We start from the raw sequence: 72,089 nt of genomic DNA, 5'->3' as shown, positions 1-72,089 counted from the left end.
TGATACATAATGACATAGAAAGGAAGAAAAACATAACAAAACAAGAAAGCAAGAAGGAGAGTGACAGAGGAAAGAAGGAAGTAAATAAGGAAGAGAGAAAATTTAAAAGGAAGAAAGGAAGGAAGGAAGGACGAAAGAAAGGAAGGAAGGAAAAATGGAAGGAAAAATGGAAGGAAGGAAGAAAAAAGTAAGAAAGGAAGGGAAGGAAGGGAGGGAGAGAGGAAGAAAGGAAGGGAAGGCAAAATGATTTTTATTTTTATTATGGCAAAATGATTTTTTAAAAGTTAATATGTTTAAAAAGTCAATACGTTAACATACAAATGACGAATAGACTCATACAACTGTTAAGTCACATTAATAGACTCTACTTTGTATACTATAACAAGCAGTTACAGACAAAATTCCTTGTCAGCGTTTAATGTAAATGCAGTTAATTATCAAGTAACACTTTTAAATGAGAATTTGAAACTTCTGGTACAATATTCTTTTTTTGCCTCCCTTTTCTAGAAACCATCCCAAAACTAAAAGAAAAATAACAACAACAATGATCCAAAATTCAATATTCAATGAATCTAGAAGTACTAAACATGAACCACATTAAAAATAAATTTGAGAAAATATTAAAGATAGCAATGAGGAGAAGGGATAAAGCTAAATTTCATAATTGGGGAGAAACTTAAATGAAGTGATTTTCCACAGAACCTCAGGAAGACTTGAGCATTAGAGTCCCAAATACTTCAGAATGTGTGAGTGATTTTGTGAGGGCAAAAAATAAAAACACTATTTGAATGTCTGAAGAAAAGGATAATTTAGGTTTCCCCCATATCCAAATGTTCTCTCTTATCTCTCACTGCCAATAATGAAACTTCTCTATCCTCAACCCCATGACAGATAAAATTTATTTTCTGGTATGCATGAGATACCACATAGAAAACAGGGAATGAAGTAAAATTCTGCATACAGAAAGATGGAACTCTCAGTTCCTGCCACATCCAGCTGCAAAATGCCTCAAGCCAGGTTAATAAGCCCAGCCATATACTGGAAGATTGTTCTCTGAAGCTACAGACCCACTGCCAAGAAAATATACAGGCAGTGCCACTTATAGGTCCCAAAGTGCAAAAAAGTCACCTGACCAGATGATGGTCATAGCAAACCCCATGATTCAATAAAACATAAAAGCTTAATATAATTCACTTTTAGACACTAATTAACAATAAAAAATCACCAGACATTTCCAGAAAGAATCCAACATGAAAAAAAGAAACAAAAACAAAAGGAAGAGAAAAAAAGCCCAGAGGAAATATAGACGCTTTAAGGAGGAGAAAAAAAATATATTGAAACAATACATTTAGTGGCATTGATATCTTTAGTGGCATTACAAATACTGCACCCATAAGACAAGAACAGTATAGTTTCAAAAGGAATCATATAACAACAAGCATGGATTTTTGGAAATTAATGCTATGATTGTTGAAGTAAAACATCCAACAGAATAGTCTGAATATTAAAATGATGAAATATTCTAAAGGTAGTATGGAAATTATGGTTAGGGCAACTGAAGTGAATTGATAATAAAATTATTTATTTGGGGACCAGATTATGAATAATTGGCATCCCAGAAGAATAAAATCATGTAGGGAGACAATTATTAAATAAATAATCAAGAACATTTATCAGAAGCAGAAAACATTAAAATCCAGATAGAAATAGCCCTCTGAGTGCCTTGCAAGCAGGAACAAAATCACATTATTGTGAAATTCAGTACCCTAGGATTGTTGGAAAAGACACCAAAAGCTTCAAAGAAGGTGTAGGTCCTTTAAAAAGAGCCTGGAATAAATATTTTAACAGACTTCCCAAAAGCAATATTGTATTTAGGAAACAATGAGGCAATGCCTTCACATGTCTGGATAAAAATAATTTTAACAAGGAATTCCAGATTCAGCCACACTACCAATCAAAGTTGACTGTAGAGTGGTTACTAACAGAGAGATTTGGGTCAGAGGTTGTTAGACAGACAGATTGGGATATACAGGAAAGAGCAAATTTAAATAAACCTTCCCATATCTTTTCAGTCAGTTTCCTAGTGCTGAAACTAGATCGGTTTAGTTAAACAGCTGTTTTCTGTATCAGAAGGTGTCATGCCGATGGGCTATGCCTCTTTAGTTATAGAGGAGGAAGGTGGTGGCAATCTGACACGTTTTTGCCACTTATAGTATAAGGAATAAGCTTAAGCTTGCAGAGCCTCAGTTAACGAGTAGTAGCAATTTCATTGAGTGCAAGACAGAAAAGTGGAGGGAAAATCTGAAAGCATTAGTTTTGGGACTTGTAGCTCACAAAAAATTCAGGATTTAGTTCAAACTGTAGAAAATAATAAAAACTCAAGAACAACTAAAACAAGATGATTTTGAGTAGACCTTTTAAAATATACAATTATTCAAAAATATTTACTCTCTACGAATTCCTTATCAGGAAGCTATTGGATTACCTGTGTCAACAAGTAGAAGAAAAAGAAAAATAAAGAATAAGACCTGATATTATATTAACAGAGAAACTAGCACAGAAAATAAATAGTTTCCTAGATGAGGGTGAAAGGAAGCCCTATGATGTCAAGTGTGCAGAAGTACTAGAGAGCACCCAACAACAAGTAGAGCAATAAGGCTGGTGTCTCTAGGAAGAATATATCAATGAAGGAAAATAGAACTAACATTTTTTTGCATATCAAACTGTAAGAAGAAATATGTTGAATGGCATCTTACAGAGCTGTCTTACTATGTGGAAAGACTTTCTGATAAAAACTTCAAAAAATTCAGAAATTATGACACAAATGTCTAAGAAAGGAAATGCCACTTAATACACTATTTGGCTCAGAAGTGAACAATGTTTGCAGTCGTAAGAATGAAAATAGAAGTATTTAACTGAAATTGAGGAATAATTACAGTCATTGGACAGAGTAAAGAAAGTGTTAATAAAACATTCATCTGCCATAACAGGAAGTTGATGGATACTTTCCAGAATTGAAGACTAAAGAGAGAAAAATATACACCCATTAATTATAAATACAGAGATAAATGCCTAAAGAAACAGCTAAAATAACTGAAAGTGGAAATATTTGGGGAATGGAATGAGGTAAGGGGAAGTAAGTTAAAAGAAATGGTGATTCTTGTTATAAATCTTTAGCATCATTTGACTTTTAAAAACTTTTTTGCATTGCTTATTAAAATTTTAAAAATGTAAAAGATCAACAACATTTGAAAATATTCTACAGAAATAGATTGATTTGATATAACAGACTGATATGGAAGAAGAACTGAGGGAAATATGAACTAAGAAAATGATATCTGGAAAAAGCATTATTCTTTTAGAGAGAAGTATATATTAACGAGGAGAGGAATTAAATTTATCAAGACAATAGCTACTGGGCAGCAGAATGAATGGAAAAGGAATTATTCTCTATTTTCAATACTTAAGAGAGACCTTTCAGAGACAAGAGTATCCAATCTCAAATTAATATCACCTAGCTATTTAGTGCCTAAAATGTTTTTTCTTTGTTTAAACTATTCTCATTCATTCATTTAAATCATTTGACATATATTGTTTTACCAGCTCTTAGGTGATAGAAACTATTATAGATACTGAGGACATAGTAGAGAGCAAAAATAGGCACAGGCTTTCCCTACATTAACCTTATGATTTGGCAGGAAAGGTAGACATTAATTAAATAGTCAACCAAACAAATGTAAAGTTGCAAAATAAGAGAAGTATAATGAAGAAAAGCTTAGTTCTTGGTTTTATATATTCACATAACAAAGGAACCAAATCTAAACTGGTCTTCTGTATATACAGTCCGGCCCTTTTAATTTGGTGTCGTCACCATAACTAGAGTCTTTTCATAACACAAATCTGTCTATTCTCCCATCTCAGGGCCTTGGTTCATGACCTTACCTCTCTGGGGAATCCTCCACTCTTCCTCAACTAGGTAAATACTGTTATCTTTTAAATGCCACATTATGGGGTATATTCCCAAAAAGAAAGAAACTTTTGACTGACTATTTTCCTCAACCCTGTGCAGTTTTCCAGGTAATAGACCTGAATGGTTCAAATATACTCAATATGAATTAAAAGTTTATGTTTTCCCAAAATTCATATGTTAAAATAATAACTCTTAATTTCATGGTATTAAAAAGTATTAGGAGGCTTTTGGGAGGTAATTAAGTCATGAGGGTAGATCCCTCATGAATGGGATCAGTGTATGCACCTATGCAACAACCTTGCATGTTTTTCACATGTACCCCAAAACCTAAAATGCAATAAAAAAAAAAAAAAGAAAGAAAAGGCAGGAGAGTTTCCTCTTTCTCTTGCCATGGGACATTACAATGAGATGAAAAGAAAACATATTTTTCTTTTGGAACTCAGAAAAATAATTCTAAGCTAAATATGGAAAATGGACAAGGCTATAAAGACATAAGAAGATGAAGAGTATAGTGAATGACATCAGTAAAATAGCAGGGTAAGAATGTATATCTAGAATACTCCACCCAACAAGAGAACACACATTCTGCTCAAGTAAAGATACAATATTCTCTGTGATAGATCACAGATTAGGTCACCAAACAGGTCTCAGTGAATTTTAAAATGTGGAAATCATACAAAGTATCTTCTCCGACTATAATGAAATAAAGTTGGACACCAATAAAAGAATTAAAACTGAAAAATTCACAAATGTACTTAAATAAAACCAAACTCTTAAAGAGTCAATGAGTCAAACAAGAGACCATAAGGAAAATTAGAAATTACTTAGAGGTGAATGACAATACACAACAAACTATAATTTAAGAATGCAGTGAAGATAATACTCAGAAAAAAATTTGTAGCTGCTATGCTTACAATCTTTGAAACATTACAGATCTCAAATGAATAACTTAGATTCATATCTTGAGAAACTAGAAAAAGAAGACAAAACTAAATCCAAAGCTAGCAGAAGAAAAATAATTAAAATTTTCATAATTAATACTTTTAACATATAATCAGTATAATATTAATTAAAAATATAATAATAATAGAGTGGAAAAGAAAAAAGAAGACTCAAATAACTAAAATCATAAAAATGTGGGACATTACTATCATCCTTACAGAAAGAGAAAATATATCCAAAATTCTATGAACAATTACACATCAACAAATTACATAACCTATGTGAAATGAGCAAAGTCCCAGAAACACACTAATTACTAAAATTGACTCAATTTCAAATAGAAAATCTCAACAAACCTATAACAAATATGAGATTGAATCAGTAATCAAATACTTCTTAATGAATAAGATCCTAGGCCAGGTGGCTTTTCTGGTGAATTATTCCAAATACTTAAATAAGAAGTAACATCAGTCCATTTTAAGCTACTTCAAAAAACTGAATAATATGAAACACTTTTTAACTCATTCTATGAGACCAGCAATGTTCTGATACAAAAGCTAGATAAAGACATCACAAGGTAAAAAAATTACAAAAATTTGTTATTAATATTAATGCAAAAACCTTCAACACTATACTAGCAGACCCAACCCAATATCAAATTAAAAATATTATTTACCGTGACAAAGTAATTTTTATTCCAGGAATGTGAGGATGGTTCAACATAAAAAATCAATCAACATAGTATTAATATATTACTTTGACAGAATAACAACAAAAATTAATATCTCAACTGATGCAGAAAAGACATTTGACATATGAAACAGCCTTCCATGGTAAAAGCACCTAGGAAAAATAAGAATAGAAGGGAACTTCCTCAAATTGATAAAGTGAATTTATGAATAATCCACAGCTAAGCACATACTCAATAGTAAAAGAATGAAAACATTTCCTTTAAGATCTGGAATAAAACAAGGATGCTTGTTTCACCATTGCTATTCAATATTGTACTGTAAATTGTAGACAGGACAATAAAAAGAAATAAAAGGCATCCAAGTTATAAAAGAGGAATTATAACTATATCATCTCACACATGATATAGTCCTATTTATGGTCATATATACAGAAAATCCCCCAAATCCACAAGAAACATACAAAAGCTAATAAACAAATTCAGGAATGTTACAGGAATTAGGATGAACACTTTAAGATCAATTGCTTTTTTAATACGCTAGCAATAAACCATCTGGAAAGGAAATTCAGAAAGCAATTCCACTTTCAATAGCACCTAGAAGAATAAAATACCTAGGAATAAATAAAACCATGGCGAGAAATGAGTTATACACTTTAAACTACACAACATTTCTGAAAGAAATGGAAGAATTGAAAAAATGGAAAGATATTCTGTGTTCATGTATGAGACTTGATATTGCTAAGTTGTCAATGTTACAGAGAGTATTCTAGAAATTCAGTGCAATCCCATCAAAATTCCAGAAGCTTTTTTTCTACACAAGTGGAAAAGCTGAAAATTCTGAAATTCATATGGAATTGCAAGGGACCCTAATTTGAAAAATCAACTTTTAAAAAGAAAAGTTGAAGGATTAACACTTCACAATTTCAAAGCATACTATAAAACTATGGTAATAAAGACATTACTTTCATAAGGAGGTTCATATAGACAAATGTAATAGAATTGAGATTCCAGAACTTAATCCATAAGTTCATGGCCAATTGACTTTTTACAAGCATGTCAAGCACATTCAGTGGGGAAATATGGTTACTTTAATAGATAGTTCTGAAACAACTGAGTATCCACGTGCAACAGATTGAAGTTGGACTACTACCTCACAACAAATACAGTCCTTAAATGAAAGTGCATCAACATCTTAAATATAAGAGCTAAAATCACAATACGCTTACAATGAAAAGTAAGGTTAGATGTTCATGATTTTGGACTTGGCAATATATTCTTAGATAAGACACCAAAAGCATGAGAAATAAAAAAATTAATAAATTAGAATCCAGAAAAATTAAAAACATTTTTACCTCAAAGGATTGTATTAAGAAACTAGAAACACTTAAAGAATGAGAGAATGGGAGAAAACATATGCAAACCATGTATCTTTTAAGTGTTTAGTATCCATAATGTAGAAAGAACTAGAACTCAACAAAAAGCAGGAACTCAACTTAAAAATGGGCAAAGGATTTAAATAGAACTCTTTCTAAATAATATATATACATAACCATTAAGCACATGAAAAGATACTGACCATCATTAGTTATTAGGGAAATGCAAACCAAATCTACAATGATATATCCATTCATATGCACTACCATAATTATAATGAAAAAAACAGGTGTTGGTAAGGATGCAGATAAATTAAAATTCTCAAATATTGTTGATGGGAATGTAGAATGGTGCTGCTGCTATAGAGAACAGTTTGGCATTTTTTTAAAAAACTAAAGATAAAATGACTACACTATCCAGCAATTTCATTCATTGATATATACCCAATACAATCTTAAAGACTCAAAGAGATATTTGTATACCAACGTTTATTGCAGTATTACTCACAATAGCCACACATTGTAAAGAACCCAAGAGTACATCAACAGATCAATGAAGAAACATAAGCTGGTATATACATACAATGGTATATTATTCAGTCACCAAAAGGAATGGCATTCTGATACATGCAATAACATGGATGAACTTTGAAAATATGTGCCAAGGAAAGAAGTCAGATATAAAGAGATAAATATTTTGTGATTTCAGTTATATGAAATATCTACAATAGGCAAATTCATAGAGATAGGAAGTAGATTAGTATATTAGTAGTTTACTAGTGGCTGAGTAAAGAATGAAATGGGGGCCGGGCGCGGTGGCTCAAGCCTGTAATCCCAGCACTTTGGGAGGCCGAGGCGGGTGGATCACGAGGTCGAGAGATCGAGACCATCCTGGTCAACATTGTGAAACCCCGTCTCTATTAATACAAAAAAATTAGCTGGGCACGGTGGCGCGTGCCTGTAATCCCAGCTACTCAGGAGGCTGAGGCAGGAGAATTGCCTGAACCCAGGAGGCGGAGGTTGCGGTGAGCCGAGATCGCGCCATTGCACTCCAGCCTGGGTAACAAGAGCGAGACTCCGTCTCAAAAAAAAAAAAAAAAAAAAAAAAAAAAAAGAATGAAATGGGAAGTTCTTGCTTAATGGTTACAGTTTCCGTTTTGGGATGAAAATGTTTTGGAAATAGATAATGGGGATGGTAATACAGCATTGTGAATATGATTAATATGACTGGATTGTGCACAAAAATGACTGAAATAGCATATATAAATATTTTCAGTAATAAAAAGCATATATATAAATTTATATGTATATATGGAGTGACATTTAGATACAGTAATAAAAATTAATTAGAGTTATGGAGGATTAAAGGCCATTAGGTAAAAACTAAGGACATCTAAAGGAAATGCAGACTTTGGTTAATAATAATGTATCAATATTAGTTCATTAACTGTGACAAATGAGCCTACGAATGTTAGATAATGTAATACAGGTAATTAGATGTGCTATATGGGAACTCTCTGTACCATCAGCAATTTTTCTGAAAATCTAAAATCACTGTAAAATAAAATTTTTTAAATGAAAGTATAGTACAATGAGAGAGTGTGGAAAATTTAAAGCAAAATAAATTTTTACTAGTATAGACACAGAAATACAGATATGTAAAATATAAAGCGCATATATATACCAGTTTTCAAATAGCATGATATATCTTATTATAAAAACAACCATTTCCTGAGTATCTTTTATGTCAGAAATTTTATTTACATAATTCTCACTCCTCTCAATAATCTTGCAAATCAAGTATTATATGTTCACAATTTATAGACATGTAGGTTAGTGAGATTAAATAACCTAGCCAACATGGCATCGTTTGTTGTAATAGAACACAGATTTGAAACCAAGTTTATACAAGTGTAAAAGATGTGAACTTTAAGAACTTTTTTTAAAAAAAAAAAAAAAAAGAACTTTTAGCGTTACTGGTAGGTAACCAGATAACCTATATATATGCCTTTTAGTTGCAATAACACACATGAAATAGACATAGTTCATCAAATTAGAGAAAATCAAACAAAATAGATTAGAAAATTTATCCTATTTGCACAGAAACATTTTATCTTTGAAAAAATAGCAATTAAAAAGCACAAAACTCGTTTGAATATAAAAATTAAAACTTTTAATAACACTTAAATACTATAAAACTAAACTGTAAATTGTAAAAAGTATTTGCACTTCTTATAACACAGGATTTGTATCCATAATATAGAAATAATCTATTCAAATTCATAGAAATAACATCAAGATCTCAATAAAAAATAGAAAAGAACTTGAAGAGATGTATCATAATAGAAAATTAATAATCAAACATGTTGGAAAATGTGAATTCTCACAAAATGTAGTCAAACTGGACTCACTCTGATATTTTTATGAAGGTGCAAACATATTTGTAATACTAATAGCCAGTGATGTTAAGGTGTTAATATATTTCAAGTCATGTCGTAATACAAATTGCAAGAATTCTTTTAAAAAGCAATATGGGAATATGAACCATACACCAAAAAGTATATACATGTTTTGACCCAGTAACTCTACTGCTAGATATTTGTCTTTTCTTTTGTATTATTATACTTTAAGTTCTGGGGTACATGTGCAAATCATGCAGGATTGTTACACAGGTATACACACGCCATGATGGTTTGTTGCATCCATCCCCCCATCATATACATTAGGTATTCCTCCTAATGTTATCCCTCCCAAATCCCCCAACCACCTGCTATCCCTCCCCTATCTTTCCCACCCCCCAACATGCCCCGGTGTGTGATGTTTGCCTCCCTGTGTCCATGTGTTCTCATTGTTCAACACTCACTTATGAATGAGAACATACAGTGTTTGGTTTTCTGATCTTGTGTCAGATTGCTGAGAATGATGCTTTCCAGCTTCATCCATGTCCCTGCAAAGGACATGAACTCATCCTTTATGGCTGCATAGTATTCCATGGTGTATATGTGCCACATTTTCTTTATCCAGTCTATCATTGATGGGCATTTGGGTTGGTTGCAAGTCTTTGCTATTGAAAATAGTGCTGCAAGGAACATACATGTGCATGTGTCTTTATAACAGAATGTTTTATAATCCTTTGGGTACACACTCAGTAATGGGATTGCTGGGTCAAATGGTATTTCTATTTCTAGATCCTTGAAGAATCACTACACTGTCTTCCACAATGATTGATATTTATCTTAATAATTTAACAGTAGAAAACAAAAAGTGTGCAGTAAAACATTCATTGAAATATTATCCATAGAAGAAAATGCTGGAAATAATTTAATTGTGTATATTTTGTAAAAAGATTTAATAAATTTTGGTATGTCAGCATATCAAAAAAGAGTATATTAAAATACTAATCATCAAGACTGTGCATGTATGCAAATAATCATGACATCATTGTAAGGGAAAATAATAGAACATAAACTGATATAAAACTCTGAGAGCAACTGTGAAAATGTGCACTGTGAAAGACATCTACATTAACGAAAACAGTTGCTGTCTTAGAGTGTTAGGATTGTGTATTCTTTGATTTTTATTAATTGTCTCGAATGCTAATTTTGGTGGAACTAAAGCTGTATGCTCTTTCAATTATTCCCAATTCAGATCAGATAGTAAACTTGTGGTTATAGGCTTAGGGTACACAACTAAGGGCAAAGGAAGGACAAGGAGACTCAGAACCACCTAGAATCTGATAACAGGAGTCTTGTCTGTCATTAGGGTAAGAGGTATGGTAGAAAAGTTCTCTACAATTGACTCTTGCACAATTTTTTAAATTGCCCTTTGCTTATTCTCAGAAAAGAATGCTGAATAAGTGGAAAAACTATGAAGAATATAACTTGTGCTTACTGGTCCTAAAAAATCAAGTTAGGAAAAGAAAAGTCATAAGGTTAGTTATATATGCTTATCATAGATCTAGATGTGTATGAATTAATCCTTTAAAATGTGAGGGTCTGAGTGAATATGACTAATAAACTTCTGGTAGCTAGTGTTTATACTTTATTGTGATTCCTTATTATCTTGTGTTTTGTTTGGCTTGAGTTTTACTTTTAAGATTTCTTTGGTAGGCAATCTACATTCTGAATTGAGTTTTAATGCATTGGTGCACAAACAATTCTCTGTAGCCTAATGACAACAGGTTACTAAAGTGGCTTGTAGTGTTGAAATTTATCTCAGATAATACAGAGCACAAAAAATGAACCACTATTATAGTACCTAAAGCAAAGCAGGAAACCTGGGTGTTACAAAACCCAGTTAGGAAATATATGCTGTAGTAATATAACTTCAGCAATGCTTTGAAATTGTCAAGTTGTATTAGGAGGGCATGGGTAAGGAGTCGCACTGACAAGCTCAGAGCATTTGCTATGACAATCACATACTAGCTCGTATATCCTTACTAGCTTGTATATTCAACAGACAGATTTGTAATTAATACTAATTGTTTTATTATGGTTCTTAGGAAGCAACAGTAGCCAGAAATCCCCAGCTTAACTGAATTAATGAGGTTCTTAATAGTCTTTCTTGAGATTTTTAGAGTAAATTTAACATCACTTAAGTAAGTACAGAAGTTGTATCCTGTAAAAGTTAACACTTTAATGTCAGAAACAAAAATTCTCAAATACCACTTGTAAATCAATGCATCATTTATTTAAATGTCAAAATCTTTTGCATTGAAGTATTCAATAATATTTATAAATAGTGTGGCAGAGGAGTTTAGGAGGAAAGAGGAGGAACAAAGTGTAATATACAAACCTCTAGAACATAAAAGCTGTGATAAACTTTTTTTAATCAACTATGATAAAAATATTCAAAGAACTGTACATTTTCAAAAATTGATCTTCTCTCAACTATTTTGGGAATTTTTATTGGAAAAATAAACAGCATATAACTGTTATTAAGACATTAATAGTGGCTTGGCACCTTCATGAAAATATTTAGAAATGCATTGTGATTAAACAAACACTAAGTGTAATATTCTGAAGAGGAACACAATTTATGGATTTTTCTGGGCTCAGTTTTACAAATTAAAAATTCTATACATTTTATGAGACAACTGGCAAAATTATAACCAATGAGTCATAACCAATTGTCATTATAACCAATTGTCATCTGAGTAAATAGATGGACAGTGAATTTGCCAAAACTCTTTCCTCAGATAAATTGTATTGAGAACATTTCCCTATGGGCTGCTTTGGTGGATAGCATATCTGAATCCAAGAGTATTGGCCAAACTACTGGTACATGCTGGCTGTTCCAGCTACTTGGGAGGCTAAAAAGGGAAGATTGCTTGAGCCCAAGTGTTTTTTGAGGCCAGCCCAGGCAACCTAGCAAGATCTTTTCTCTCTCTCTCTCAAAAAAAATAAATAAATAAATAAAAAAGGTACTGGCTGAATGATAATCATGCATTGCTTAACAACAATATATATGCTAAGAAAAACTTCCCTAGATAATTTCATTGTTGGATGAACATCACAGAGTATACTTACACAGACCTAGATAGAATAGCCTTATATACATCTCAGCTATATGGTATACTCTATTGCTCTTAACCTACAAATATGTGCAACATGATACTGCACTGAATACTGTAGGCAACTTGAACACAATGCTAAGTATTTTTATATCTAAACATAAAATTGTACAGTAAACTATAGTATAAGAGACCAAAACCAAGTATACACCTGTATAAGGGACTTACCATGAATGAAGCTTACAGGACTAGAAGTTGCTCTGGGTAAGTCAGTGAATGAGAGGTGAGTGAATGTGAAGGCTTAGGACATACAGTATACTACCACAGACTTTATTCACACTGTACAATCAGGCTACAGTAAATTTGTAAAAAAATATTTTTGTTTCTTGAATAATAAATGAATCTTAGCTTATTGTAACATTTTTACTTTATAAACACTTTTTTTAAACTTTTTGACTCTTTTGTAGTAGCACGTAGCTTAAAACAAGAACATGTTGTACAACTACAACAGTATTTTCTTTCTTTATATCCTAATTCGTTTTTCTTTGTTGTTGTTTGTTTAAGATGGAGTCTCACTCTGTTGCCCAGGCTGGAGTACAGTGGCACAATCTCGGCTCACTGCAAACTGCCTCTGGGGTTCAAGTGATTCTCCAGCCTCAGCCTCCTGAGTAGCTGGGATTACAGGCACGTGTCACCATGCCTGGCTAACTTGTATTTTAAGTAGAGTTGGGGTTTTACCATGTTGGCCAGGCTGGTCTCAAACTCCTAACCTCATGAGTCACCCTCCTCAGCCTCCTGAAGTGCTGGGATTACAGGTGTGAGCCACCGTGCTGTTTATATCCTAATTCTATAAGCTTTTTTCAATTTTAAAACTTTTTGGTAAAACTAAGACATAAGCAAATACATATATTAACCTAGGCCTACACCAGGTAGTTCAACATCTCAGCAGTCCCTACCCCTCTCCGCATAATCTCCGATACCTAACATTCTACTCTCTGTTTCCATGAATTCAACTTTGTTAGATTTAACACATAGGTGAGAACATGCAGTCTTTGCCTTTCTGTGCCTGGTTTATTTCACTCAGCATAATATCCCTCAGGTTCATCCATGTTGTCAAAAATAACAGTATTCTCTACTTTTTAAACGCTGAGTAGTATTCCATTGTGTATATATACCACATTTTCTTTATCCATTTATCCACTGAGGGACACTGAGGTTAATTCTATATCTTGGCTATTGTAAATAATGTTACAATGAACATGAAAGTACAGATATCTCTTCAAGATACTAATTTTCTTTCCTTTGGATATATACCCAAATTTTGGATTGTTGGACTATATGGTAGTTCTATTTCAGATTTTAAGGAACTACCATACCGTTTTCCATAATGACTATACAAATATACATTCCCACCAACAGTATAAGGGTTGCCTTTTCTCCATATCTTCCACAACACTTAATATATTTCATCTTTTTGATAATAGCCATTAAATAACATCTTAATGTAAGTTATTTATGGCTTACAAAAAATATAAAGTGTGTTTAAGGAATGGAAGTTTCATGTTTTTCAAATCAGGTAAGTTAATTACTGTTGATTTATATTTTTAAAACTGATAGCAAGAGATAGAATGACATGAAGTCCTTCCTTTTGGAATTAGAAACAAACCATGTTCCTGTACTCTTCAGAAATTATCATCTCCCAAATTAAAGTAAACATTTCAGTCCTGCATGTTTGCAAAACAAAACTTCTATAATAATGCTGCTATGATCACACCTTTGAATCAGGACAAATGTTTGAATATGACTATTAGCTATGGGGTTCTGATAATACAAAGCTTATGAAGACAGAATTTTACAACACTGGCCTTCAGGTTTTGTTTGTAATCTTTGTACATTCTTATATTATTTCTAATCATTTTAATTCAGTTGTGCACCCCAATATTCAAGACATTCAGTGCTAGAGTTTATAGTCATCTCAACATGTAAAGCAAAACTCAGAAATAGAGAAAATCTTAACAAAAACTGTGATGATTCAAATTCCAAAATGTATGACGTTATCCATTTATCCACCTTTGACAAAACGTATGGCTTTCATTATTAGGTTACAACAGATCAAGATTTGTGTTCATACTAATGTTGCCCTCATTTCCATTTATATTAAACTAGTATTTGTTTTTTAAAGGAGGCACATAAATGAACAGAGCCTTTCCCAATCTCTGTTTGTTCAGCTTGTAACATGCACAATAGCAAATTCAATCTTGTTAAGAGGCTTATTTCTCCATTGTAGAACTTACTTGAATTGCAAGAAAGTTTATTTGTGTGGGTTTATATGTTTGTGTGGAAGAATGAATTGAAGCTTTTTAAGAACCCTTTTTTCCTTTCTCAATAATGAATTCCTTATGATTACTTGATTTTAAATATATTTCAACCCTGTCATTACTCAGATGAGAAAAAATAAAGCCTCATTACAACAATAGAAAAGTGAAGTTCTGAAAAAAGTAACACCTGAAATGTCAATTAAATCACATTTCTTAGGGATAGCATTAGGAGGAATACCTAATGTAGATGATTGGTTGATGGGTGCAGCAAACCACCATGACACGTGTATACCTATATAACAAACCTGCACTTTATGCATGTGTACCCCGGAACTTAAAGTATAATTATAATTTTAAAAACACACAAGGACAATTTTACATTCATGCAAGTTTAAAACAAATAGTGCTTTTCTTTGACAATGCATAATTTTGTTTAAATTAGGTAGGAAGGCAATAGATGTGGAGTCATATCATTCCATTAGTTTGTATAAACATAAAGTTATTCTCCCATAGATCTTTTTACCTAAAAATTCACTATAATCAAAGAATTGGAAGCTAGCTTTCATCAGACAACACACAAAAAGTGTTCTAAGTAAATTTTGTTTATGTGACAAGCATGTAGTTACCTTGGTTAACTTACAGTCAAATGTGGATAGTTGCATGATGATCTTTACTACGTTGAATTAGGTAATGTGGTAAGATACAACAGTTTCTGTTGGTCATGTAGGTGAGAAATCTATGGAACAAACACATGCATACAGGGACACATACATACACAGATACATACAGACACACAGATACAACAATAGAACAAGAGTATATATTTTCATAAAAAAATAGCACCTGAGAGGAGTCAAAGGATAATTTAACTTTGGCCCTAGCACTACTCACTTGTGATCTTGGGCAAATCATCTCACCTCTCTGCTGAGCTTAAGTTTAATTAATTTTTTGTTCTTTTTGAGTTATTTAAACTGGAAACTGGAGTCATCAATTTGAGACCTTTCTGCTACGAATTTCCCTCTGTCTTATTAAGTTGCGTCTTACAAATTTAAATATTTTGCATTTTCATTCAGTTAAAAATGATTTGTAATTATTTTATTAACTCCTCTCTGATCCATCAGTTATTTAGATGTAATTAATTTACAACAACTGAAAAATACTGGGAAAATCTTGCTTTATTAGCACGTCTGCTGATCATTTAAAGAAGAAATTGTACAAATTTTACATATAATTTTTCTGAAGTTTGAATAAGAGAAAACATTTCCCAATGTATTCTATGAAGTCATTATTGCTTGGATATCTGAATTGTACACATTATATGAGAAAAATCACAAAACCATATTTCTCATGAATTTCAACTCAAAATTTACCAAAAAAAATTTTAGCAAATTATATCCATAAACACAGAAAAGGAAGAATACATCATGATGAAGCTGGGCTTATCATAGAAATGCAAGATTAATTTAACATTTGTAAATCAATGTAATAAATTTAAAAAGATTTAAAAAGAGGAAAAAATGGTCATCTCAATAGATGCAGAAAAGAATACTTGACACAAATTGTCACCCACTCATGACAAAAATTCTCAGTGAAATAGGAGTAGACAGGAACTTCTTTGATCTTACACAGCACTTCAATGGAAAACCTACAGCTAAGAGCACACTTAATTATAAAATATTGAATGCTTTTCTCTTAAGATCACCTAACAAAGAAACAATGTGCACTCTTAACACCTCAGTTCATATTGCACTAAAAGTTCTAGTCAGTGAAATATGGCATAAAAAATAAATAAACGCATGCAGATTGAGAAGAAATAAGTAAAACCGTCTATTTGTCACACATGTTTAACTACATATAAAATCCTAAAGAATCTACAAAAAATGCAATAAATCAGAAGAGATTAAGCATGATAAAAGATCTACAAAATATATATTTTTATACATTAGCAATGAACAATCAGAAATTGAAAAAAATACTAATTACAATAGAATAAAAATATGACAGTGATAAATTTGACAAATATTTGCAGGAATTGTACATAGAAAACTATATGACAGCATAAAGAGAAATACTTAGAAGACCTTAGTAAATTTAGAAAAATATCATCTTCATTGATTGGAAGACTCAATTATTGTTTAAAATACTAATTCCCTCAATTTGATCTATAGATTCAACACAATACCAATAAAAATTCCAGAACATTTCTTTAAAGAACAAATATGATTATATTTCAATACATAACTTCTGTACAACCAAAAAATAAAATATTACAGTAAAATAAATCGGAAAATATGGTATTTCATTTGCAATGCATGGCAAAATGTTAACATCCTTAACGTTTTTAGAAATCAGTAACAAAAAGACTAATATTACAAGGGAAGTGAAAAAACAAAAGGAACAGAGGGTAAATTAAGTAACCCAAATCCACAAATTGGACTATAAACATAAAATTAAGAGTTAAAACTGTACAATTTTAATAGATAAACATAGGAGGATATCTTAGTAATCTTTAGTTTCTTAGTTATAACACAAAGTGAAGTATAAAAGAAAAAAATCAATAACTTTGACTTCACAGTTAACCATGATTACTCCTTAGAGGAGGCTACTAAAAATAGAAAAACAAGCCAAAGAATAAGATAAAATATTTTAAAATTTTATATTTTATATTATATATATATTTATAATGAAGTACTTGCATCTAGAATATATAAAGAACTATGATGATTCAAAAAGAAAACAAATACCTCAATATGCAGCCATAAAAAAAACAATGAGTTCGTGTCCTTCGTAGGGACATGGATGAATCTGGAAACCATCATTCTCAGCAAACTGACACAAGAACAGAAAACCAAACACCACATGTTCTCACTCATAGGTGGGTGTTGAACAATGAGAATACATGAGCACAGGGAGGGGAGCATCACACACTGGGGTATGTTGGGGGATGAGGGGTAGGGGAGGGACAGCAGGGGGGCAAGGAGGTTGGGGAGGGATAACACTGAGAGAAACGCCTGATGTAGGTGACAATGGGATGTAGACAGCAAACCACCATGGTATGTGTGTACCTATGCAACAATTCTGCAAGATCTGCATATGTACCCCAGAACTTAAAGTACAGTAAAAAAAAAAAGGGGGGGACAAATATTTTGAACAGAAAATTAACTGAAATGTATATATAGATGGCAAATAAGCACATAAACTAGTCAACAGGGAAATGCAAAATAAAACTGCAATTAACTCTTCAGACATTAGAATGGCTAAATTTAGAAACACTCACTATATCAAGTGTTGCTGCAGATGTAGAAGAACGGAAGCACTCCTAGTGAGAATTTAAAATAGAACAGCCTCTGGAAAACAGCTTCACAGTTTCATATAATTTAAAACATACCTGCACTCCTAGGTATTTACACAAGAAAAATGAAAGAATGTCCAGATAACAAATTTTGGATAATTTTATTTTGTGGCTTTAATTGTAACTGCCCAAAACTACATGTAATCCAAATGTCTATGAACAATGAACGGACTTACATACAATAGAAAAGCAGCTGCCTTATGTAGAATATATTGTTGAGCAAATCTTTAAAAATCCTGTTAGTAGATATAGTTATGCTCTTTATATTTCAGAGTGTAAGCCCCTTGAAGACAGAAGTTATATATTTCAGTAGTATTACCTCTTAACCTCAAAATCTAAGATGGCAGAGGTAGTTCAGAGCAGTTCAGAAAATATATATTGAAAATAATTTAATTTGCCTCTAATCTCAAAGTATGGCTTGAAGACATGCTGATAGTATGACATTAAATATAAAGAGGACAATTTGAAAAGATTAAACATGAAAGGAAAAAAATACAATTTCCAACCAAAAGAAAGCAGAGAAAGTATTAATATTAAATGAAAAAGAATTTAAACCAACAAGCCATTGAATGGGACAAGGAGATTTCTTTTATATGGGTTAGACATACATAAAGCAATGAATATATGAGATGTGAACTGACAAGACTAACTTTTATTGTTTATTAGGTGCTAGGCATTGTGGTAAATTCTTAGGGAATGTTTCATTTAATTTTTAAAACATTCTGTAAGATTGGTAACATTTTACATATTAGGCAATTGTGGCTAAGATAGGCAAAGTAACTTCCCTAAGTAAAACAAAATCAAACAACAAAAACAAAACCCAATACAACAAAACAAAACAATACCCCACAAAATATAGGCCTCTAACTCCAGAGTTATATTGTCATCTTAGGCTACCAAATTTGAAAATCTCAACTAAAGGAAAGCTTATATTTGGAAAATATAAATTACTGGAATGTTTTCTCCTAGAAATCCAAAATTGGCATAATATTAAGAAGTCTTTCAGTCATGTTAATGGCTTAAATTTGAATGGGGTAATATTATAACACAACGTGTTTAATGAACTCCATTCCACATATGATACCAAAGAAATAATACTTTATGTGACAAAGATTAGCTTTTTAGTCAATGGATGACATCTCACTTTCTATTAAACAATAAAGGTAATCCCAATAAAATCAGGAGCAAGTTAATATTACCTAGAAAATTATGTCCAATAGGATAAAAATTTAATTAGAGTGTTAGTGTAACTATCAAGCATATGTGAGTCAAAGTTAACATTTTTATTGATAATTATATTATTTACCTAAAAGTTCTCTGAGAATAAAAGTAATGATTGCTAATGTTTATGTATGCATTATAAAAACTTCACATAAATAAAATAATATAACCTCACAACAAAACTATGTAGGAAATATAATCATTATCATCCCTATATTACAATAAGGAAACAGGGGCACTAATGATGATAGTGACTAGCTTAACGTCACACAGCTAGTCGATAATGGAACTAGGTTTTAAATCCAGGAAATATGGCTCTAGAATCTATTTTTTGAACCCCTATACTATAGCATTTATTAGCATAATAAGAAAATACAATAACAAGGCCTCATGTAATAAAATATATCAATACTTTCCCTATATTGAGAAATAACCAGTTAAAATTAATAAGTAGCAATTACCAAATGGAAACAAATAAAAATTATAATTTAGAACCTATATTTATGAAATGTATGCTTAACAAGAAATAAAAAAGACCCATATAAAGAAAACTACATGAAGACAAAAGCAAGTTAATACATCTTCCACATAATGTATGGTAAGACTGGCTATTGTAAAGATGACAATTCCCTGCAATTAAAAATTAATCATAATCCACACTCTTAGGTTTAAAAAAATTTTTGAAACTCAAGTTAAATGACTTTCAACTTCAACTAAAAGAATACATATGTAAGACTATTTTTAAATGAAGAGTATGAAGGGAGGGCTGTTCACCCTATCAGGCATTTTTCTCAAATGCTATAAATCTTTAAATACAATGTTTTCTATAAACAGATGGAAGATATAACTATATATAGATAGATAGATATAGATAGATATAAATATACATATATATATAAGATATATATTTATCTTTGAAACAGATTCAGTGTACAATAATAGCAATATCACAAAACAGCAGTAAAAGGAACAAATAGTATAAAATGTTGGGACAGTTAATAGATTTTTTGAAAAAGAATGTGAGAGAACTTTTTGATAACCATTTACTTAGGGCTTTATTATCTTCCACAACATTTGCAAACCAGAAGCTACAAAATATCAAAAGCACAGGAACTTGACAACCTATACCACAATTGGTTTCTCAGTCTTCCTTTAATCAGGGTAATCTTTAAACATTACAATATATTTTGCCAAATACCACATTAATCATCAAAGTTACTATTCATCTTACACCTTTTTACACTACAGAAATAATTGAATTTAAGTGTGACAATACTACCTCTTTACCACCACTATTAAATGGAAAAAGAGAAAAAGAATAAAGTGTATGAATGAGTTCAGCTATGAATAAGCATTTTTAAGACATTAACAAGGCTTTATAAGGATGATGTATGTCATAGGTCTTTGATGGTTCTTTCCTTCATGTCTATTTTATATATGAGTTTTATTGTAGGTGTTGAATGTAGAGTTACACAAAAATGAATGTCTGTTGAATGTGATAATGTGACTAAGAAATTTGATATTGAATCCTCGTTGTTCATTATTTTCTGCATACCCTGCTTGCTGAAATATAAGTTAACTTCAAATGATTATTCAATAAGCTAGCATTAGGTAATAGGTACTCGAAAATTATTTCTGGAGTTACTCCAATTCTGAGGAAAAGTTCATTAGTGGAAAAGTCCTACCATTATCTACCTAAAAGTTGGCTCATTATAATGAGACATATAGGTCTCAAAACATCCTTCTGGTGATTGGCTAAGGTAGACTAATTCTCCAAAGATAATAATGCCAGCTAACTATAGTGATTGCTGTATGCTAGGTTACTTCACGTGCACATGGCTTCAGTCAGGAATATGTTGTATCTCACAAACTATAGTAACCTCGGGATAGTAGAGCCATTGAGCTTTCCCTCCTCCCCTGCCTTGGGAAATATTATTTCCACCTCTTTGATATCATGGAAAAGAGTATGCTGTTCCTTAGATACTGCCTTGTCTTGGCAGAATTCGTTTCAGCTGGACACAAGAGGGCCAGAACAGCACAGATTCCTATTGTTCTTACTCAAATTTTATCAGTTTTTCCAACATAAGTGCTTCTGAGATTGTTGAAAACCATTTTACAAAGATTTACAAAGTATTGAAATGGTTGTTTTTATCTATTTTTCCAGCTCTATAGTTGCTTCTAGAGAATAGGATTTGCCAGTCTTTTGCTAGAAGTAAGTATAAGTACCACTTTTATCATTGCACTTTAGGTTCTGGGGTCATGTGCAGATCATGCAGGATTGTTGCATAGGTATATACATGGCAAGGTGGTTTGCTGCCTCCATCCCCCTGTCACCTATATCTGGCATTTCTCCCCATGTTATCTCTCCCCAACCTCCCCACCCACCGCTGTCCCACCCCATCTCCCCCAACAGACCCCAATGTGTGATGCTCCCCTCCCTGTGTCCATGTGTTCTCATTGTTCAACACCTGCCTATCAGTGAGAACATGCAGAGTAGTCTCACCTTTTTTTCAAAGTGCAATTAGTGATGAGAGAAAAAAACTTCATATATTTTGTGATAAAATCAGTTTTATTGCTCTTTAATAGCTCTTGCCCTATTTTCAGATTTCCTGCATATGTTAATAATGTTACTAGTTTTTAAAATAGATGGTTTATTCTCAGAATATCAAGTATTTTTTAAATAATGAAAACATTATCCATTCAAAATTGTCTGAATTACTTTTGTGTATGATAAAAGAATAGTGAAGAAACCAACACTCTTATACACATAACCCAATTTAAGAAATAGAACATTTCTAGTACTGGTGCCAGCCCGGAGAACTCAAAAGTGGGGCTTAGCCCATGAGGGTCCTTAACTTTGCCCAGGAAATAATTCAAGGGCGAATTGGTAGTAGGGTAGAAGAAAACAGCTTTATTGAAGCAGCAGTGTTACAGCCCTGGTGCTGTTACAGCTCTGGGACTGCTTCTGCAGAACAGGGCTACCCCATACGCAGTGTGCTAAGAGTAGCTGCTCAGGGCAGGTTTGTAGTCATATTTATATCTACTTTTAATTACATGTAGATTAAGGGGTGGTTTATGAAGAATTATTTTAGGGGAATGGGTAGTAACTTTGGGGTTATCAGGTCATTGAAATGGAAAGGGGCAGTAATGCTAGGGTATTGCCATGGCAATGGTAAACTGACAGGGCATACTGGGGCATATCTTATGAAAAGCTGCTTCCACTCTGTCCCTCTTTTAGCTAGTCCTCATTTGGTCTGCTGTTCAAACTCCACCTCTGGAGACATGCCCTGCCTTCTACTACATTACCTCTGAAGCTCTTTTTTCATGTATTTCTGACTATATCTATTCTCATCTCCTCAGGGGGAATTTTGTATTGATCATCTTCTTTTTTTCTTTATAATTTCGCTACCAATGCATGTATCACTAAACAATATATTGTTTAACATATAGTCAGTTGAGGTTTTTAAATTTTGTTTTGCTTATTTTTACTTTGAAAAGCTCTACGTAAATTTGTTGTACAGGCAAAGTAGAGAACCATTTCTCTAGAGGCAGGTATGCACTATACTGTTAGGAGCACTACCCATCATGACCACTTATAACAAAGTTTTCTGCTTGAGGGATTTTTGTGCCATGCAGATAATGTGGATTGTGTTTTCGGACTCACATTAGGTTGGGCTTGAGCTTAGGAATCACTAGGAGCATATTTTTCTTTTTCTGCATTTCTACATAACTAAGGCTGCTAGTTCAATATCCCTATAATATATCTCTCTTCAAATTGGATTTTATTTTCTAGCTCAACACCTGAGGATGTTTTCTTGGAGGGATATTTTGGCCTTTTAAAGATAGTCTTCAATTTAAAACTTCTCCCATCTTGTACACATCTCAGTGTTTGTCTGATTTCCTCTTGGAAGACCTCATTAAAATTTAAAGTCTAATTTTAAGGGAAAACACCTGCTTACCTCTCAGAATTAACATTGTCTCACAGTTTCTGGTCTCAAATCTGTCTCTTACCTTCCCACCAACTCAGTCACAGCCACACATTTTATTTTATTTTCTAAAAAGCTTCATTGAAGTATAACTGATACACAAAGAACTGCACATATTTAATGTGTGCAATTTGATGAGTTTGAACATAGGCAGCACCATGATACCATCATCATATTTAAGCTGATAGACATATTTAACAACTCCTAACATTTTCTTGTGTCCCCCTTTTTTGTTGTATGTGTGTGTATGTGTGTCCATGTGTGTGCATGACAAGAACACTTAACATAAGATCCACTCTCTTAACAAACTTTGATATTCACAATATCACATTGTTAACTGTAGGTACTATGTTTTACACCAGATTTCTAGAACTTATTCCTCCAGCAAAACTGATGAGGCTTTATATCCATTGAACAATAACTCCTCATTTTAAAGACAGTTTAAATACTTTATTCAGCACATTTTGGCATTCTATGTCAGATGTCTTTCTCTGCACCCAATTCAAGGTATTACATGAAACAGAAACCCAAATAATTTATATGGAATGAGTAGTATGATGTGCATTCCAAAGGAAATATTGAATTGATTTTCCAACAGAGACACTTATCAACTAAAAAAAAAAAGAGGTGATGATAATATATTAAAACAATGGATACTTTTAATAAAATAGTCCATAAAATCTATGACTTGCATTTAGTCCAGTGTGCTTCTCAATAAAATCAGTGACACCTTTAGTGGGAATTTTGGAAAGCGTTATGAGTACTTTTAATTGTCATAATAATGAGAGAGCTTCTGGACTTTGCTTAGAGGTAAGGGATGCTAGATTACCTGTAAGCCTAGTGAAAATGCTGACTACTGAACTTGAATGCCTTTTGAATGTCCCATCACATATTCATGTAGGTGAAATATCTATCTATAGTTTTGTCAATCCAGAACCTTACTCCCTGTTACACTAAAACTTAATGTAATTCAGCAAAATTTTAAGACCCTGAAATTTATTTTATTTTTATTTTTTCTTAGAGACATGGTCTTGCTCTGTTGCCCAAGCTGGAGTGCAGTGGCATGATCATAGCTCACTGCAGCCTCTGAACCCTGAGCTCAAGTTGTCCTCCTGCCTTAGCTTTCCAAAATGTTGGAATTCTATAAGCATGAGCCACCATGCTTGGCCATAAATTTCAACAAAAGCTATTATGAAGTAGGTCAAGTATGTGGTTTTATATGTAATTTCATCAATGTTTATTTATGATTTTGAAAAACCATTTCACCAATGTTAACCTTAATTTGTGATATATGAGTAGCTACCAGAGGATACCTGTACTAATCTGTATTTGTAGTTCTCAGTCTTACAGTGATTTACATATTTCTATATTTTTAACCCTGATTTTAAATGATTAAAAGTTAGGAACAAAAGTAAAACAAAAATACATAAATATTTGATATTTGTTTGTACAGCTTTACCAAAACACATCTAATTATGTCTACTCTACCTTTTTTTCCCTGAGTAACAAAGTCATCAAGATTAAGTGAATATTTTATTTTAGAAAATGTGCTGATAATGTTGGCAAATATATGTCCGAATTCTTACAAAAAAAAAAAAAGGAAAAGTCAGAAAGGCGTAATACTTTAACTGGAGTTTTAAAATTTACTAATCAAAAGAATAAAGTTCTCATTGTTTTTATAAAATAGCACAGATAAATGTAATGTGTGGGAAGACACACAATATTGTTGAAAAATGTATTTTACCAAGTCTATACTAATAGAATCATCATCTGGGTAAAATCTTGCTAAAATATTTGTTATAGTCTACTGAGAATTTTTTAGTGCTTTGAGAAGAACTGATTAGTTGATTAAAATACAGAAAATGGGCTATGTAATGAACTATAGTAAAAAAATTTATTACAAATAAGTGAAAACATCCTGCCCAAATAATTAAGCTGTACTCTTCACTACAGAGATATGTAAGGGATAAAACGATTAAAAAATTGTTTTTAATTAGTGACAATGGATGCCAAGAGATGTCAACATTTTAAAATCTTAAAAAATTCTGTGGAAAAAAATTCTTTTCAATTTCCATTGCTCATGTAAGAGCTGGTGCACCAAACATGGCTGGTAGGCAACATGGGCATATAGTAAACCAAAATAATAATACCAGGTGTTTCAGTTATACAGCCTATTATTCACTGTCTACAATTAGGCATAAGAATATTAATGAAAGTGGTACAAATCAAAAAATGTTATCAGTGCTGTTAATTAAACTAAGAGAAAACCCATATATTATTGATTACTTCATAAATTACACAATAGCAATTAAGAAAAATTGGAATGCTGTATCTTAATTTACAAGCAAGATAATTTTCCAAAGAAAATTGTTTACAAAGACTGTGTTTACTATTAGGTACAGTATTTGGAATTTATAAAATTTAATTATCATGAAATTAAGCATTGAAATTAAAATGTTCAAAAATGATGTGATGTATCTTTGAGTTATATTAGGTGAAAACATGGGAAATTCCGTATATCCAACTTCCCATCTGCTCAATCCAAAATTACATGTGATCCAAACTAATATTTGTAAAAGAAAATGAAGTCCTTCTTAAATGTCAAAAAAAAATAGATTTTATTATTGTAAGGAAACCACAGGATTATAGACAAATTTACATTATTTAAAAATAATATTGTGTGCTAAGGATTTCAGATTTTATCGTTGCTTCAATTAAATAAGAATGGGTTTAAAATATTGATTTGGAAATACATTGCTCTTATTTGCATGCTATTAAAATACATGATGAGTAGACTTAAATATCTATGTGAAATTAAGATACCAGTTTGAGTGATCATCCCTTTTAAATTGATATACATCTGAGTAGTTATTTGCAGAAAGAGTTAACTGTTCTTTAAAAAATGATTTGAGGAAAAGCAGTTTAATCTGTATATTTACAAATATTTTTATGCTCTTAAAATTTCATAGCCATTTTTGAAAGAAATTATGTACTATGTCATTTTCAACCTCATGTTTAGTTGAAAAATATTTCTGGGAAGTGGTATAGCAACTGCAAAAGAAGTTAAGTGATTTGCAACTATGTAATAGAGATTTTTTTAAAAAGTAAACAAGACCAAATATATTTAAAAGAACAGATATCCAGCTATATCCTTAAATTTTACTAAAGGTTTTTTTTAAATTCACAAGCTATTGACATTTCTCTACATGTATTTTTGAAAATATTTTTTACTGATCCTTTATATAGCAGTCTGGTTTTTGTAATCAGTAGACTTTATTATTGAGCATTTTAGCTTTATAGAAAAAAATGAGTAAGAAATCCAGAAAGTAACCATATATTCCGTCATCCACTACAACCAGTTTCTTATATTATTAATATCTTGATTAGTATGGTACATTTGTTATGGTTGATGAGCATGTATTCATACATTTTCATTAACTAAGTCCATAGTTTACATTAGGATTGACTATTGGTGTTGTACATTCCATGGATTTTGAGAAATGTATGATACCTATTTGCCATTAGTTTCACAGGCCTAAAATTCCCAGTGATCCATCTATGCATTCCTCTCTCCCTTATTTAGAATCCTTATCAATTATGGATTCTTTTTTACCCTCTCCATAGTTTTGCCTTTTTCAGAATGTAATATAGTTGAAAATATACAGGATGTAGCCTTTTCAGATTGACTACTTTTACATATAAATATGTATTTAAAGTTTCATATGCCATTTCTTGGCCTGATGCCTCATTTCTTTACCTTATTGAATAATATTTCATTGCGTGGATATATCACAGTTTATTTATCCATTCACAGATTGAAGAGCATCATGATTGCTTCCAAGGTTTTATAATTATGAATAAATCTGTTATAAACATTCATGATCAGGTTTTTTGTGGGGATGTAAGTTTCAACTCATATGAGTAAATACCAAGGAGCATGAAATCTGGATGCTATGGTAAAAGTATGTTTAGTATTATAAGAAATTGTGAAACTGTCTACTGGAGTAGCTATAACATTTTGAATCCCCATCACCAATGAATGAGAGTTCCACCTGCTCCTCACCTTTACCAGCATTTGGTAGTGTCACTATTTTGGATTTTAGCCGTTCTAATAATTGTAGAGTGCTATCTCATTGTTTTAATTTGCAATTCCCTAATGACACATGAGCATCTTTTCATATGCTCATTGGTCATCTGTTTATCTACTTTGGTAAAATGTCTTTTCAGATCTTTTGCCCCTCTTTTAATTGGCTTTTTTTTGTTTGCTTATTGTTGACTTATAAGAGGTATCTTCTATACCAATTCTTTATCAGATATGTATTTTGCTAAAGTTTCTCACAGTCTGTAGATTGTCTTTTCATTATCTTAACAATTCCTTTTGAAGTGCAGAAGGTTTTAATTTTAATAAAGTCCAACTACTTATTTATTTATTTCATGGATCATGTTTGTTAAGCTAAATCTAAAACATCATTGACAAACCTGATATCACTGAGATTTTCACCTGTTATCTTCTAGGAGTTTTATAGCTTTGTGTTTTACATTTAGGTCTCATGACCCATTTTTAATTTTTGTGGGCACTTGGGTTAATTGCATAAAGGTGTATATCTGTGTCTAGGACTAATATTTTTATATGTGGATATCCAGTCTTTTTAGCACCATTGTTGAAAAGACTATATTTTTCTTATTGAATTATTTTTGATCCATTGTGAAAGATCAGTTGATTATATTTGACAGTCTATTTATGGGGTCTCAATTCTGTTCTGTTGATCTATTTGTCTATTCTTTCACCAAAGTCACAGTCTTGAAACTAGCTTTATACTAAGGCATGAAGTCGGTTAGCATCAGCCCTATGAATTTGTTCTCTTTCAATATTGTAGTGGCTATTCTGGGTCTTTAAATTGTCCATATAAACTTTAACATCAGATTGTTGATATCCACTAAAAATCATACTGGGGTTTTTATTAGGACTGCATTAAAAATAGACCAATTTGAAAAGAGCTGACATTTTGAAAACATTGAGCCTTCCTATCTATGTAAGAGAAATCTCTTTTCATTCATTTAGATATTCTTTGACTCCTTTTGTCAGTGATCATAGTTTTCCTCAAATACACCTTTCATCTATTTTGGTAGGTTCATACTTAATTACTTTATCTTTTGGCACCAATGTAAATGACATTGTGTTTTTAATTTTATATTTTATGTGTCCATTGGTGGTATATAACAATACAATTGTTTCTATTCCTCGCTATTGTGAATAATGCTGTAATGGACATGTGAATGCAGACATATCTTCAAAATACTAATTTAAATTTTTTTGGATATAAAACCAGAAGGGGAGCTGCTATATCATATGGTAATTTTATTTTTATTTTTTTCAGAATTTTTCAGACTGTTTTCCATAATGACTTTATTAACTTACAAACCCACCAAATCTGTTCTCTATATGGAGAAAAGTGAAAATATCCCGTTCAAAAAGTTAAATGATCACAAGCATTGGTGAGGATATGGAGAAAAGGAAACATATAACTTTTTGATAATAGCCACCGGTATTCGTCCCTTCCCACACTGCTATAAGGAAGTACCCAAGTCTGGGTAATTTTTCAAGGAAAGAGGTTTAATTGACTCACAGTTCCACTTGGCTGTGAAGGCCTCAGGAAATTTACAGTCTTGGTGGAGAGGGAAGCAAACACGTCCTTCTTCATAAGGGGGCAGGAGAGAGAAATGCTGAGCAAAGGGGGAAAAGCCCCTTATAAAACCATCAGATTTTATAATAACTCACTCACTATCCTGAGAACAGCATGAAGTTAACCCACCCATGACTCAATTACCTCCTACAAGGTCCCTCCCAGGACATGTGGAGATTATGGAACCAAAATTCAAGATGATATTTGGGTGGGGCACAGGCAAACCATATAATTCTTCCCATAGTCCCTCCCAAATCTCATGTCCTCACATTTCAAAACAAAATCATGCTCTTTCACCAGTCCCTCAAAGTCTTAACTCATTCCAGCATTAACTTAAAATTCCAAGTCCAAAGTTGCATCTGGAACAAGGCAAGTCCCAACAGCCTATGAGCTTGTAAAAATCAAAAGTAAGTTAGTTACTTCCTAGATACAATGGAGGTATAGAAATTGGGTAAATACACCCATTTCAAATGGGAGAAAATGGCCAAAACAAAGGGACTACAGGCCCCATGCAAGTCTGAAATCTAATAGGGTAGTCATGAAACCTTAAAGTTCCAAAATAATCTCCTTTGACTCCATGTCTCACATCCAAGGCACATGAATGCAAGAGGTGGGCTCCCATGGCCTTGGGCAGTTCTGCTCTTGTGGCTTTATAGGGTTCAGCCCCACTTTTGGCTGCTTTCACAGGATGGCATTGAGTGTCTGTGTTTTTTCCAGGCACACAGTGCAAGCTGTCAGTGCATCTACCATTCTGGGGTCTGGAGGATGGTGGCCCTCTTCTCACAGCTCCACTACACAGTGCTTCAGTGGGGACTCTATGTGGGGGTTCCAATCTCATATTTCCCTTTTACACTGCTCTAGCTGAAGTTCTCCATGAGGACTCTGTGCCTAAAACCAACTTCTGCCTGGACATCCAGGTGTTTCCATACATCCTTTGAAATCTAGGCCAAGGTTCTCAAACCTCAATTCTTAACTTCTGTTCACCTACAGGCCCAACACAATGTGTAAACTGGCAAGGCTTAGAGCTTGCACTCACTGAAGCAATGAACTGAGCTATACATGGCCCTTTTAGCAATGGCTGGAGCTGAAGCAGCTGGGAGGCAGGATATCATGTCCTGGAGCTGCATAGAGCAGGGGGTTCCCGGGCCTAGCCCAGGAAATCATTTTTCCCTTCTAGACCTCTGGGCCTATGATGGAGAAGACTGTCGTGAAGGTCTCTGACAAGCCCTGGAGACATTTTTCCCATTTGCTTGATGATTAATATTTGTATCCTCATTACTTATGAAAATTTCTGCAGCCAGCTGGAATTTATTCCCAAAAAATGAGGTTTTATTTTCTATTTCATTGTCAGTCTGCAAATTTTCCATACTTTCATGCTCTGCTTCCTCTTGAAATCTTTGTCACTTAGAAATTTCTCCTGCCAGATATCCTAAATTATCTGTCTCAAGTTCAAAGTTGCATAGATCTCTAGGGCAGGGGCAAAATGCTGCCAGTCACTTTGCATAGCAAGAGTGACCTTTACTTCAGTTTCCAAGAAGTTCCTCATCTTCATCTGAGACCACCTCAGCCTGAACTTCATTGTGCATATCATTATCAGCATTCTGGTCAAAGCCATTCAACAAATCTCTAGGAAGTTCCAAAGTTTCCCATATCTTTCTGTCATCTGAGCCCTCCAAGTCTCTAGGAAGTTCCAAACCTTCCCACATTTTCCTCTATTCTTCTGAGACCTACAACTGTTCTAACCTCTAAGAGGTTTAATTGACTCACAGTTCCACATGGCTGGGAAGGCCTCAGAAAACGTATAACCATGGCAGAAGGGGAAGCAAACACATCCTTCTTCACAAGGTGGCAGGAGTGAGAAGTTCCAGCAAAGGGGAAAAGCCCCTTATAAAATCATCAGATCTTGTGAGAACTCACTATCAGGAGAACAGCATGAGGGTAACTGCCCTCATGATTCAATTAACTCCCACCAGGTCCCTCCCATGACATGTGGGGATTATGAGAACTACAATTCAAGATGAGATGTGGGTTGGACACAGGCAAACTGTATCACCATCCTAACAGGAATGAAGTGATATCTCACTGTGCTTTTTATTTTTCTGATATTTAGCGATGTTGAGTACCTTTTCATGTACTGGTTCGCCATTTGTATAACTTCTTTAGAAACATGTCTTTTCATTTCCTTTGTCCAGTTTTCAAATGAGGTTATTTGTTGTTGTTTTGCTATTGATTTGTATGAGTTTCTTATATATTTTGGGTACTAACACCCTATTTGATATATGGTTTGCAAATACTTTCTTCCATTTGGTAAGTTGCCTTTTTATTTTGTTGAGTTTTTTTCTTTGCTGTGGAGAAAATTTTGGTTAAATGTAACACCACTTATTTTTTATTTTGTTGTATGTGCTTTTGCAGTCATATTCATAAAATATTTGCATATACACATATATGTATATATATGCTTTTGCTGTCATATTCATAAAATCTTTGCATATATATACACACATATATATTTGCATATATATACACATATATGTGTATACATATATGTGTATATATATGTTTATATATGTGTATATATATATGTATGTCAGACCTAAATAAGAAGGAAAACCTGACATTTAGGACAACATGGATAAACCTGGAGGATATTATACTAAGTAAAATAAGCCAGATACAGAAAGACAATCCTGAATAATCTCACTTATGTGTGGAATCTACAGAATTCAAACTCATAGGAAAAGAAAGTAGAAATATGATTGCTGGGTGTTGCAAGTTTGAGGAAATAGAAAGATTTGGTCAATAGGTAAAATATTTCAATTATAAAATAAATAATTTCTGAAGACCTAATGTGAAACACCATAACTATAATTAACAATAATGTATTGTATAATTGAAATTAGCTTAGAGTGTCGATTTTACGTGCTCTTAACACAAAAATGGTAAGTATATGAGATGATTGATGTATTATTTACCTTAATTATGATAATCACTTCATAATGGATACGTATATCAAAACATATTGCATAACTCAAATATATGCAATTTTTATTTCTCATTTATACTTCAATAAAACTGGGGAAAAACAGAAAATATTCATTCTATTTTAAAACTTTCTTTTATCATGTTTCCCCATGTACAGTGAAATCTCCTCAAAGGCAAGAATTATATCTCAGTAAGTAATTTATTCTATGCTTAAGAAAATCAGCAAAAAAAAAATACAGTTGACTTTATATTAACCTTGCATACTTCAACCTTGCAATAATAACTAAGTAGTTCCAGGATGCTTTTGGTGATTATCTGAAATTTTCTACATAGATAATAGTGTCATCTCTGAACAAGGACAGATTTATTTCTTCCTTCTTGATCTACATACATTTTATTTACTTTTCTTGTCTTACTTAGCCTTAGCCAGGACTTTATTAAAATGTCAAATAAAAGTAGTGAGAGTAGACAAACATTCTTTTTTTCATGATATTGGTGGTACAACATTATTTCTCATCATTAATTATGATGCTAGTTGAAAATTTTGTTAGTTGTTATCAAATTGATAAAGTTTTCTTAACTATTAGTTTGATAAAATTATAAGTGGATGTTGGATTTTGGAAAATAATTTTTAAAAATAGACTGATATTATTGTATAATTTTTCTTCTTTAGATATTATGGATTACATTATTTGAAGGAGGAACCAGAGTGGCATACCTGAAATAATCTCATCTTGTTATGGTATTTAATTATTTTATACATTGTTGGATTCTGGTTGCTACTATGAGTAGTTTGTTCAGAATTTTTGCATCTATGCCCATGAAAGACATTGACCTGTAACTTTCCATTCCTGTAATATGTTTACTTTTGGTTTTAAAGTAATGTTCACTTCACAGAATCACATACACTGTGTTCCCACTGCCTTTATTTATGTTTTTTAATTTAAAATTTTGCAGGTACATAGTAGGTGTGTATATATATGTGTGTGTGTGTCTGTGTGTGTACATATATACAAAACATCTTATATAGGCATGCAATATGCAATATGCAATAAGTACATCATGGAGAATGGGGAGTCCATCCCCTCAAGCATTTATCCTTGGAGTTACAGACAATCCAATTATACTCTTTTAGTTATTTTTAAATGCACAATTAATTTATTATTGACCATTGACCATAATCACCTTATTGTACTATCAAGTTATAGTCATTGTTCGTTCTTTCCATTTTTTGTAGCCATTAACTATCTCCACTACCCTCAGCATCCCATTATGCTTCCTATCCTGTGGTAACTCTCCTTCTCACTATCTCTATGAATACAGTTGTTTTGATACTTATATTCCAAAAGAAAGTGAGAACATCTGAACCTGGCTTATTTTGCTTAACATAATGATCTCCAGTTCCATTCATATTGTTGTAAATGATTGCATCTCATTCTTTTTTATGGTTGAATAGTACTCCACTGTGTACATGTACCACATTTTCTTTATCCAATCTTCTGTTGATGGACATTTAGGTTGCTTTCATATCTTAGTTATTGTGAAAAATGCTATGACAAACACAGGAGTGCAGATATGTCTTCGATATGCTGATTTCCTTTATTTGGGGTATATACTCAGCAGTGGGATTTCTGGATCACATGGTAACTCAATTTTTAGTTTTGTGGGAGACTTTAAACTGTTCTTTATAATGGTTGTACTAATTTACATTCCCAGCAACAATGTAAAAGGGTTCTCTTTTCTCCACATCCTCACTAGCATTTGTAATTGCCTGTCTTTTGAATATGAGTCATTTTAACTGGGGCGAGATGATATCTCCAGTGATACCAGTGGTGACATGAATAACCGTGGTGATAATACACATTCTCTTCATGTTCCAGATCTCAAAGGAAAGGCTTTCATTTTTTCCCAATTTAGTATGATACTAGCTGAAAGTCTGTCATATGTGGCTTTTATTGTGTTGAGGTAGGTTCCTTCTGTACCCAGTTTTCTTAGTTTTTTTTTTTTTACGATGAAGGGATGGTGAATATTATCAAATGATTTTTCACCATCTATTAAAATGATTATATGGTTTTTATCCTTATTTTATTAATATGATATATCACATTGATTTTCATATGTTGAACAATCCTTGCATCCCAGGAATAATTGCTTCTTGATCATAATGAATGATCTGTCCAATCTATTGTTGAATTCTGTATGCTAGTATTTCTTGAGGATTTTTGTATCAATATTCATCAGAGGCTGGTTTGGTAGCTCACACCTATAATCCCAGCTCTTTGGGAGGCCAAGGCAGGTGAATCATTTGAGGCCAAGTGTTTGAGACAAGCCTAACCAACATGGAGAAAATCTATCTCTATAAAAAATACAAAAATTAGCTGCACCTGTTGTCCCAGCTATTCAGGAGGCTGAGACATGAGAATCATTTGAACCCAGTAGGCAGAGGTTGTAGTGAGCTGAAATCGTGCCTCAGCAACAGAGCAAAATTCTGTCTCAAAAAATTTTTAAAAATAATCATTAGACATATTGGCTTGCAATTTTCTTTTTTTGATGTTTTCTTTACTGCTTTGAATATCAGGGTAATACTGGCATTGTAGAAAGGGTTTGGAACTATTCCCTCCTCTTCTATTTTTTTGAATACTTTGAGTAGGATTGGTATGAGTTATTCTTTAAATGTTTTGAAGAAATAAGTAGTGAAACCATAAGGTCAAGGGTTTTTCTTTACTGGAAGGTATTTTTTTTCTTTCTTTCTTCCCCCCGCCTTTTTTTTAAATTACAGTTTCCATTTCATTACTTGTTATTGGCCTACTCAGATTTTGGGTTTCTTCATGGTTCAATCTTGGTAGGTTATACGTGACTAGGAATTTGTCAATTGATTCTATATTATCCAATTTATTGGCGTATAGTTGCTCATAGTAGTCACTATCAATTCTTTGAATTCCTGCAGTATATGCTGTAATGTCTCCTTTTTCACTTCTGATTTTATTTGTATCTTGTCTTTTATTCTCAGTTAGTCTGGCTATGTTTGTCTATTTCATTAGACTTTTCAAAAAACCAACTCTTGTTTCATTAATCTTCTGTATAGTTTTTCTAATTTCAATTTTATTAATTCCTATTCCAATCTTTATTATTTCATTTCTTCTACTAATTTTAGGTTTAGTTTGCTGTTGATTTTCTCATTCTTCAAGATGCATTGTTAGATTGTTTAAAGTTTTTCCACTTTCTTGATGTAGGCACTTAACAGCTATGAACTTTCCTCTTAGTACTGCTTTTGCTGTATCCAGTAGATTTTGGTATGTTGTTATTCCATCATCATTTTTCTTCAAGAAGTTTTCAGGTTTCCTTCTTAACTTCTTCACTGACCCACTGGTCATTCAGAAGCATAGTGTTTAATTTCTAGGTATTTGTATAGTTACCAAAATTCTCCTTGTTATTAATTTCTAGTGCTTTTTCCATTGTAATCAGAGAAAATACTTAATATTACTTTAACTTTTTACATGTTTTAAGACTTGCTTGTGAAACAACTCTTAATATACATTCTATTCCTCAGCACATGGATCATTCTCAAGGATAGACATATGTGTATTCTAAGGAATAGAATGTGTATTCTGCAGCCATTGGATGAAGCGTTCTGTAAACATGTATTCTATCCATTTGTTCTACAGTGAAGATTACATCTTAGGTTTCTTTGTTGATTTTCTGTCAGGAAAATCTGTTTAATGTTACAAGTGGGGTTTTGAAGTCTCCAGCTATTATTACATTGAGACCTATATTTCTCTTTAATTCTAATAATATTTTCTTTCTATATTTGGGTGTGTCAGTGTTGGGGTGTATATATATATATTTACAATTTTTATATCCTCTTGCTAAATTGACCCCTTCCTCATTTTATGGTGATTTCTTTGACTCTTAGAGTTTTTGTTTTGAAATCTATTTTGTCTGATATTCGAATAACTACTCCTACTTTTTCGGATTACCATTGGCATGGGATATATGTTTTCATTCCTTTATTTCAAGCTTATATGTGTCTTTATAGGTGAAGTGTGTTTCCTGTAGGCAACAGTTCAATGGGTGTTGTTTTTTCATACATTCAGCCACCCTATGTATTTGGATTGGAGAGTTCAGTCCATTTACATTCAATGTTATTATTGACAAGTATGGACTTACTTCTGTCATTTTCTTGTTTTTATGTTTTTTGACTTCATTCCTTCTTTCTTTCCTTTCTGTTTTTCATTAGTGAAGGTAGTTTTCTCTGCTGATATGATTTAGTTTTTTGCTTTTTATTTTTTGTGTATCCATTAAATTTTTTTGAGTTTAAGGTTAACATGAACTTTGCAAATACTATCATATAACCCATTATTTTGATATAATAACAAATTAACACTGTTTGTATAAACAAACAAGCAAAAGTTCAAGTAAGAAAAGCCCTATGGCTGAACTTCATCCCCCCTGCTTTTTTATCTTTTTGTTGTTTCTATTTATATCTTATTTTACTATATCTTGAAAAGCTGTTTAACTTATCATTAATTCATTGTTTATTCTTTCTAGTAAAGATACCAGTAATTGATACATCACAGTTACATGTGTTATAATAATCTGGGTTTTTTCTGTGTAGTTACCATTACCAGTGAGTTTTGTACCTTCAGGTGATAATTGCTCATTAATGTCCTTTTATTCTGAATAAAGTACTTTATTAACATTTCTTGTAGGATAGTTCTGGTATTAATAAAATCCCTCAACATTTGTATTTGTCTTGGAAATTCTTCATTTCTTTTTTCGGTTGGAAGTACCACCACTATGAATGTTGGCCTACCATCAGGTGATGGTCAAGTGGTTTTTAAACTGACTCTGTAAAATAATAATTGGTTGCAGACAGTTCCAGGGAAAGGCAGTCTCACAGGAGATAGAAAACACCTAAAGCTGGTGATCAGCAGCCTCCCAATCAGATCTAAGGGTTTGGGCAAGTGGGCTCACACATGCAAGTGGACTCACACATGCATACTAAAAGGCAAAATGGCAGAGTTTAACTGGTATATAACCATCCTCTAGAAACACTTGACTGGTAAGGGAAAAACACATCAAATGAACATGCACAAAACTTCAGTAAACACACTGTGAACATGACCCTTCCTAAGCATGGACAGGCCATGGTACATGTGGACAGCCCACCCCAAAGGAAGAATCAGGAAAAAATAAATGCAAATCCCATAATGATGTCAATGTATAAAACCCCAAGTCAAGGGTCAGACAGTGCACTTAGACTTTTCAAGTTGCCTGCTTGGCCCTCTTCCAACTGTACTTTACATTTTTTTGTTCCTACTTTAAAACATTTTAATAAATTTTCATTCCTGCTCTAAAACCTGCATCAGTCTCTCCTTCTGACTTATGTCCCTCAATTGAATTCTTTCTTCCAAGAAGGCAAGAATCAAGTTGCTGCAGACCAGTATGAATTCACTGCTACTAACATATTGACAATGCCTCTGTCAAAAATACTATACTACTTCATGGGTATTGCATATACCTTATAACAGATTATTCCAAAATATTCTCTCCCATTATGTATTACATTATTCACTTTCATCATACTTATCCAGAAACCACAATCTTCAAATACATTGCTACTGTTATTATTTTGAACAAGTGTTATATCAATTAAGAATCAGTAAAATATTTTGTTTTATCTTCATTTATTACTTCTCTATCTTTATGTAGATCCGAGTTTCTGACTTATTATCTGTCTGAAGAATTTCTTTTAACTTTCCTTACAAGGAAAGTGTAATGGTTACAAATTATCTCAATTTTTGTTTGACTGAGAATGTATTTCCCTTTACATTTTGAAAGATATTTTAACTGGATACAGAGTTCTTGATTTTTTTTATTTCAGCACTTAAAATATTTCACTCCACTCTCCCTGTTGGTATGGCTTTTAAAAAGACATATGATATAACTTGAACACTTGCTCCCCATAGGTAAGTTATGCTGGTTAATTTTATTTGTCAGTTTGGCTGGTTCCTGGTGCCCAGATATTCTGTCAAACATTATTCTGGATGTTTCTGTAAGGACATTTCTGAATAAGAGGTACAAATAAATTGGTGGACTTTGATTAAAGAAGGTTGCCTTCCATAATGTGTACAGGTCTCATTCAATCACTTAAAGGCCTGAGGAGAACAGAAGACTGACCTCCTTTAAGCCAGGGGCAATTCTGCAAGTAACAGGCCTTCAGATTTCAACTGCAACATTTTCTCTTCTGGCCTTCACCCTGACTGCCTTTGGACTGGAACTGCAACTCTTTCTGGAGTTGCCAGCCAATGCCTTCCCAAATAAGATTTTGGACTCATCAAATGTCCATAATCACATGAGCCAATTATTTAAAACAAATGTTTCCAGGTGTATGTATTCTATTGGTTCTGTTTCTGTAGTTAACCTCAACTAGTACATAAAGTGTTTCCCTCAACCCCTTCCTCCACCCCAGTGAGAGAGAACAAAGAAAGAAATCAACTAGGCAGTTAGGGCAAAGTTCTTGGCAGAAGGTTTCTTCTAGCAATGACCAGCCTGAAAGATCAAGCAGCAAGCACAGATAAGGAAGCAAGCTCTAGAACACCCCGTCCCCCCGAAAAATAAGGTTCCTTCTGTGCCGCCAGCAAGTTTCACATACACCTTGAAATTGTCCCACAGTTCTTAAATATTCCTTTCTGGTTTTCTTCAGTAATTTTTCTCTTTGATTTTCAGTTTTGTATGTTTCTATTGACATTTTTCAAGGATACTCATTCATAGGTAAATTATGCTGGTTAATTTTATTTGTCAATTTGGCTGGCATTCTTGCTTTGTCTCTTCAAACTGTGGGGTTTTTTTGGTCATTTAGTAATTATAATTATTTGGTGAAAGATGGATATGTATACTAGGCAAAAGAAATTGAAATAAATAGGCCTTTAGTGTGAGATTTTATGTTTATCTGGCTAATGGTTAGGCTGAATTTACTATTTGATGTAGTTATAAGATCCAGAGACTAAAATTTCTTCTGGTATTTTGGTTTTCTTCTCCCCTGCTGTGTTTCAGTCTCTTTAGAGACATCTTAAATAGGGTCTGAGATATGCAATTCTTTCTATTGCATTTCCCTATAATTAATAGGAACACTATTAATATGCTGGTTAGATCTTTGGGAAAGGAAGCAAACTATAGTTGTATGATTAGGTCTCAGTCATTTAGTTCAGTGGTTCGCAACCTTCTGGGCACCAGGGATCAGGTTCATGGAAAGTTTTTCCCTTTCTTTTATCATACACTAGTAATCATGCTCTGTTATTGCTAACCCTAACACTAGTTTGTAATTTACCATCTATACAAATCTCCTTATCAGTTTCTGTAATTTTTATATTGATTGACTTCTTTTCCTCTGACTACTCTTAAAATCAAATATATTCCTTATATGTCATGCAAGTGTTAAATCAAGTTTAGCCTAATGTTGCCTCCTTATAAATTTTAAGTTTGGACTAAAAGTTTCTCTGTACATCAGGAAGTATAGTCTGAATGGAGCTGTATATAGACTGTAGCCTCCTCTTGTGACAATCATCAAGTTTTGGCCAATCAATGGTGGCCAACTCTTCAAACAAGTTTTAAATAAGGCACTTTCATTTTCTGTACATCACTTTCCTTTTTCTGTCCATAAATCTTCTTCCACCATGTGGCTGCACTGGAGTCTCTGAACCTGCTCTAGCTTAGGAAGCTATATAATTCACAAATCATTCTTTGCTCAATTAAACTCTTTTAAATCTAACTCAACTAAAGTTTTCCTTTTAATACAAGTATCTTACTCCTCCATTAAACCTTCTATGTAGTCATGCTTGGGCATTTACATGCCTATTATATTTTCAAAAATTTTACATTATGAATTCCTTTTCAGGATAGTAAAAGGGTTGCTATAGAATGTTAGTTATAGGATTTTTGGCTCTGATAGGATTGAAAATCACTGACATGGTGAATTCAATGGCATGTTTCTTTTTGTAGCTTAATTATCCTAACTTCTTTTAATGCAGTAAAAATGTTGGATGTCTAAATTAACTGCTTACATAAAGGTAGTGCTATTAAATAAAGAATAAATTTTGTTGTTTTTAATACTTATCTCTTTTATTCATATGGCTAACAAATTGTTTGGACCAAATTGTATTATTTACTGTCTTGGATGAAAGATAGAGACTATTGATTACCTAACCTATACCCATTCTCTACTTTCCTTTTTGCTAACCATAACCCAAATTTGAGTTCTAATGACATTTGTTTTCAGTGAAGCTGACTTGTTTGCTCTCAGCAAGACCTGTGGTGGATGATAAATATGTGAATGTATTTTTTTATTGAAGTATAATGTATATGCAGCAGAGTGCAAAATCATAAATGTATAGTTCTTCGGATTTTCACAAAGTTAACACATTTTTATAAGTACCATTTCAACCAAGAAATAAAATTTTCCAAAACCTGAGAAACCCTCTCTTGCTCTCTTCCAGTCAACCCATATGTTCAGAGGGAGTTTGAATCTTGATTTGACTAAATTACTCCCTGACCTATGCCAATTATTAATTTAGAAATAATATCATGTCACAAAGATGGCCAATGAGACATGGGTGGAATCTGATAGAAAATTTTAGACACATTTTCTTCACTCTTAAAAACAGTACACAAGAAGAGATGTGTCTTCTTTCTCCTGCTTTTGGACATTGTCCCATTGTGTGAGAATATAATGCTTAGTTCTATTGCAAATATAGTGTAGCTATGAGAGAACAGAACCTAATGGCAAAAGTCAACAGTGTGAGGATGTCAGAACATAATTATGGAAAGAAGCTGGGTGCATGATAATGTCTTTATATCTCTGTAAATGTTCTATTTTAGATATTCTTGTTACATTTATAATACATTTATGACACTTTTGGTTTGGTTTCTTTTTACTATGTCCAAGGATATTTTAATGCCCTGTAAATTTTTAGTAAAATATTTACTTTCCATTAATTCCCTCCCACTGAAATCTGGGTGATACTCCCACTGTCCCATTGAAACTGCTGTAAACAATATCATTAATGATTTCTTATTTGCAAAAATTTCATAGACACTTTTTAATTCTTAAACTTCTTGAGCTTTCCTACATCTTTCTTCTCCCTTGACTTTCACTCCTCTTCTTTTCCAAATGCCATGAACTACTTGATATAATATTTCAATTATTTCTTATCATCTCTACTTATCTCTTTAAATTGGAAAAAAAATAACTAAGGTGAGTCAAAATTTCCCTAAGCCACTTATCATTTTTTAATCTCTCACTATGTAATGTAATCATTCCCACTTCTATAGTTTTAACTTTTACTGATATGATGATGACACCCGAGTCTTATATCTCTGCATCTAACTTCTCCAGTGACCTCCAAAACCCTTATAGTCGATGATGTATTTCCTACATTCAATGGAATATTCAAATGCACTTTAAAGTCAGTTATCTGAAGTGGAACTGATTATTTTCTTAAGTCTATCCTTCTTTATGTATATCATTCCTCAGTCACTGGCCCTACCAATCACCCCTATCATTCAGGAGAGAGAATCAAAGTAATCCTTAGAACAAATCTTGCCTTTACTCCCCAGTGTATCTAATAAATTAAAACTTTTTGTTGATTTCCCTCCAGATGTTTCTCAAATCTCTCCTCTCCTTCCCATTCTCACTATAATACAATTCATTCACAATTTAATCATTTATTTCATACTGTAAAAATTCTCCTAATCAATCTACTCCCATCTAATTTCAACTCTTTGCAACTTATCCTCCACATTACGGCCAGAGTACTCTTTTTTTTTTTTTAATTATACTTTAAGCTCTGGGGTACATGTGCTCATCCAGCAAGATTGTTGCATAGGTACACATATGCTGTGGTGGTTTGCTGTCTCTGTCCCTCTGTTGCCTATATCAGGCATTTCTCCTGGTGTTATCCCTCCCCAACCCCCCCGTCCTGCTGTCCCTCCCCTCCCCTGGTCCCCCACCTCCTAATCTACCCCAGTATGAGATGTTCCCCTCCCTGTGCCCATGTGTTCTCAAAAATGTGGCACATATACACCATGGAATACTATACAGCCATAAAAAATGATGAATTCATGTCCTTTTTAGGGACATGGATGAATCTGGAAACCATCATTCTCAGCAAACTGACACAAAAATAAAAAACCAAACACCGCATGTTTTCACCCATAGGCAGGTGATGAACAGAGTATTCTTTAGACATTCAAAATCTGCAGGTCTAGAACTACTTGTTTTATGACCCTGGGTGCTCCAATGTTGGGTGCATATTTATTTAGAAGAATTGAGTCTTCTTGTCAAATTAAACTCTTTATTATTATGTAATTCTTTTCTTTGTCCTTTTCCACTGCTTTTGTTTAAAGTCTATTTATCTAAGAATAGCCACCCCTGCTCCTTTTTGTTTTCCATTTGCATTTATCTAACCCTTTACTTTGAGCCAATGAGTGTTTTCACATGTGACATGGATCTCTTCAAGACAGCTGAAAGATGGGTCTTTCTTTTATCCAACTTGCCACTCTGTGCTTTTTAAGTGGAGCATATAGACCAGTTAACATTCAAGATTGCTATTGACATGTGAGGTTTTGATCTTATCATGAGGTTGTTAGCTGATTGTTTTGTAGCTTTTATTGTGTATTTGTTTTATATGGTCAGTGGGTTATGTACTTCAGTGTGTTTTTGTGGTAATAGATATTGTTCTTTTGTTTCCATGCTTAGAACTCCCTTAAGGATCTCTTATAATCCTGGTCTACTGATAACAAGTTTCCTTAGTGATTGCTTGTTTGGAAAGTATTTTATTTCTAAAATGAAACTAGAAAAAAACTATTCTAAAATTCATATGGATCCAAAAGAGAGCCTGAATAGCCAGTGTAATCCTACACAAAAAGAATAAAGCTGGAGAGATATACCCAACTTTATACTATACCAACTTACCCAACTTAAAACTACTATAAGGCTATAGTAATCAAAATAGCATAATACTGGTACAAAAAAAAGACATATAATGAAGAACCCAGAAATAAAATTACACACTTACAACCCTTCTGATCTTTGACAAAGTCCACAAAAACTAGCAATGGGCAAAGATCTCCCTATTCAATAAGTGATGCTAGGATAATTGGCTAGACATACCCCGAAGAATGAAACGGGACCGATATCTTTCACCACATACAAAAATCAACAGAAGATGGATTAAAGATTTAAAGGTAAGCCCTCAAACTATAAAAATCCTAGAAGAAAACATAGGAAATATGATTCTAAACATGAGCATTGGGAAATAATTTATGGATGAGTTTTCAAATCAGTTGCAAAGAAACAAAAATTGACAATTGGAATCTAAATAAACTAAAGACCTTCTGCACAGGAGAAGAAACCATCAACAAAGTGGAGAGACAACCTACATAATGGGAGACAATATTCACAAACTATGCATCTGACAAATATCTAATATCCAGAATCTATAAGGAATTTAACCAACTCAATAAGCAAAAGTGAAATAACCCCATTAAAAAGTAGGCAAAGGACAAGAAAAGACACTTCTTATAAGAAGTCAAACAACCAACCAACAAAATATTAACAAATGCTCAACATCATTAATCATCAGCAAAACGCAAATCAAAACAACATTGAGATACCATCTCACACCATTCAGAATATCTATTGTTAAATCGTCAAAAGCAACAGATACTGACAAGGCCATGGAGAAAAGGGGATACTTATACACTGTTGGGTGGAATGTAAATTAGTTCAGCCACTGTTTAAAACAATTTGAAAATTTCTCAAAAACTTAAAACAGAAATATCATTTGAACCAGCAATCCCATTACTGGATACATATGCAAAGGACGATAAATCATTCTACCAAAAAGACACATGCACTTGTGTGTTCATTTCAGCACTATTCACAATAGCAAAGACATGGACTCAACCTAGGTGACCATCAGCAATGAACCAGATAAAGAAAAATGGTACATATTACACAGTGGAATAGTATGCAGACATATAAAAAGAACAAAATCATATCCTTTGCAGCAGTATGATTGCAGCCAGAGGACATTATCCTGAGCAAATTAATTCAGGAACAGAAAACCAAATACTGTATGTTCTCACTTATAAGTGGGAGCTAAACATTGAGTACACATGGACAAAAAGATGGGAATAGATACTGGGGACTACAGAGGAAGAGAACCAGAAGGGGAAGCAAGGGCTGAAAAACTATCTGTTGAATATTATGCTCACTACCTGAGTGATGGGCTCATTAATACCCCAAACTAAGCATCAAATGATATACACATGCAACAAACCTGCACATGTACCCCCTGAATCTAAAAAAAAAAAAAAGTGAAATTATAAATAAAGAAAATTCAACAAATCCATTTACTCCTTTTAAAAGTTTTAGTGGACTTAATTCCTCAGACTTCTCACTGAATAAATAGTAAAAGTATATTAAGTGGTACAAAATATCAAGAACTCTGAAATAGTGGCCAAAGTTCTAGCAGACAATAGGAATAGTTTCCATTAAAAAAAGTTAAAACTATGACCTGAAATAATGATAGAAATTTAAGTGATCTTAATAAAATAAACCACCATCTACTTCTCAGTCTTTCTAGGGAGGTCAGGGATATTTTTTCGAACAACAACCAATCTCCATTTTTATTTGTCCTGAACTCTAATTCTTAGATATGCTATATGATCTTAGTGAAAGACACAGGGAGTGGAGCTTTGTAACTTAGAATGTTAAATAAGCATAGGTGAATAGTAAGCATAAAAGAGCTATGAGAATACTGTATGTTGAATGTTATAGTTATTAAATTAATTGTTTCTAACAAGTTGACACTTATAGACTGATCCAGAGTATTTACATGTAACCAGACACTATTTTTGAAGTTATAACGGTTTTTGTTCTAGTATTTCATCCCTTTTCCTTTCATTACTATCCCTACCCAATTCAGGCCTATAGTTACGGTTTCCCTGCTTCAGGGAACAAATGATAATTAATTTATTCAGCAGATAAACGTATGTATATCATGCAGTGCTCTAGATCCTGGAAATATAGCTACTAAAAAGAAGAAAAGTGGGGAAAGAAGAATAAATACATTAATAGATAATAGAAATTCAAGCAATAAGTGCCATGGAAAAATAATTAAATGAGGTAAGGAGATGGAAAATGATAGGTATAACTCTAAATAGATGTGTTAGAGAAGGTCTCCCTGAGGATATGATATTTAAGTGGAGATATGAATGAAGTGAGGGAGTGAACATGCAATCATCTGGGAATCAGTTTCCTAGAAGAATGACTAGCAAGTTAACTATGATTACTTGACTACTGTGTCCTTAACACATTTGGTTCAAAGGTTCAGTTATGGTTGTCCCGAGGTGTTTCTTTCTCAATTCAACATCAGCCAGCCTCACATCCAATGATTTGGAGAAGCTTAGCAGACACAGCTTGAAATCCCCCCACCATGAGTTGGGACAATGAAATGGATTATTCCACATCTCAAAATAAGAATACCAAGCATTGTTGCTTCTGGTTTCTAAAATTCTATAAATGTGGACCATATATAAGAAGAAATGAAACTGAGTCAGTTTGAAATGAAAACGGAGCTGTTTCAGAGGAAGAAGTAACTTTTAAATGCTAGGTGAAATAAACAATTAGAAAAATGGTGAAGAAAGCTTTAAGATATTTCTGAAGGTGGCAGAAAAGTTACATATAAAATAATTAGCATACAAGTAACATCAATAAATAATATGTCATTTTTAGCATTAAGTAATGATATATTCAGGTATATTTAACAATGATTAATGTTTACAAATAAAAACAATATGAATATTTTCCAGAGGACAAAGGAATCAAATATAAAATAAACATTTTCTACTAAAAAAGAAAATAGATATGTGAGAAATCATAAAACAAGATGATAAAATAAGAACAAATACTATTTCCAAAAATAATTTTAAAGTTAGTTGCTCTCTACTAAAAGAAAAAAGGCCCTATGATTAGATTTAGAGATAAATTTATCCATAGGATATTATAAGATACATTTCTAAAGTTAGTGAAATACAAAGGTTAAAATTTCATATTAGGGACAGATATATCAGCCAGATATGTTCACAAGAAAGAAGATTCAGACTATTAATATTTTATAAAATAAATTCAAGGTAAAAAGATGAATTGGGACAGTTTTTTAACTTTTGGACAAATAATACAATACATAATGCAACTATAATAGTCACCATAACCATAAATGTTTATTCTTTAAATAACATGCCATAAAATATAAAAATAAAATGTTCTTTGAAATACAACTTAGCTGAGACTGCTTCAGAGGGGCAATGAAATAAGGGAGCAGCATTCAAATCTTTTGGCATATCCTAATGCTTCAGGGAAAGAACTGGTAAAATGGATGTGTTCTTTCATTCTTTTTCACAGGGTACATGAAACCTAGAAAACTCTAAAGCTAAGGAAAAACAAGGTTTCAAGGAACAAATGACAGGGACATATTCATAATTTCTTAACCCGTGAGAATACAGGTTTGGAAGCATCAACAGGAGCATTTATCTGAAAAGCCCTGAAAGATATTTTTCACTGAGAGAAATATCCGAAATGGAGAAAGACTCATCTAGGAAACAGAATAAATAAACCTAAGACTCATCTAGGAGACAGAATAAATAAATCTAAGCGATCTCAAAACAGAAATTAGAAGCACTAGCTAATGTGACATGGGACTGAAAATGCCCTGACAGGCTTATGAAGATGGAAAAATATAGAGAAAAGAAGAGACGATTTTTTTAATGAGGAAAGCAAGGCAGGGCACTTTAGAATATTACAATATCCTTTATTTCACAAAATGGTGATATGCTTCTTTGGATTACATATCACTATTAGTGAAAAAAAAACTAGAAAATAATGGTTTAAGAAATAAGGAGTAATTATCTCACATGAGAATTCCTGCATTGGGTAATCCAAAGATGATAAAGTGGCTCCACAAAGCCATTAGGACCCCAGGCTCCTTTTCCTCTTCTCCTCTGTCTTCCTTAGCATATAACTTCTATCCTTATAGTCATTGCAATGTCACAAGATGGCTGCTTTACCTCCAGCATCATGTCCAGGTATGGAAAAAAAAAGGAGGAATCAATAAGGAAGACAGAGTGGCATTTATATCAGGAATGCAAAACCCTTCTAGAAATCCTAGCAGAATTCCCCTTATGACTCATTGCCCAAAACTACATCTTATGGTTATTTCTAGGTACAAGGGAGACTAGAAAATGTAGCAAATGTATTATTTTAGTTGAGTATGTTGCTTTCATGAACAAAACTGAGATTCTATAAATTAAGAAAAAGGAATATGGATATTGGTCTGCCTTAGATAGTGATGTTAATTGTTAGATTTTCATGCATTTATTTATTACATCTTTACCTGGTGAAATAAGAAGTTAGAAGCACACATTAGTCTATGACACTATTTTTTAAAATTTTACTGGTTTTTGAAACATAAAAGTCTTAGAATCACTGAGTTAATTATCCTTCTCAAGGTTATTCACACTATAATTATCAGAGTCAAGAAGACTTTAACCCATATCTTTCTAACTCCAAAGCCCAAGGTCTTTCCAAAAAATGAACTGCCTCTCTCATAGATTCCTGAAAGTTAACTCAACTACTCCTCTTGGTAGAAAATTTTAATGCCCCTCCAAGCAGGTTGCATACTCATCTGCCAATATAGATCCCAAATTTTTTTGTTTGTTTGTTTTTCCACTGCACTGCTCAAATGAAATAACATAGTGCATTACAAGTTCCACATTCAAGAAAGCAAATTAGTTGAAAAACTCAATAAGATAAATAGTCTCTCCTTTAGCTGTTTAAATAAAATGACCTCCAATAATAAGTTACTGCTTTGACCTTTATTATATGTATAAATACAGATCTGTGCAAGTGTTTAAAAAATCAAAAGGCTTAACTTTGATGGTTTTAGCATAGGCAGACGTAGAATTTCTCTTCATGTTTGACACAAAGAAATGTTTAATTTTTTGATTCCCCTTAAAAATAGATTCACTTTTTCACTTTGGAACTGGCTAATAAATGGAATTGAGCTCAGGGAATCATTTCACTTTCTCTCCTGGTCACCAACCTGCTGAGCTAGCTGCCAGTACCTTTTCAATATCTGTGTAAGTCGATTGCTTCCATTTGTAAAACTGGTAGAATTATAGTTAGGAAACAAAGAGAACAGTGAAGCATAACATGAACATTTCAGAGTTTTCAAATAAAAAAGCCAAAAAGGATATAAATAACATATCTTTTTAAGGCAATTAAATAACTTTGAATTAAACATTTCCTAAACATAACATACTACCTTAGGATATAAGCAGTCATATATTTATTACACCCAAGTTGATGCCACAGAAAATGTAACAGCTAAATTGATTTGAATTGGAAGTCATCATTTGGTTCAGAAAAGAAAGAGAAGAAATGGAATTCCTATTGTCTAAATCTCTCCTCTCTTACCCACTGTTTCACCCAATGCAGTCAGTAAAGGGTTAAATACACCACCTGGAATTAAGGTGGCTAGTCAAATTCACATGATATTGGATTTCCAGAATACTTAGCCACAACTACTCATGTTATAAAACAAACAAAAACATAACAAGGACATACTACTTGAATGGTTATCAGGCAAATGAACATATTAGTCATATTAGGGAGCAACATTATATTCTCCAAACCTGCATAGTGTTCAGTAATCAGTATATAAAAATACAATTATGACTGGGGAGTAATCTTTCATGAGCTCCCAGTTGAACATGAGATAGATACTCATTTAGCTAATAGGAAAAACAAATGCAAAAGAAACTCACCAAAGTGTTCTCTGGAATTGAGGGTTGTGATTGCTAACTTTCTGATCTTCCACAAATACTCCAATCTGTCTTGCTATGGCTCTTTTGCTTCAGCCACCAAAATTGAGCTCAGTCTAAAATGTAATACTAACCAATTTTTTTTTGGATTTCTGTAAATGTCTATGGACTTAACTTCCTCCTCATCTTTTTCTTTCTTGACCAGAATCAGTTTAATCTACAAGAATTAGTAGTAAAATTCCTGAAAGGATTTTCAAATGTTCATGAAACCTCTTCGTATGCTACCTACACTGCACTTTTCTGCAGTCTTCCATAATAATATCCACCATATTTTTGCATATTAACAGATCGTTTTCCATCATTTCTGCTGGGTTGTCAAAAAAGTAATAAACATTTCCTTGAAGCTTTCCACACTGCCAAAGACTTATTCTAAAGCAACAAACAATTCAACAAAAGTTCATTAGTCCTCTTTCATTAATGGCTTTGCTTTCCATGGTTTTAGTTAGCTACCGTCAACAGCATTCAAAAAATATTAAATAGAAAACTCCAGAAATAAATAATGTATAAATTTTAAATTGTGCTTTGTTCTGAGTAGTGTGATGAAATCCCTGGCTGTTCCATTCTGCCTCGCACAGAACATGATTTTTTTCTTTGTCCACAGTACCCATCACTGTCTATGCTAACTGCTTTATTGCTTATCAAAATAGTCATGGTTTGATGATCCTGGATTACCTGAAGCAGATAATCCTCCTGATGTATTGCCAGGTCAATAGTAGCCTAATGCTATGTCACAATACCTTCATAATTTACCTCACTTCATCTCATCACCTAGGCATCTGATAATCTTACATCATCACAAGAAGCGTGAGTACAATACAATAAGATATTGAGAGAGAGAGACCATCTAAATTTTATTACAGTATATTGTTATAAATGTTCTATTTTATTATGTTATTATTGTTTATCTCTTACTGTGCCTAATTTTTATGAATTAAACTTTATCATAGATATGTATGTGTAGAAAAAAACGTAGTATGCATATGGTTGGGTATATTATATATTATGAGATCCAAGGTTTCAGATACTCACTGGTAGTCTTGGAATGCATTTCTTGTTGGTGAGGGGAAACTACTGTATAAGTTTAGAACTTTTAAATCTTTTACATGAATATGTCATAGAGGGTATAGTGTTTCAAGTACTCTGTGACCCTTCTTCATTTCTCAAATTGTGAAGAATTCCATTCCTGGAATATTTCTTTAATATAATCCAACCATAGTTGAAATTCCTGTGGAAATATTTTCCACCTTCTATATCTAGTAGTTTTGTTTTATTGTCTTTTCCTGCTGTCTATCAAAAACTATCAGTCCAAGATCCATAGGCAGCCACCATCCTTTCAGTGCTTTCTCAGACCATCTAAATCTTTTTTTCAGTTTTTTAATTCATAAATAATATTTGTACATATTTATGGTATACAAACATATAGTATGTAATGATCGAATCAAGGTATTCAGGCTACCCATCACCTCAAACATTTACAGTTTCTTTCTGTTTGGAACATTTTATATCTTCTAGCTATTTGAATTTATTAAAACAAAAAAGAACAAAAGAAAAATGATTGCTAAAAGAGATTTTAAATGTTTTTACAAAAAAGAGAAGTATGTGAGGTGATAGATATGATAATTAGCTCAATATAGTCATTCCATGACATATGCATATATCAAAACATCTCGCTGTACCCCACAACTATATACAATTATTATTTGCTAATTAAAGATAAAAACTAAAACAAACAAACCAAAACTCCCTGTCAGAATACGAAAAATTACAAATGTCTATTATCCATCCTTCCAGAAAAAAAAAAAAAAGGAAAAAGTATGTGATGGTGTAAAATCCCAGATTTCTACATAGAATATTTATTATCAGATGGTACAACTCAGTGCCCCAGTTAAACTGCCAGTGTGAGGGTTTCCTTTACCACATTCCTATTGCTGTGAGAGAGTAATATAAGCACTATATTGTTTTTTTCTGGGCCCCATTTTTTCTTCTGGCATCTTTATGAAAACTGTTTAGTGACTAGGGTGGGGGACACTCCTAGCTCTATTTTGGAATATAGTTTGACTCAGATTTAGACAGATAATGTGCCAAAGATCACAGAAAGCACAAGAGCTATCACTGATTTAAACCAATATGATAGGTATTTCTCTTTTATTACATAAGGTGTCTCCATCTAGTTTCTAAAGTTGGGAGGGTGCCTGTTATCTAATGAGGATATCCTTTAGAGGCAGATACACTCATCACACTCCAGTTTACCGTGACGACATTTCTGATACCATCCTATAACAATGCCAGAGAGGGATCAAAAGATAGGTGGGGACAGTAGGCTATTTTGCTCGTTTTTCTAAATTCACACAAACTTGACTTAAGAATAAAAGGAAGGTTATATTAAAACACACAGAAAAGAGGTGGTGAAAATGTGGGAATCATACATTTGGTCTAGCTAACACTTTCCTTTGTACCACGCAAAAATGCTTTTGATCTTATTGCCTGTATATTCAGGGTATTCCTCATGGCCACTCCCTCCTTCCTTATGTTATCTTTTCTTCTTTCTTTCTGCAGTTCCTGCCTTGATAAATGTCTTTCTTGAAGAGGTCCTTACTCCTGCCATTTTCCATTAAAATACGTTACTTCCTCTTCAGGAAACAAATTCAAAATAGCATTATATGCTTATAAAAGGCACACCTTCAGGTACTACCGTGAGTCAGAAGTGTTGTCTCCTCAACACATTTTCTGCTGCTAGCAAGAAGAAAGGAGTGAACCCTGGGAGAAATGTCAGGCCTCACGTTTCAAATTGCAATTTGCATTTCCTCAAGTATCTAAAAACTTAGACACATTTCTCATTGTAAAGATTAGTTTTCTGCCAAAATCCCTGAATAGAGCTACATAAGAAGCATAATCTCTGATTAGCTTAACTTCAATCTTATAATGTCAGAGAAACATTTTTCTCTTTCATGAATCAAGGCTGTATTACAAAGCCATCTTCCATTATCTTGGTCTTGAAAGACACTGATCCCATCTGATCTTCCCTAATTTCTGAAATTTTTTTTCCCTGCTGGAAAATATGAATGTGTCCAGCATTAACAGAGAGCTGCAAACTCCTTATCAAGTATTATTCTCTTTAACCCAGCAAAGCTTTCCATGATCTTCCACCACTCCACTTTATATTCCCTGCATTCCAAAAAACTTGACAGCTTTTATTATCCCAAATGCTACCTTTGCTTTTTTTTTCTTGCTTTTATCATACCATGCTCTCTGCTGTTCTTTGTATTTCCAAAAATCTTACCTACTCTTCAAGTTATGCCTTTCACACTATTTTTTCATGAAAGCTTTCCTGATCAGCACAAGTACCAATCATCTTTATCTACTAAGCTTCAGTAGCGCTTTATAATCATCTTATATCATCTTTATTGTAGCAATTTCTTGAGAAAAAAATCCCAAACTGTATTTATATCAGTATTTAGCAGAGTAAGTGCTTAGAGACATAGTAGGCCCATTATAAACGTTTTCTGGTTGAATAAATAAATACATAAACATTTTACAACAGAAGAGTAAATGGAAAGAAGCTTGAAATTGCTCAGATGTTATCTGAAGGTTTAACTTTTATTTATTTGAAGGTAAATGAAGCAGGGTCGATATATACAAAGGCACAAATGGACATATGTGTGTGTGTACACACACATACACATACACACAAACACACACACACACACACAGAGGACCCAGTAATTTACCAACCTATGTCTAGCTCTTTTTACACAATACTCCACTGGGTTTATATCTTTTGGTATAACAATATTGTTTAGTATAACAAACCTGGATTTTAGATTAAGAATAAATTAGAATTGGATTCTAACTCTTATTTTCTAGCTGTGTGAAATTGGACAGGGCATTTAACTTCTCTGAGTCTTAGGTTTTACATTTGTAAAATTTGGGGAAACAGGATTATTGTGAAACTTATGTAATATTGTATACAAAAGACATTTAGCACAGTAGCTGTCACATAGCAGATATTCAATAAATATAATTTCCCTTCCCATTTTGAAATCTCGTTTGGGGCATTTTGCTACATATTAACATGCTTGAGATTGTTTAGTGACTTCCTATATACTCACTTTCTCCCTCACAACTAGATTGTGGTCTCTAGGTTAAATAATTATTTCATTTTTCTCTACATTGAATCTAATATTGTGCTACATACACAATAGACACTTAAGAAATGCTTATTAATGTTATACATTCCAGAACTCATCTGGTACATATATTCAAAACCATTGAATGTGTACTTTAAACGGGTGAAATTTATGGTGTGTAAATTATATCTCAAATCTCTTTAAAAATAAAAAGAACTCATTCTACACTACTATATGATTCTGCAATGAGAAAAGATCTTGAGATTTATAACATTTTTGGGTGGACATTTTCACTATTTACCAATAACTAGTTCTCCTCTACTTCTAGGTATATGATGTTAAAGAAAAATGCTATTAGAAATACTAGTTAAAATGGTTAAGTAGAGTTTATTCAGGGGAATTACTACAATGGGACTTTATACTAGGAGAGAGAGATTGGGCTCAACTCCAAATACAACAAAGAAAAGTTAGGGGTTAATGGCCAAGGAGCATAGCGGGTTGGGTGGTGGTGGATGGAAAATTACATACTAAGAGTGTAGGATAATTCTTTGTTAAACTGACCTAACAAGATTCTTGATGAAGGCAGGCCACAGTGATATCACATGGGGGTGGTCCAGGACAAGAAACCCAATCAGACATCAAAGTTGATAAGATATTGAAGTTGAAGAATTCCGAGTAAACCAGTTTCACAGTATTCTTGCCACAATCTGGTGATGCAAAGACAAGTATGAATATCAGAAAGTTGAGGTCTAGTCTGGAAGAGAATTCAGAAGAACCTGACTAGAATTTGATCAAGGAGAGACTCTTTGTCAGTGAAAAGATTTTATTTCCTGCTCCCTTAAAGTAAGACATAGACATTTGATGTCTTTGGCTAATGAAATAGGAGTGGAACTGGTATATCACTTCAGCCTGGAAATATTTAATTCCTGGTTCTTATCTCTTTAGTGCCTGTTTCCCTACTAAGGCAGCTGAGGAAGAAATCTCATGTAGATATAACAGTAGAAAATATTAAAGTAGCTAGAATTACTAAGTATGAAGGATAGCTGCTCTGAAGAGTCAGACATGCCTGCAATAGATGTTGATTAAGCTGGAAATCATTATTTGTCACAATAAGATTTGTTTAGCAGAATTCTAAACTGGCTCTTAATAACTTTGCTCCCTAGTGTACATGTTCTGTCTAATCGTATCTCCTGGAGTGTGAGAGGACCCATGACTATGATGGGATAGTCACTCCCTATATAGCAAAGGTGATGGGATAGTTACAATGTTTACATTAGACAGACTCCTCTGTAACAGATTAAGTGAGACTTTCCTGCTGGCATTGAAGAAGTAAGCTGCCATATTGTAAGACAGCCACATGCTAGGACCTGAGGGGAACATGTAGGAGTTCAGAGTGACTGACAGCCAGCAAGAAAACTGAGACCTCAGTCCACAACTTCCAGGAACTGAATTCTTTCAATAATTTGAATGAGCTTGGAAGGGAACCTCAAGCTTAAGATGACATCACAGACCCAGTTGACAGTTGGATTTCAACCTGGTGATACCCTGAGCAAAGAAACTAGGCATACTGTGCCAGGACCTATGATTCATACAAACTTACTCATAGAAACTGTCAGATAATAAATAGGAATCACTTAAGTTGCCAAGTTTTTTTGTTATGCAGCAATAGAAAATTAATATATAAGTCAGTTAGATCCTTGTGTTACTTGTTTTGCACAGCCTGGCCTACTTTGACTGATGCAGCATCCTAAGCAGATACTTTTATGCGCCATGTTGTGTGAAGGACATGAAAGAAGACCGTTTCTTATTGGCTAGTCCTACATTTTAAATAAATGTATACTCACTGCTGAATTATAAAGACTATGTGTATTTCCATCCTAATTATTTGCTTTGCATTTTACTGCACTGTAACAATGGGAAAATCACAAAAAGAATCTATAAGGAATATGCTAAGTGGAATGATTTTTCATCAGTAAAGCAAAAGAGCATTCTTAAAGTACTAAAGTATATTGAGTATTTTAGCATTTACGCATTGAAACAAAATCACATCATTGTGTTTTCACTTCAAGTTACCAGGGCTAGCACTACTGCATTTTGACTCCCAGGTCTGATCTTAATTTTATGCAATATAAATTCTGTAATAAAGTTATTTTCTAATAAGTAAACATGTAATCTTTCATTCAGTGACCAATGACTCTGAAGCGCCAACAACTTGAAATGTTGAGATGAAAAATTGACTGAATTTATACTTTCTACAAATAAAGTACACCAGAATATCATTACAGGGTAGCTTAATTATTATCCAAATTTATATAAGTTAGAGGACAAATTGGTCATAATAATGGAAATTGTATCACAGCACTATATAAGAGGTAAAATCTACACTATAAAGTATTATTCCAACATGGCTAGGCTTACACATTGGAGAATGGTCAACTGCTTCATGTTAAGATTAATAGTCTCACAGAAGTCTTCTCACTCCAATGATGCACCTCGCTCACCTGTCCCAGATGCCTGTATCTACTATTAGAGATGAATTTACTTAGATACATATTCCTTGTCCTTTGCTATTTAGCAACTATCTCTAGGAGTGATATCACCTTAATTTTCATTATACATTTATATTTTGAGTATAAATGCTCTATCGTGCCCTTTCAAGAAAACATTATTTTGACAGGAAATTAGAGATTCTCAATTCCTGAATGAAAGTGCCAAGATGTTGAAGAGACGGGCTGAGAGAAACATCAGAAGGAAATAGCCGGGCATGGTGGCTCACGCCTGTAATCCTAGCACTTTGGGAGGCCAAGGTAGGCAGATCACTTGAGGTCAGCAGTTCAAAACCAGCCTGGCCAACATGGTGATTCCCCCATCTCTACTAAAAATACAAACAAATTAGCCAGGCATGGTGATGGGCACCTGTAATCCCAGGTATTTGAGAGGCTGAGGCAGGAGAACCACTTGAACTCAGGAGGCAGAGGTTGTAGTGAGCTGAAATTGTGCCACTGCACTCCAATCTGGGTGACAGAGCGAGAAGGGTCAGAAAAGAGAAGCCATGGTTTCCAGGAAAACTGCACTAATTTTATTTTTTTTTCTATGTTTGGCACAATTCCACTGCATTTCAAAGTTTTCTTTTTAAGGTTAGGTTAGTAATAAAACATAGAAATGAGCAGTGGAAATATGTTTCAAAATTGCACAAAGTCAGGGTGGTTAACTAGTTCCCACTGATGAATTTTCAGTATCACTAAACTTCCCGAAATTGTGTGTAAATGTTTTGCAGATATGCACATTTTTGTGGGGAGATAATCTATAACTTTCAACAGATTATCAAATAGGTTCATGACAAAAAAATCATAACCACTGGCATATAGAATTATAATATTTCTTTCATAAGCAGCTAAAGGCTGCAACAGCAAAAGTAGCACTCACCTCATCTGTGAAGCTACCCATGTTACAGAGAGCCCATTGCTTATCTAACACAAGCCAGTATCTTAACCTGTTACTGGCTGCCATTTTCTACTTATGCCATTAGCTGAAAACAAAGGCAGAAAGGAAAGGCAGCCAAGTAAGCTTCTTTTCCATTCTACAAAAGGTTTCACATTGCAAAATAAATGTTTCTCCGATGAAGGATCAGTAACTTGGAAAAATGATGACTTTCACCAGATAAATATATGCATATCACCAAAAGAGAAAAGAGAAAATATTTACATACATAAATTACAGAAGGAAGACAAAATGAGATTTAATTTAGTGATTTTATTTTTTAAAAATCCATTACTTAAAAACAATTGTGATGTGGAACAATGTCATATTCCACCAAAAATAATGAATGCCAGTTGCATTTTTAAAAATCATGTCTTTAACACATCAGAACTCATTAAATAAAGAAAAATAAAAATTTTTTAAATAAAAATAATACATGTGAAAAAATAATGCAAAACATAATTAGTTTAAAATACACCCTATTTGTTCATTTGCATTTTTAGTAAAATTCAAAATAACAGTCACTGAAATAAGATAGAAGACTATTTCCTTATTTTGTAAACTAAATCTGAAAGTTAGTAGTTCAGACTTGGTTAGGAAACTTCGACATTTCTATCTGATTTTGTTGCCATCTGTGACTTCCATTCCCAAATTATCTAGAGCTACAGCCATGACATTTACATTCTATCCCATAGAAAGGAGGGAACACTGAAGAAAGCATTTACCTCCCCTCCCTGTTTGAAGACATCTCTCAGAAGTTACATGTTATGGTTCAATTATCTGTCCTCAAAATTCCAGTACCTCACAATGTGACCTCATTTGGAAATAGGATCTTCGCAAGTGTAATTCTTCAATATGAGATTGGTAGGATCGGCCTTAAACTAATATGCCTGGTGTTTATATAAAAATGGAAAATGTGGACACAAGCAGATATGCAAACAGGGAAAACACAGCCATCTATAAGCCAAGGAAAAAGGCTTGGAACAGATCCTTCCCTTGCAGCTTTCAGAATGAACCAACCCTGCTGACATCTTGACTATGAACTTCTCGCCTCCAGAATTGTAAATCAATAAATTGCTGCTGTTAAAACCATACCATTTGTGGTACTTTGTTAAGGCAGCCCTAAAAGACTAATATATCACACAAAAACTTTTCTTCTTATATCACACAAGCTAGATAATACTCAGTTCCATGGACTAATCTAGCTTCAATAAGGCCAAGAATATAAGTGTTTTTCCTGAATGACTGTCTGTCCAGCTAATGTTTGCCACAAAATGAAAAGTGTCTCAAGCCCTTAGCACAGTTCCTCTCCCTCATGTATAAGTACAGTATATTATTACTTTTGTAGACTTCCATATATGTTTTATGTTTTTTACACATAGTTTGGAAGTATTCTAAGTGATTCAACATGCATTCACCACTCCCACTTTCAACACTATTGATCAAAACCAACTTCATTTGATACAGTGGAGTTAAAACCTATGCACTTTCTAGGGTTAGTAGAATTCAATGATCCTTTAGCATATAAGGTATTTAGCACAGCCTCTGGAATATATTTTATTTATTTATTATTTATTTTACTTTAGGTGCATACTATATCTGGCATTTCTCCCCATGTTATCTTTCCCCACCCTCCCCTCCCTCCCCACCCCCCGTTGTCTCTCCCCTACCCCCAATATATGTTAGTACTTCTATAAAGCAGGCAGCTTTACATGGATATACTTTCTTTATAATCCGATTTAAATGGCATTTCCTCTCTAAAGCATACATGTCCTCTTCTGAACCAAATTAGTCACTTTTGTTTTCTCACTGAACTTGTACATAACTCTGTCAATAACACTGAAATGGATTAACACTTGAGGACGGTCGATATGCTTTGGCACTGTGTCCCCACCCAAATTTCATCTTGAATTATACTCCCCAAATTCCTATGTGTTGTGGGAGAAACCTTGTGGGAGATAGTTTGAATCATGGGAGAAGTTTCCCCCACACTGTTCTCATGGTGGTGATTAAGTCTCACAAGATCTGATAGTTTTATCAGAGGTTTCTGCTTTTGCATCTTCCTCATTTTCACTTGCTGCTGCCATGTAAGAAGTGCCTTTCATTACCTGCCTTGATTTGGAGGCCTCCCCAGCATGTGGAACTGTAAGTCCAATTAAACCTCTTTTTCTTCCCCGTCTTAGGTATTTATCTACAGCATGAAAACGAGCTAAAGCAACTGTTTAAGTTTATAAAGACTTTATACATTATCTCAACCAAGGCTTATATTCCCAACTCTTATGTACAGATGAGAGAAACTAACACTCAGATCACTGGTAAGCATAGTGAAGCAGAGATTTGAATCTAACCCTTTCAATGAAAATTCTATGCCAATTTACTAAATATTATTTACTGTAATTCTCATTGTGATAGGCAGAATTTTGGCCACCATGACCACTACTCCCTGTTTTAACTCTCCTGGATGTGTTAAGTTACATGGCAAAAGAGATTTTGCAGATATAATTAAGTTTACTAATTAGTTGACCTTGGAATAGGCTGATTGTCCTGGATTATTAGGATGGGTCCACTATAATGACATTACTTTTCAAAAACAGAAGAGGAAGGCAGACGTGGAGGTCAAAGAGATCCCAAGCATGAGAAGGGCTCAACACATCATTGTCGGTTTAAAGGTAGAAAGGGCCACTTGAGTAGGAATACAGACATGTTCTAGTAGCAGTGAGTAGCTTCCAGGCAGCCAGCCAGCAAAGGAACAGATACCTCATATCTACAGCCTCAAGGAAATGAATTCTGCCAACAACTTAAAGCAGCTTGAATGCAGGTCTTTCTCACATCTTCCAGCAATAAGCTTCACCTGGCCTGCCATCTTGACTTTGCCTTGTGAGACGCCACGCAAAAACCTTATTGTGTATGAACTTCTGACTCATGAGAATCTATGAGAAAATTTATGGATGTTGTTTTAAGTTGCCAAATTTGTTGCAATTTGTTATGGCAGCAATAAATAACTAATTCTCCAGTTTACTTGTCTGTAGTCTGAACTAAACTGTGAGCTGCTAAAGAGCTGCTATTCATTTTTAACCAACCCGCCCCAACCAAACCACCACATACAGCCTATATTCATAGTTGGCTGTAGTAGTAGTCAATAAATTATTACTGTTTATTGAGCATTTTTGCGTCAGATATTAAGTTTATCACATGTAAGAACACATTTAATTTGCACATTATGAAGTAGGTGGACTGCTAGTCCCATTTTACAGAGGATGAAACAGGTTTAAGTATCACAGGCAAAGTCAAACAGCTAGTAAAGAGCAGTGTGAGATTTTGAATCCAAGTGGTCTGGTTCCAGAGTCTGTTCAACACTAAGAACTACTACGCTATATGGTCCATTGAATAAACAGTCAGTGAATGTGAATTTAATTGTTTGTGGAACCTCATGAAAAGTACTTTCTCTTTTAGGAGGAATAAAGGTCTGTCTTGGCAATTGTTTTAGCAGAGTTTCTCAAATTTGCTCCAGTCTCTTTACCTAGATATTTGGAATAAGTAGGTTTGGTATGTGGCCAAGGAATCTGCATTTTTCAAGGCCCTAGGTGATTTTTATGATAGGGTCAGGCTGGGAAGCACTGGCATATATCATACAAGTGTTGATCTAGTAAATAATTGAAGACTTTCATTTTAATAATATTCTAAACAAGGGAACAAAGTAAATAAGTCACATAATAAATTTATTTCTCCATTTAGGTTCCTCTGAAATAGGAGAAAATGTTATAGAAGCTCTGATTTTTAAATTACTGCTGTTTGTAAGAAGGACCACCACAGCCCAATTAATTTAAGTATCAGATTCAGGAATACATTGGAGACTTTAAAACATTTCATATTTTTAAAATACAGGCTTTTCTGGTCTTTTGAATTGAAAAATAGATCAGAATAAAAGCATAAGTATCTAAACTCAGTTCTCTCTATATTTATTTCAATCTCTATTGGCAATTTACATGACTTGTTATTAAAGTAAAGGGGCCTTTTAAACAGTGCTAAGATATATTTATGTACGTTTTACACTGAATATTTTATCACAAGCTTTGAATGAATTATTTTATTGTACTGAATTTATCATAACAAGTTATTTATTGCATGTTCTCTTATTCGTGTTGTTATCCTGCTCAGTGAAAAATAATTTATATTTTCATGACATTTACTTGTTGATAGTAGTTTTCATAACCTTGAGTTTTGGTTCTACTATTCATTTTTATCCATGAGGATTTGTGATTTAAAGATTTTACAACAGTCTCCTGAGTTTTATACATAGTGAATCACGATACTGGAAAACTTTCTCATTGTGTACGAGGTCAATAGTAAAAAGAAATTAAGTTATTATTATATTTTAGAATTAATTATAATCAATAAAATGTTTAGCCAAATCTTAATTTAGTAAAGAATACTGTATACTTAACCACTTGCATAGAAATTATATTTTCATTGTTTCATATTTATAGGAAGGACTGATACCCAGTATTCAGATGAAAAATTATGATGGATTATGTTTGATAAATTTTGTTTCTATTTATTTGGTTACATAACATAAAAAATGCAATTGTCTAAATAGAGATAATCCAACTGGAATGCTCTAGCTACTGGGAGAAGTTATATTGATAATTATAGACTGAAAGATATATACCATACCGAAGTGTTTCTGTGATCAACAAGGAATGATTAAATTATGCCTAGCACATAGTCTGTATTCAATCCATTTTATTTGTATTCTAATTCTATGAATAATATTATATGTATTGTCTATAATAACGATTCACTAAATAGACTTTTAAATTCCTCAGAATACTTAATTTCTTTACATTGTTGGATAACAATTTGTCATACTACATCTTTAGACATTGTTTCACTTTCTTTTTTAAATTAAGGCTCAATATCAGTTGCAACTATCAGATGTTCGTTCTGAAAGGTGTAGCAGAGAAGTTGAGGATTCTTGAAGTGCCTTGTCAAGCCTTGATGAGCCTCTTTATTTCTCCAAGATGGGTGCAGAGAATAAGGGAAGGATGCCAATTCGGTAGGTAAGGGAATCTAGTTTTCCCTTCAGACATTTCCCAAACTGAAAAATGTCATCAATTAATGCTTCATCTACGTTAAAGGATCTATTGTTATAAAAGGCAGACAAACTTATGAGCTTTAATTTTTATGCTTTTTCTTTTTCATTCCTTTATGTTTATCTGGAGTTACGGAGCTGCTGAGGAATGTTTACTATCACATGAGAACTTACAACATAGAACTCTATATTCTGCTACCTCTAGCTGCTCCCTTTTCACTGCCCAGTCTATCAATTTCTACTACAATACCTTCCCTTAGCTGTAGCTTCAAATATACTACAGTATGAGCTATAATAAAGCAGTAAACAAAAATTGCTAAATCAACAAATGTACTTTTTAAAATAAAGCTAAGTCAGTTGGTTGTCCTATTATGACTTGAGAGAGGTACTTTGGATCAAGCTTCTGAGCATTTTCACTGTTCAGTGGAATGTTTTGTTTATTTAGATTCCTGTGAAACTCATAGCTGAAAATTGATGGATGGAAGTATTAACTATGCTAATTATGTTTGGGCTATCAGGATAATAAGCCAACCACAAAATCTTAATATTGGAGATTTTATGCCCTTCTGATTTTCTACAGATAGAAAAATATATATTCCATCACTGCTTCCACCACTGACAGCATAAAGCAAAATATAATAATAGGCTATTATTGTCTTCAGAGTATAATATTAAACAATGCTGAAGGTATAACCCATACATAAAACAGTATATTTGTATATTGCACAATAATAGTAATAACCTAAGTCATGAATCAGCAACAATATGTAGGTTTTTACTCTTTTCTTTTTTTGCATTTATTTTTATTTTTATTTTTTTAATTGCATTTTAGGTTTTGGGGTACATGTGAAGAACATGCAAGATTGTTGCATAGGTACACACATAGCAGTGTGATTTGCTGCCTTCCTCCCCATCACCTATATCTGTAGGTTTTTACTCTTTCTTCCTTGGTTATGGGTTCTTTGACAATGTAACATGATGCTATCATGTTCAATTTTCCATCCTTTCACCTCCAGACTTATGCAGTGCATTTTCTCTAACATACTAGGCACCAATGAATATTTTTTGAATAGATGACAAATCCAGGTTATCCATAACTTTTCCCATAATACAGCTATGTAATCAGTAATAGAGCTATTTAGAAAATTATACTCTCTTTGAAGACAGGGACCTTGTCTAATTCATCTCTACATTTTTCATACCTCCTCACATAGTTCATTGAACAAGAATGCAACAATAAAACAATTTTTAATTTAATTCAATAGAACTAAGTGAGTAGAAAAAGGGACTAATGTGACTAAAACCATGCAGTTTGAATTTACACATAGTATCTTAATAGGCTGCTTCTCTAAACATAATTTATGTCAACCCTGGAAAATGTGTGCTATCGATCTTAAAAGGGATGCACCAGAAAAATGTTCATAATTTAAAGTACTGTTTGTCAATCTACATTTGGAAAAACCTGGGGTTATATAGAGTGCCCTCAAGGAGAAAAATAAAGGTGGAAAGTGGGGTTCCTTGACCCCTTCTGAAATGATTGGCTTTTTATAGCTAGACATATTATACTTATAAGTTTTCATTTCTATAAAGTGCTCCTGGGGTTTAAAGAATTGAAAACCACTTGTCTAGAGCAACCTATCTTTATTATTGAATAAACAACAGGAATTGAAGCCCTCCCAAAAATAACAGAATAAACTAGAGATGGCCATTTCAGGGTGAGTGCATAGAAACTCAAAGGGGGGACTTCTCTTTGATTTGCTTTTTTGGTCTTTTCACTATGGTAAAAATTTCATTTAGCTCTCACCAGACAAATATGGAAAGTAAAAATGTGGATTTTTTATGGATTTTTGAAACAGTCCTAAAAAGTACATCCTATTAAAGTATTGAAACTTTAGGAGCCAGAACTATTATACCAAAAACATTCAGTTCAATGAATTTGAGGTCATAATCAGTGCTCTGTCATATTATGTAAATGATATTAAAATTAAAGACTATTTGATTCCACCAAACAAATAGGTTTTTCTGTTACGTTGAGAATCTCAATGACTAAGAAGATCAAAATGGCAAATTATTCTCAAATATGAAAATCAACTTAAAGAAAAAAGTAAACCTTTCTCATATATTTTTTGATAGTATTTGTAGTTAATTTCTAATATTTGAAAGTGTTTTTTCTTTCCCATGGATACTGATATATCAGAAGGAAATGAGCACTCTTTGGTAAAGAACATTATTATTGAAAAAGGTATCAAACGGTGTTCACTGGAGCTCTTGTTCTACTGTTAACAAAATCATTACTGGTCACACGTAGCTATTTTGAGCTTGCCCACATTTTTCAATTGCTGAATAGCTATGTGTGACCAGTTGTGACCTTGTTAAGAAAGTAGGAACAGAAAACCAAACACTGAATGTTCATAGGCGAGTGTTGAACAATGAAAACACATGGGCATAGGGAGGGGAATATCACACACTGGGGTAGGTTGAGGGGTGGGGGGCTAGGGGAGGGAGAGCAGGGGGCAGAGAGGCTGCGGAGGGAAAACACTGGGAGAAATGCCTGATGTAGGTGACGGGGGATGGAGACTGCAAACCACCGTGGCATGTGTGTATCTATGCAACAATCCTGTGGGATGTGCACATGTACCCCAGAGCTTAAAGTACAGTTAAAAAAAAAAAAAGAAATACGGCTTTTCCAAATTGACAAGTACTGTAATTCAAAATATACATTATATTTTGAAGATTTAGTACCAAAATGTAAGCATATAATGACTCAATTTTGTAGTGATTAAATATTGAAATAACAGTATTTTAGATAATCATGTTAATTGAATAAATCACCAATATTAACTGCACTGATTTTTTCTTAAGTGTGGCTACCAGAAAATTTAGTCGCATGCACTACTAACACTTCTGGCTCATGTTTTCTTTCTTTTCTCTTTCTTTCTTCTTTTGTCTCTCTCTCTCTCTCCTTCCTTCTTTTGTTTTCTTTTGTTTTCTTCCTTTTCTTCAGGCACAGGCTCTCTCTGTAGCTCAGACTGGAGTGCAGTGATATGATCTTGGCTCACTGTAGCTTCAAACTTCCGGACTCAAGCCATCCTCCCACCTTAGGCTCCCAAGTAGCTGGGTGCCATCACACTCAGCTATGTTTTAATTTTTTTTGCAGCAATAAGGTATCCCTAATTTGTTCCACACAGTTGGATTCTGCTTAAGAATTTGAAAATACAAGAATGCTAAGGAAATAAAGTCTTAATTGCTTCAAAATTTGTATATTTATGAACAAGATAAACCGAATCAAGATTTCTTATAAATCACTTATGGTCTTCTCCTTTTTGTCTGAGGCCTCTGTCTGAGATCTGATTAAATGGCCATTCATCCTGATTTGCCTGGAGGAGTTTATAAACATGTTATCTCATTTTAATAATTAACATTGTCCTCTTTCACTCTTGCAAGTGTTCCAGTTTGGGCTACATGTTATATAATCACCCTAGTTCTGACCAACTTTTCACAAGTGCAACCTCAGAGTCCTAGTATCCTTCCCTCAGGACATGTCTCTTGCCTCCTGCCCAAGGGTTTTCTATTGATACTGCCATAAATGATATCAGGGCCTTTGCCCATATTGGAGCAACCTAGAAATATAGAAGAAATAAAGCCCAATGAATCCACCTTTGAGTAATGGAAGATAGAGCCAGGGAAGAAACTATTTTTTCTGTTTCTTCCCACATCTTTCCTTTCCTGGGACGGTTTGTAAATAGTATGTATAACATGGAGGATGGAAGTGTAAGCAATCAGCTCCAAGAATCAGGCATTTAGTCACATTTAGCAGTGAATAGCTCAATAACTCATTCTCATATTAGCTCTTTCTCTATCCCTGATTTTCTCTCTTGTCCCTCATTCTTGCTTCTTGAAGTAGGACCCCCTAATAAAACAACAGCACAGATGCCCTCTGCAGCAGGTATACTTTCTGCTGAATACAGGCCAAAATAATACCTTAACCTAGAAAGCTTAAATATGTCAGGTTCTGCCAGATTACTTGTATCAACAGCCATCATAATAATATCTTTTCAGGTAAAGATACTTGTACCCCACTGAAAGCTAACCAATATGGAACCAATCTTTAATTTAGGAAAAGGAGATTTGGGAACTCCACTTAAGCATGAATCATCATGTGATCCTATCCTAAATCAAGCCTATTTTTTCATAACTGGGCTTTTGCCTTTAGAATATCATTAAGACACAGTCATCATCTTGTACCTCATTTCTAGGAACCAGCTATGTTGTCATGTTCCTTTCACCTATGCTCCAGATTACCCATTAGGACAAATGCTTATACCAGCTATTTTGTATTCTGTGTGCATTTCAGTCTCTGTCATAAGAAATAGCAAATAAACTGGACCAAGGCCACAAATGAGAAAAATCAAGGCATGATCACAACTAAAATCCATTCTACTGGGTCCAAGCTCATTGCTTTAGCTACTTAAAATAGCTAGGAAATACTACACATACAAATGCAGAACTAAATTTTCAGTAAATCACTGTAGTGTGAAGCTACTGAGAGTATCAAAACACAAAATGTATATATCTAAAGAAATTTAAAAGAAAAAAATCGATTAGTAAGTCATTTGACAGTGAATGGAAAAATAAACAGTAGCCTCCGCTGTTAAACGTGTTCTTTCAGCCAAGAAATGCTAAACTTTAAAGGTTTTTGATATAAAATGCTTTCAGATCAAGGAGTTATCCAACTTTAGTGCACATAATACACATTTGCAGGTTCTGGTAAAATGCATATTTTTCAAATTTCATTCAACACAGATCCAGATTCCATAGGTCTTGGATAAGGCCCAGAAATCTGCAGTAACACTGAATGCAAAAATATCAACTCTGACCCAAAAATATCTATAAAACTACATGTGGGCTTAAGGGGAATATAAATTAAAATAACACCAAAAGTAGGCTGAAACTTAGCCCAATTTTAGAATTTGGAAGTACATTTCACAAACAATGAAGTCTGTGGAGCTGAATTAAGAATGTAATTGATAGCGTGTATATACTTTGGCATTTGAAACAGAACAAATCTATCAGGTGGAAAGAAGGTAGAAAATATGTTATGACTTCTCTCAGAGTTTATACAAAGCAGAAAACTTGGCGGCACCTTTTCTACTACTGATATCAGAGAGACAGTGATTTTTTGAAAAGCCATGATTAGTGTACTCCCCATACACACCATCAATATATACCCCAACTATACCTGTTTGGAGACTTTGACTCCCCAAAAATGACCAGGTAAGAAATATAGTAAAGTTGTCTCTGATGAGATTTTTTATGTGTAGGAGTCAGGATAATTTAGGAAGGAAGTGTATTTCCATAATAAAAGCCTGCAGATCAGGGCCCAGGTGGAAAGACCATAGAATATCTTTAAGATACAGTCATCATCTTGTAGCTCATTTCATTGGTTTGGGACAGTAATTCTTAAACTTTAGTGTATGTTGGAATCACTTATGGTATAAGTGCATACCCAAATCTGGTAGAGACAAAAAAAAAAAAAAGATTAAGGCCAGTATCTCTGATGAACATCAATGCAAAAATCCAAAAAGATACTGGCAAACCAAATCCAGCAGCAAATCAAAAAGCTTATCCAGTACAATCAAGCTGGCTTCATCACTGGGATGCAAGGTTGGTTTAACACATGCAAATTAATTAATGTGATTCATCACATAAACAGAACCAAAAACAAAAACCACATGATTAACTCAATAGTTGCAGAAAAGTCCTTCAAAAAATTCAACATTCCTTCATGTTATAAGCTCTTCATAAATTAGGTATCGAAGGAACACAACTCAAAATAATAAGAGCCATCGATGGCAAACACACAGCCAATATACTGAATGGGCAAATGCAGGAAGCATTTCCCTTCAAAACTGGCACAAGACAAATATACCCTGTCCCACCACTCCTTTTAATTATATTATTGGAAATTCTGGCCAGAGAAATCAGTCAAGGGAAAGAAATAAAGGGTGTTCAAATAACAAAATAGGAGGTAAAATTACCTTTGTTTGCAGATGACATGATCCTATATTTAAAAAACTCCATTGCCTCAGCCCAAAAGCTTTTTAAGCTAATAAGCAACTTGAGAAAAGTCTCAGGATACAAAATCAATATGCAAAAGTAGCTAGCATTTGTATACACCACCAACAGGCAAGCAGAGAGCCAAATCATGAATGCACTCCCATTCACAATTGCTACAAAAAGAATAAGATACCTAGGAATACAGCTAACAAAGGACATGAAGGACCTCTTCAAGGAGAACTATAAACCACTGCTCAAAGAAATCAGAGAGGACACAAACAAATGGAAAAACATTTCATGCTTATGGATAGGAAGAGTTACTATCACAAATACCAATAATGCCCAAAGTAATGTGTAGATTCAATGCTATTCCCATTAAACTACCATTAACATTTTTCACAGAATTAGAAAAAAAGCGAATTTGGAATTCATATAGAACCAAAAAAGAGGCTGAATAGCCAAGACAATCCTAAGCAGAAAGAACAAAGCTGGAGATATCAACTTCAAACTATACTACTATGTTCCTACTTTCGAGTCATGCTAGCTTCAAATTTTCCTTCTGCAGCTTCCCCACCTATCTCAGCCTTCATAGAATTAAAAAGAGTTAGAGCCTTGCTCTGGATTTGGGAATGTTGTGGCTGGTTTGATCTTCTATCTAGACCACAAAAACAATAAGGCTGTTTTGTTTTCTTGTCATTAATGTGTTAACTGGAACAGCACATTTATTTTCCTTCAAGAATATTTTCTTTGCATTCACAACGTCACTATGTATTTAACATTGGAGGAATGACTTTCAGCCTCTCTCAGTCTTTGACATGCCTTCCTCACTAAGCTTAATCATTTCCAGCTTTTGACTCAAAATGAGAGATTCATAACTTTCTCTTACTTGAACCCACAGAGTCCACTGTAGGTTTATTAAATGACTTAATTACAATAGTATTGTGTCTCAAGAAATAAGGAAGCCCAAAGCGAGAGAGAGAGAGAGAGAGAGAGAGAGAGAGAGAGAGATGAGAGAATGACCAGTGAGAACACTGAAAACACACAAAATTCATCAATCAAGTTTACTGTGTCAAATGGTTAGTATTCATGGTTTCCCAAAAAACTTACAATAGTAATATCAAGGATCACTGATCACTAATCACCATAACAGATATAATAATAAAAAAAAGTTTGACATATTAAAAGAATTACCAAAATATGACACACAGAGACAAATTGAGCATATGCTATTTAAAAAATAGCACTGATGGCTTTGCTGAACACAGGATTGCCACAAACCCTCAATTTGAAAAGAAAAATGCAATATCTATAAAATACAATAAAGTGAAGCACAGTAAAATGAGGTATGCCTGAATAACAAAGAAATAGAAAAAGCCTACAAATATGCAATAGTAAAAATGACAAAGTTTATCTAAGTAAGTCTAAGGATGGCTTAAGAGTAAGCAACACATTAATATACTACCTAGAAGTCTAATACCAAGCCATATGGTGATCTGAATATATGCTGAGAAGACAAGTCAATACAATTTGTCATGTGTTTTAGATTTAATTATGTTCTTAGTAAAGTATGAATACAGGGATATAGTCTTACTATGATCATTTTTATTTCTAACTCCAAATCCAGTGCTCTTTCCAGTGGCTATCATTATTTTGGGACAACACTATGATACTACCAAAAAAGTAGAAGAGGGTTGCACAGAAGAAATAATATATAATGAAAATATAAAATACTTTCCTGGTGACTGTGGTTGATTTTCAAGTATCCATTCTAACTCTACTGTGTGGCTACAGCAGTTCAGATGGTGACTGAACTGCTATAGCCACACAGTAGTTATGAAGCCAAGTTCAATACCAGAAAGATTGGTCTTTGAGTTACTGTTGCACAATGACTGGATTCTGCCTGCCCTGGCTCTAGTTTTTCATTTATGTAAGATAAAAATTAACCTAATTATTTAAGCCAGTTTGAGCTTAATTTTTTTTATTTCTTGCTTCTTAATTGACACATGTATGATAAACTAAATACCAAAACTATACTTAATAATGAAACAAGGCACATTGCCATGTATATACCTATGCAACAATCTTGCATGTTCTTCACATGTACCCCAAAACCTAAAACGCAATAAAATATATATTTAAAAATATAATGAAACAAGAAATAAATTCTCATTAAAACAAGCTTTTCTATATACTAGCAATAGAGATGTCCTCTATCACTACTATTATTTGACATGATTTTAGGAAGTTCTACCTAAAAACTAAAAGACAACTTTTGGAAATTAGGTAACAAGTACATAATTTTTTACGGAGGAAATAATTGTATTAAATGAAAACCCAACAAGATAATTAATAAATCTGAAATTGTGATCACTCTAACATGGGACCAGAAAATAAATGATAAATTTATAAAAATTGTTACAATTAATGCATGCCAATAATAATCAATTTGAAGCCACAATAGAGAAAAAGTTCCATTAATAATTACAAAATATTTAAATTTATTTTAAAAAGCCTACTATGAATGTGTGCAAGTATATAAAAAGTAAACATAAAAACATGTATAAAATGTTAAAGAAGAGTTTTAATAGCCCTTTCTCCACAATTTCTATATAGAAATACTTTCTTATTAGTTGATCAAGTGCAAGAACTTTATTAGAGAAAAATGATGGAAATTGGAGCTTTAGGTATGGTGAATAAACAGATTACAAGCTCAAGTTTCTGTATGGCATGTTCTATATTACTTTGTTTTTTATTTAGGTTCCTATTTTCTTCTTTTTCTTTATTTCTTCAAAAAAATGGAAAAAATGGGAGACATGTGCAGAACGTACATGTTTGTTATATAGGTATACTTGTGCCATGATGGTTTGCTGCACCTATTGACTTATCCTCTAAGTTCCCTCTTTTCATCCCCTACCCCCAACAGGCACTGGTGCGTGCTGTTCCCGTTTCTGTGTCCATGTGTTCTCAGTGTTCAACTCCTACTTATGAGTGAGAACATGTGATGTTTTTTGTTTCTGTGTTAGTTCGCAAAAATCACAAGTATTCATTTACACCAACAATAGGCAAGCAGAGAGTCAAATCATGAATGAACTCCCATTTACAATCACTACAAAGAAAATAAAATACCTAGGAATACAGCTAACAAGGGATATGAAGGTCCCCTTCAAGGAGAACCACAAACCACTGCTCAAAGAAATAAGAGAGGACACAAACAAATAGAACAACATTTCATCCTCAGGGATAGGAAGAATCAATATCGTGAAAATGGCCATATTACCCAAAGTAATTTATAGATTCAATGATATTCCCTCCAAACTACCATTGAGATTGTTCACTGAATTAGAAAAACAATTTTAAATTTTATATGGAATCAAAGAAGACCCTGAATAGCCAAGACAATCCTAAGCAAAAAGAACAAAGCTGGAGGCATCATGCTACCAGACTTCAAACTATACGATGTTCCTATTTTCAAGTCATGCTCTATGAGCTAACACAATGAATCAGCCCCAAGGCTACTTCTGTGTTTAATGCTACTGCACCTTCCCTGGAAAGGCCAAACTGAAACACGGATGAGTTACAGGGGATAGGAGTCATTTTCTAAGACACTTGGTACCTCTCTGTCTAGAAAAAGGAGTCATCAGCAGGTATCATTTTTTGCAACTCATTACATCCCTGGGAGATATGTAGGGAAAAAGAACCACAGCACCAGAACAAGTTTAATCATTATACTATATTAATTATTATCATTCTACCTTCCCGAGCCTTGGGTCTGTTTCTCTATTTTGGCTGCAGACATTGTAACAGCTAGTAAATATTTCGTGTGTAAAAAGGTCACCTCGAAAAAAACATGAATATTCCAATCTTGGACATATATCGATGTAATATTTTGTGTTTGTGAAGTTAGTGACAGAAGTAGTACCACAACCCGGTGACTGGAAAACTCTTTTCTTCTAAAAAGGACTGACAAATCCTAGATACTAAAATAAAATCGTCCTTTTTAACTGATTGTAAGGACCTATCTCCCCTCTCAGAATCTAGAGTCCAATGTACACACATGAGCTTCCTTAACTACATGCAATAACAGAAGATATAAATGTCATTCCTAGACACACACGTTGTGATATGAGTGTCAGTGAAAGCAGCAGAACTACTGGCAGAACCAAAACTATAAGAAAGTGTATAGCTTGGAGAGAAGCCAATAGCCAATATCTTGGCAGCAGTTATGGAGAATTCTAGCCTCAAGGATCTATATCTGAATTATGACCACACTGGCAAGCTGTAAGAGATAACAGGGCTTATCTCAAACATGAAGATAAATGTGTCCCTTCCAGGAGGCTGATGTGGGAATTTAGTAATGG

This window comes from Aotus nancymaae, unplaced genomic scaffold (genome assembly GCF_030222135.1).
Source record: "Aotus nancymaae isolate 86718 unplaced genomic scaffold, 86718_ANA_hifiasm-v0.15.2.pri h1tg000004l, whole genome shotgun sequence".
Lineage (NCBI taxonomy): Eukaryota > Metazoa > Chordata > Mammalia > Primates > Aotidae > Aotus > Aotus nancymaae.
Note: the sequence above shows the minus strand (reverse complement) of the source record.